Here is a 72,089-nt window from a genome sequence, read left to right as displayed (position 1 = left end):
TCAGTTATCATTTACGAGTGGTCCCAGTTGCCGGAAGAATATTATGTAATTTTTAAAGATCCTGCGACTGGGATCGCGGTCCCAGTTAATTGCGGTCCCAGTCGCCGGAAGCCTCGGGAGCGGCACGGGAGGAGTGACATTGACACATTATGACGTGACAGAGCTTATAAATGTGAAGGAGATCTGAAGGATTCCGTGGAGGGTAGTTGAACGGGAAGCATGGTCGATCTGTTTTAATGGTTTCAATTTATTATTTAATGGACTTTAGTGTACTGGTGTTATTTTGTGTTCTAAAGTGCAGTGAAGTGATAAATTATAAAAAACATTGAAATACTTCGAATTTGAGCGCGCATCGAGTGTCGAGTGGGTTGTCGTATGACCAACCCGCTTTGGACCCGGTGGCGTCTCGAAACCTGCTTACGGGCATACTTAACTCCACGGAATCCATGAAAAATCAATAGAACTGAAACACCCACGTTCTATTGATAACTTTGTCAATTATTTTTCACTCGACATTGGCAGAAATAAACCTCCCAGAGAGGTTTGGTTGCCATTAAAAAAAAAGAAAAAAAAAAGAGATTTGAAGTCTCGCTGACGTTTGACGTTACAAAAACACGCCCCTGCCGCTCTGCTGCCTGCTGAGGTAAGCCTCAAGCACTAAGTAAGAGTAGGCGCACACCGTTGATTTTTAGTTGGCCGATAGTTGTGCCCGATTTTAAATTGTATGAAGAATCGGCCAAATCGAATCGGCGTAGTGTGCGCACTCCCATACGTGTCCATACTGATCAACTGCCCGACTAAACTATCGGCCGACGAAAAATCAACGGTGTGCGCCTACTCTTAGCGCTAGACCTATACTTAAAATTGCTTGTTACCTCGCCTGAGTGAAGAATATCAACTAACAAAATACAATTTAAAACTTTATAAATCGCAAAATAATTGTTCCCAAAAATCTTACAATTACACATCAACAGAATTCTAACGCCCGTATTCACAAACGATGCTTGCACAGCTTACAATAGAGCTCTGTGATTGGTTCGTGTCACTCTGTGCGTCCACGCGCACTATGAGATCTCACAGTAATGTTTGTGAATACAGGCGTAAACACTCTACCAAAACAGACAGCGATCAAATTACACACACCAATTGTTGAAAATAACGATACCTGAAACACATCACCTTCAGAGACGATTACTGAGAACTTTTGGAGGGTAGTCGACTGCTCGTGTGTGCACTTCGAGTGAGAAGAGAAGAGCGATTCAAGCGTGCACCGGCGGAATTGAGCGCGAGCGCTGTAAGCGGAGCGAGCGAAGTTAGCTTGGACATCATTATTTCAGCCATAAGACGTCCAGCTGAACAAAGGCCTCTCTCAATGATTTCCATATTGCCCGGTTGGTAGCGGCCTACATCCAGCCTTCCTGCTACCTTTATGACCTTGGACATAGTAAAAGATAATAAGAATGTGTAGAGAAAGAGTAGAATAAGATTAAACGCAGGACGTACACCCACAAGGTAGACAGACAACTTCGTAATGGTAGCTGGAAGGGGCTGGATGCAGGCCGCTACCAGCCGGCCAATCTTGAAATCATTGGAGGAGGCTAATTTACAGCAGTGGACTTCATGTGGCTGAATTTTTTTAACAAAAAAAAAATAGGTACGTAACCTAAACGCATCAATTTAAAAAAAAAACACAAACATTTCAAAATTAGAACCTTTCTAGAAATTTCGGCGCTCTATAAAGTTAAATGAACTGTGCGACCTGTCAGAAACTTTTCATACTACCCCCAATTTTAGTGGAAAAGTTTAACATATTCCAGCAAACCGGGGCTGCATCGCATAACCTGGTAAAGCTGGAATCTCAGGTGAGCAGGGCAGGATTTAGTTATTTTACTAGTTTTTTACTACAGCATTTAGTTATTTTACTACCCTTAAGAACTCTGTGATAAAACTATTACCTTCCCCACTACTACAGAAGTTTTGTAATGAAAATAATTACTTACATAACTTATCAATGAAAATTATATACAAAAACTAGATAACTGGGTGACCATTTTGAAAAAACTCTCTTTGGAAATATGCGTTTAGGAACACAATATGATTTTAAGATATTAAACTAGTTTTTATTCATAGAATTATAATAATGTTCCGGAACTCAAAAGGAGCACGTTTCTGATTTTGATTCTAAACTGGAAATTATAAACTAAGTCTTTTAGAATAATACTTTTAAAATGTTTTTGCTGTCTTCTCTTGTAGATTAAGGTTTAGTAGCTGCCCCTTAATCCGGCTCTGGAGGCGAGCTGCATTTTTGATCTGGGATTCCTCAATTTTAAAATTTAGGAGGAAATACTTAGGTGGATTTTGCGGAGAATACCTAATAAGTGGAAGGAAGATTTTGTTTATGGTAAGATATTTTGGCATCTGTTTGTGATGTTTATGCCAGTAACATTTAAAAACAGTTATTTGTTGTTAAGACATATACAAGGCTTTTTCAATGAGTTGGGCTCATCATAAACATAGAAGTTTATTATCTAAAGGACTCTACATACTCGTACCAAAATCGCCAAGACAGCCCGGTTTCTAAAGAATCATGTCGGCGACTTGTATTATTTTAAAAGGGTGGGTTGCACCATCTTACTTTGACAGCAATTATGACGATAACCGGTGCTTTTTGTATGGAGTTTGACAGATTTTTGACGTTTGTCAAAGTAAGATGGTGCAACCAAGCCTAAGACTTTTAACAACATGTCGGCGGGTTAGAGGGTCATTATTCATTAAGCTTCATCACCATCATCATTATCACCAAGTCATTTATTTAGTCTACATTGCAGGAGGACGACCCTCTCTAATGTATTAGAGGTAAAAGGAGGAATTATCTTATGTTTACAATCTTACTTATCTTCTTCTTCTTTTCGTGTCGACAACAAACCTACACAGTGTCAGCCCATAAGTCCGCCACAAGAGTGGCGTTGTCAGTAGCACTCATCAAATCCTCCTGAGTGCAGTTGTTATCTTAAACAACTGTCATCTCCCTAGGTTGTCTGGAAGAGTCGCTTTATAGCAATAAGACCACCTAAATTCTACTCTTTTGTGTATTTTTTTATTATTTTGTGTGTGTGTGGTGTACAATAAAGTGTTTTTAATATTACCAGCACAAATAGAAGTGTGTCTCAAAATGCGTCCATTCCAGCGTTTTATTCTTCTGCTCGTCTACCTGCTGCTTGAAGACCAAGTAGCAGGCTTCCCACTCATCCGACGTGGCTTCTATGCACATGGGGAGATCGTCGTACCCTGAGAAAGAAACATTAAAACCATAACATGTAGATGCAATTTTTGATAACTTCAAAAAAAAATGCCTAAGGCGGAATCGAAACCACGCCTCTTTGCTTGCCAGACGACTGCTTTGATTTCTAAACAATGAAAGACGCCATTGTAGCTTTTTGTGTCTTTATCTTCATACGAAAGTTGTTGCATGTAATGTAACTAAGTTTTAAAAAACATTTTTATAATGATAACCTACGTGTATAAAGCCTCTGTCATACAGGGCGTGAAAGCAATATAGCAACCCATCCTTATCGCTTATAAGGCTGGGTAGCTTGAGGTCATTGGACGAAATTCTCGTGCTCGGCGACCGGACTTTACTTCTACTACAGTCAACTACTCATTCACTCTTAGGGCTGTCGTATTGTGAAGTATGGATAATAAATAAAGCCACGTTCATATTTATTACGTCACTGTCACGCCGGCAGGCTTAAAGTGTAAGATGAAAAAGGAGACTGCAATAGATGGAGAAGAAAAAGTTTAATTTAAAACCAGAGCCATGGCCTTCGTCACCGTAGGCCACGGCATATGCTGAGTGGTGTCCCGTTGCAGTGGGCATCTTCTTTTTGAATGGATGGCACTGCTCAGTTTACTCTTGTTTTTATTTTTTCTTCCATTATTATGTGCCACTGTCATGTCTATGTAATTGCCTGTATTTGTGTGATGTCCATTGTAATAAATGTATCTTTCTTTCTTTAATTTGATATCGTCATGACTATACTCGAATATTGTTACTACCGACCAGTAGACAGTGGGAAATGTATATCTGTTCGCGTACTAAACTTTTACAGCCGTTTTTTGCTTACTCACGCAATTTCATCAAAGTGACAATTTGCAAGTCAGATGCGTGAATATGTTACGACTGCGAATTTGAGAAGTCAGCCGAGAAAAACGGAATTTTGTGTCCAGTAGGCTTTTATCGCGCCACGATAAGCTTTCATCGTTTCAGCCCCATACGTTTGTCGTTGAAAATTGTCGATAAGATTTTATCACGGCGCGCATCCTAGCCCGGTAGCAGGCCTAAAATGCGCACTACGATAAATTTTTCTCGAGCCATTTTATCGATTTTGCGCGATAAGCCCATACGTTTGTCGTCCAAAATCATCGTGAAGATTTTATCACGGTGTACATCTTTGCCTGGATAGAGCTGGGGACACATCAAAGCGTTCGTTAGGTTTCTATTAGTGTTTCGTAACGGACTAAGTACTATGCCGAGGTCGCGGGTTCGATTCCCGCATGGTACAATAATATTTATGAGCATGAACTAAGTTTGTATTGGTCCAGACCAACATCCAGGTGTTTTTTTATCTGTAATACTAGCTTTTGCCCGCGGCTTCACCCGCGTTTAGTTTTTCACAGATCGTCATAAATTATAGCCAATATGATATTTTGGGTTATAAACTATAATACTGCAAAGTTTCATCAAAATCTGTTCAGTAGTTTTTGCGTGAAAGAGTAACAAACATGTTAACAACATCCAAACATCCATACAAACTTTTGAATTTATAATATTAGTAGGATAGGATATTACCATACGGAAATGGCTACTATCAGATGGGTCAGGTCATGACCTTACATCGCGAAAGTCATAAGAGTTGACTTTGACTGTTCAAAGAAAAATAAATATCCATAATAATCATGAACAAATCTTGAATAACAAGTGATAAAATAAGCGTTATAAGCCAACTACAAAGGAAGCTTCACAATAATAAAGTACAAATAGCTACTTAAAAATAACTGAGCTGTTGTTAGGGGTGTCTTCCTATACTTTTTAAGTAAAAAGCTTTACAGACGGAATGGAAATGGGCGCAAAAAGAGGTTTTAAATAGTAAAAAGTTATAAAAAAAAAATGTCTCGTCGAGGATTAAACTTTTCTGCGAAAGTGTAGGATCAAATTCCTTAAAGATTTTGTAAGTGATTTTTTTTTTATACCACCAATAGGCCTCTGCTTGAAACTTCTTTGCGGTAATTTGGTCACATTAATTATTTATACAAGTTTTGAAGTTCGATTTTTCTCATTTACTGGAGAATGTACTGCATCATGAGTAGTCTTATATTAAAAGGATGTCAAATTGCCAATGATTTAAATGTCACCCTGTATAAATAGTAGAGAATGAGCCAGCCCTAAGAAGTTTTATGGGGGAACTGCACAAGGATAGTTCACAGTTCGCGTGGCATATAGTTCATAATGAAAAATGGAAAATATTATAGAGAATGCTCTTTTGAAATTCTCCTATCTCTATAATATTCTTTGGGAAAAACGCTTACGAAGTTCGCAACGTTAATGTCCTTGGTGTACAGACGACAGCACATTTCTGCTGCAAAATATACTCTATTCCAAGGACATAAGAAGCCACAGTGAAGCTTGATGTGCTATAGTCTGTACTTGGAAACTTTCGAGGCCGGAGTTTTAATTTATTTTCAGATTAGCATGTCGATGCTTAATAGAGTTTTGGATTAAAAGCTTTTGGCGAGATCACGGAAGTTGGGAGCACGTGGCGCCATTTGTAAGTCAATTTGAGATATTTTATTCTGAAATAATTTGTAAAATAAGTACACACTATAAAAATATAAGGTCGAGCGCTGCTGCGTTCTCCCTGCTGCCGGACTTGTGGACTCCTTTCTCCTCTTGCATCTCCGTCAGCAGGGGTACGCCGTGACAACAGAGGGCCCCCGCTGAAAATCAGTTTCAAGACAAGCCCTGGCGGTCTTGATGTACGCTGAGCGGGTGCCTTTTTGTCAGAGGGGCACAAGCAGTTAATTGTCCACTTGTTTATTTCTCTCTGTTTTAATCTATGTCTTACCTGCTTGTATAACTTTCTTGCAAATAAAAAGTTTTCTATTCTATTCTATTCTATTCTAATAGACGTAGTGCCTGAGGTATGGGAGCGGCAGGGAAGGGGTGGCAATGACATAATATGACGTGAGCGAGCATACAAATCTGAGCACATAGGGTTGCCAGGTCCAAAATCACAAAAGCCGGACTTTGTGCTTCATTTGGCCGGACATTTTATCCTAAAAGCCGGACATGTGACGAGGGTGCAATTAGTGTCAGCTCATTAGTGAGTACTATCATCACCGGTTGCTATCAAACATCCTGATGCGTGCGCTTCTTCATATGATTCTGTGGCTCGACTTTCACCAGGCGCGACAACCAAATAAAAAGCCTAACAAAAGCCGGACAGGCCGGACAAGGCAATATTTGGCCGGACAAGTCCCTAAAAAGCCAAACATGTCCGGCTAAAGCCGGACGCCTGGCAACCCTAAGCACATCTGAAGTCTCTCTCCCATACCTTCGAAACCGCGTTCCTTGGATCCTGCCTGAATCGTTGGGCTATAGTCGCCTTCATTTTTAAATCTTCATCTCACTGATTCTACAGTCACACTAATTACCACTTCAATTTGAGAAACCTCGTCGCCAATTAAGCATCTTTAACCTAATTTCAACTCTATGTAATTGCAATAGAGTCTAAAATTGCTTACGCGACAGGAACCACTCGTAGTCGCAGATGTTGTCAACAACGTGTATATGCCCCTTGATGCTCTCTTCGTCAAAGAAATAGTTGAAAAGTCTTTCAATTTATACCATTTAAGATTACTAAAGTTAATCCTAAAATATCTTTATTCCACAGATTTCACAGCCACAATACTTACCACTTCAATTTGAGAAACCTCGTCGCCAATTAAGCATCTTCAACCTAATTTCAACCCTATGTAATTGTAATAGAGTCTAAAATGGCTTACGCGACAGAAACCACTCGTCGTCGCAGATGTTGTCGACAACGTGCATATGCCACTTGATGCTCTCTTCTTTAAAGAAATTGTTGAAAAGTCTTCAATTTATACCATTTTAATATTAATAAAGTTATTCCTAAAATATCTTTATCCTACAGATTTCACAGTCACAATACTTACCACTTCAATTTGAGAAACCTCGTCGCCAATTAAGCATCTTTAACCTAATTTCAACTCTATATAATTGCAATAGGGTTTAAAATGGCTTACGCGACAGAAACCACTCGTCGTCGCAGATGTTGTCGACGCCGTGCATATGCCCCTTGATGCTCTCCTCGTTGAATTCACAAAAATGGTCTTCAACTTATACCATTTAAGATTACTAAAGTTAATCCTAAAATATCTTTATCCCACGGATTTCACAGTCACAATACTTACCACTTCAATTTGAGAAACCTCGTCGCCAATTAAGCATCTTTAACCTAATTTCAACTCTATGTAATTGCAATAGGGTCTAAAATTGCTTACGCGACAGAAACCACTCGTCGTCGCAGATGTTGTCGACGCCGTGGATATGCCCCTTGATGCTCTCCTCGTTGAATTCACAAAAATGGTCTTTAACTTAAATATAGGTACCATTTAAGATTACTAAAGTTAATCCTAAAATATCTTTATCCCACAGATTTCCAGTCACAATACTTACCACTTCAATTTGAGAAACCTCGTCGCCAATTAAGCATCTTTAACCTAATTTCAACTCTAAGTAATTGCAATAGAGTCTAAAATGGCTTACGCGACAGAAACCACTCATCGTCGCAGATGTTGTCCACGACGTGCATAAGCCCCTTGATGCTCTCTTCGTTAAAGAAATAGTTGAAAAGTCTTTAATTTATACCATTTTAATATTAAAAAGTGAATCCTAAAATATCTTTATCCCACAGATTTCACAGTCGCAATACTAACCACTTTAATTTGAGAAACCTCGTCGCCAATTAGGCGTCTCCATTCTAATCTCGACTTTACTCAAACACAATGAGGTTCAAAATTGCTTACGCGACAGAAACCACTCGTCGTCACAGATGTTGTCGACGACGTGCATATGCCCCTTGATGCTCTCCTCATTGAAGTGGTTCTCGGTCACTTCGCGGCAGTCTGAGTTCCAGTCTATGGCACAGTTCGTAAGATGCCGGATTGCTCTGTGGAGGGACCATTATCAAAATCAAAATCAAAAATATTTATTCAGTTTAGACCACAAGTGGCACTTATGAACGTCAAATATAGTATTATAATAAAAAAGAAAAGGTAGCCCTTATGGGGCACTTTACATGTCACGTCTCCTTATCTTTTGGGCCCTATCAGCGCTTCGAGACAAACATATTATGGCAAGTGCTGAGAAGAAACGCCCGTATTAGTTGATGAGTAGATGATGATAAATGCTTTATTGATTGATTGATTGAGTTTACGCCCGTATTCACAGACATTAGTATGAGGTCTCACAGTGCGCGTGGACCTTGGACGCACAGGGTGACACACGAACCAATCACAGCTCTATTCAACGCTGCGCGTTTGATTTGCTGCTTTACATAAGCAAGCATCTGTTATTTACTTAAAGCAACTGTTATTGAGAAAAATCTGTTTGAAAACCTGGACTCTGTTTTCATTGGTACGAGTATATTAAATGCTTTTTTATATGCTTTGTTTGTTGTCATTTAAATTAAATACCTGGAAGTGACATCAAACATTGATATTTCCACACATTTCGTATTTTTTGAGAGCTCTGTTTAACACAAAAAACAATTTAATCCATCAATATTATTTTCCGTTCCACGTTCTGAGAATATTATTTATTTAGTAATATTTCCTTAGGGTATGAAACAAATTTGCTCTGATAGAGAAAATGGCGCAAAATGTTTGTGAATTTTTGTGGCACAGTTTATTGGAGTCAACGAACGATTCATACGGGCACACGGGCAGCATATTACAGGTCGATCACCTTGTTCCTTGATTATGAAAAAGGAACAATATACGTATTATTTAAATTTTTTAGGGTTCGGAAAGAAACAAAACAACTCTTGTACAGTAACTTCATTGTCAGTATCTCATCTTTTTTCTCTTAAACGTTAGGAAGTATCAAATTGAGATTAATAACCATTTTTTTTTAATTTGGGCATTTAATAACTATTATTATTATTAACTAGCTTTCCGCCCACGGCTTAGCCCGCGTGGAATTTTATCTGTCACAGAAAAACTTTATCGCGCGCGTCCCTGTTTCAAAAACCGGGACAAAAACTATCCTATGTTATTTCCCGGGACTCAAACTATCTCTATGCCAAATTTCATCAAAATCGGTTCAGTAATATTAGTATAGATATAGATTAATTAAATTACTAAAGTCGGCAAGGCTTGATGGTGTGAAAAACATCTAACTTTTAAGTTTACTTAATTAAAGGATAGGTACCGACGTTTATGTTGTATGTATGAGTATAAGTCAAAACATAAATTGTAGGTACTCGTTAACTTTGAAAAATCAAATTCTCATGATCACGTTTATCAAGAAATCATGAAATAACAGAAGTAGGATATCATAGCATAAATAAAAGAAAATAGCAATTTGTAACTCTACATATTTGGCCATTAACATAGAAGATAATGTTTTCTAAGCGACAAATTAGGAGATGAATGATTACGGAACCCTCTGTGGGCCAGTTTGACTATCTCTTGCTCAGTTTTTGTTACCCACACGTGGTTTTGCTACAATAAATATTTATTATTAAAGAAAGTTTTTCCATTACTCGTTTACCCCATTCCATAGATCTAAAAATGTTATTATGTACGTGTGTGAGTACCATTTGTTTCCTAGAGATTTTGTAAACAGGTTCATTCACCTTTATTTAGTTGTAAAGCGCTAAACACACAGGTGGTAAACGGTCGGGTATCAGTACGGCTGACCGAAAAACTTTCGAGTTCGAATCGTTTGCGTATTCGAATCACCATCAAAATATTTAGTACGAAAACTACAACAGCGCCCTTGTGACCATGTCGTAAAGTGAACTTAGTATGAGAAATGGTTGCACGAAACTTATTTTGAGAATCAAAATTGTCACGTTATCGTTTAATTCGAAGGTTGAGCATCGAATTTTGTCGAATACGCAAACAGGCACCGTTTCATCAACTACTAACTACATACAAAAAACGCCTGAGTACAGATAATATAAAGTACTACTAGGCTGGAGTAATGCTTTTGTTTGATTTTGTGAACGTTTGTGTACGTTTTGTAATTCGTCTAAGTATGCATGCAAGCATGAAATGCGTGTATGAAAACACTCACGTTTGTCGTCAGTTGAAGGTACCGTTTTCGAAATCAAGTAGTAGGCTGCGCTTGCTTTAAAGAAGTCACATGTATACCTCTATTTTGCAACAACATATCAATTGTAATGTGACATGAAATAAACGTCTTGAATTTGAATTAAAAAAAAATATTCTATTAAGATGTTTGTCTTACTTGCACCAATCAGCAACCTTCGCTGGCATCGGAGGCGACTTTCTACTGGAGTTGTACACTATAGCAGCTTCCACGGTACAGTTCAGGGCATATCTAACAGAAATAGAAAACTTTATTGACACAGTAATTAATAAACAACAACAATACAAGAAGAACAAAAACAATTACTGAGGCACTGCATCAATAGGCTCCTGCTCAGCCTTTATCAAGAAGTCGTAAGGGCGTGTCAAGAAGCTGGTATTCAGCAGACGCCCTTGCTTTTGGCATCGCGCATCCCTTCGAGGAGATACCGACTCTAGTTCGATATTCCTCAAAAGGGTGCGCAATGCAGGGACGTTTCGGGACTATTCTCACCTCTCGTTCCCACCACTGCAACTCCTGTGTAGCCAGGATCTACAGCTTGACCGCCACAAAAACCCAACCAATGAAGGTAAAGTTTGTTCCGGGGGAATGTTGATCCCGGCAATGCAGGGACGTTTGAATACCGTGGTACCTATCTTCGTTCGTTTCAGCCGAAATACATCCACTGCTGGACAAAGGCCTCCCCCAAGGTTTTCTACAAAGACCAGTCATTCGATGCTTACATCCAGGCACCTCCCGCGACCTGCACAAGATTGTCGGTCCACCTAGTGGGAGGCCTGCCCACACTACGTCTTCCGGTTCGTGGTCGCCCGAGAACTTTTCTGCCCCAGCGGCCATCAGCTCTACGATCTATGTGCCCCACCCGCTGCCACTTCATTTTAGCGATTCTGCGAGCTATGTCAGTCACGTTGGTCAGTTTGTCCACCTATCTTACGCTAAGCATTTTTATAAAAACCTGGAGAAGTCTTCGCAGTTGATATTCTTCATCAGTACCATCTTCTCCTTATCCTTCGTGAGGGTGGTGACAGGTTCAAACTCCATCTCTTCAGACGTGGGGAAGGTCCGGCGCGTTGACTCGTCGTCGTAAAGATCTAGGTGGTAGAGATTGTAAACTACTATAAATATAACTAGCTGTGCCCGTGACTTCGTACATGTGAAAATAGTTTGAATAATATTTTCCGTTTTTGCAACATTTTTCTTTGCTGCTCCGCCCCTAATGGCTATGCCTTCCTCAACAAACGGGCTATCCAACACAAAAATATTTTTTCAAATCGGACCAGCACTTGCTAAGATTAGCGCGTTCAAGCAAACAACATTTTCAGCTTTATAATATTAGTATAAATTTTATGTAGGTAGATAGGTTTAGATAAATAAGTCATAATAAGTGTGGGAGTTGAGATGGATGTGGGATTAAGCAACTTAGGGTGCCCGGGTGTGGTTAGAATGCGGACGGGCAAAAAGAACCCTTTGAATTACTGTCGTCCTTCTGATGGGTTGAACTACACCTTTTTATTTAAGAAATCGTGGACCCAATCAAAAAGTTTGCGTCATTAACAAGTAATTCAGAGCCAATAAGGTACGTGTCGCCACTCGAGAACTTTTCTGACCCAGCGGCCATAAGCTCTGCGAGCTATGTGCCCCGCCCACTGCCACTAGATTTAAGCAACTCTGCGAGGCTTGTCGGTCACTTTGGTTCTCCTGAGGATCTCCTCATTTTTGATTGATTTGAATCATGCTGCTTTGTGCTTTTTCTCAATAAATTAGAATGTAAAGAAGAGTCAAGCTTTTTTCAGGAAGTTTCAGGCTAGGGTTTGGGAAAAGTCTTAGCTTTTTGCAAGAGCTTTTTAGCTTCATAAAAGTGGTACTTACAGGCCGAGCTTACTATGTCACAAACCATAGTTAAAACAAGCAACCGTTTGATCATTTCGTAAGAGATTCCTTTTAAGAAGCATCGCTACAATTTATTATTTATTTTCACTGGTACTCATGTTGTCAGAATTGTCAGTTTTCTTGACGTTTTGTCGTAATTTTTTCCTCTTTTAGCGCGTCTCATTCCACGCTGTTGCTATTTGAAGGGACACCAATTTATGAAATAAGAAATTGTCTATGATATTAATACTCGATAGATCTATTTAGGGTCACCGACAAAATCAAATAATACAAACAGACTGTTCGTTTTTGTTACAACTAAATCAAATTGATTTGATAAGTTATTAAGAGTTTCAGACGAGACGCGAATATGAGTAAAAGAAAAAATCATGGGGGTAAGTTGAAATTAGACTTCGTTCGTATAATTTCTGTAACTCCTAAATTACTAGACTGATTTTGATGGTCGAACTGTTTGTTGTAGTGTGAGTGTGATTAGTAGAATAGCATAATTAATGGTTAAAACTCAAACACTGCTTTAGCACAATTAAAATTATACACCGTGCTCTAAAAATCGATCTTATTTATTTTTCTTATTTTTCCTAAGGTAGTCGTCGTATCGTTGAATTTTGGGACATTAAGCATAAAGTTCGTTTAACCTACATTCGCATACAAATCTATAACAAAATAATATTTAACCCTATAATGGGAAACCCTAATCGCGTAGAAACAAAGCCAAACCACGGTTCACTTCAGTTACAGTTACAAATAACTGAACCGTTAGATTAACGGTTCAGATAAACGTAATTGGATGTGCCCACTAGCCTTATAACTCAAAAGGGTGGAAAAACAAAGCTATTGTATTGTACTTTATAAGGTCGTAGTTTACTCGTATTTATTTATTTTTAGGCACAGTTGACTTAAGGTCCTATGTCCCCTAGATGGAGCAGGGGGCGTCCACAACAGTCTGCCATCGCGTTCGGTCTTGAGCTTCACGCTTGATCTCGCTCCAGGTCTTGCCGATTTTCTTCGCCTCATCTGCTTAGGCACAGTACATAGATTTACCAATTTACCAGACTCCGTTTTACCCCCTTAGGGGTTGAATTTTGCAAAATCCCGTCTTAGTGAGCACCTACGTTCTAAAAGGAACTCCCATGCAAAATTTGAGACTCCTAGCACTTGTAGTTACTGAGATTTCGTGATGAGTGAGTGAGTGAGTTATTTAAATAGATAATGCATGTTATTATTTCTAAAATCAAAAGTCTGTAACCCAAAAATCATTGTCATGATTCAAACCACACATGGCTTTCAAATCACCAGCTCCAAAGCGCCTTCTTTCATAGACGACCATTGAGAGGATCCCAGATCTTAAATGACCGCTCATTACCATCAGAAACCTATTAGATGTGGGGCCGCTTTCAATAAGTTGCGCTGAATGGGGGCTAGATGTAGGAGGGGCAGGGACGGAGTTAGGGCTAAGTCTAAATTTTTTTAAATTTTTTTTTATTTTTTTTTTACTTGTATGCTAAATGATCATTAAAATTTAAACTACGTAATAGATTTTTAAAGTAGGATGTTAAATTAATAGATTAGGTTGTATCATCCGCGCGAAGGCGTGGTGGGTCGCAAGTATTTACAACACAACAAAAAATGCGTAGGGAGGTTAGAAACACTACAGTTCTGACAGAAAGAAGACAACAACAGAAAGAAACATAAATACTTACAGCTTGAAGTTCAGTGTAGGTTGCTACCAGTTTCTACAGCCGTAAATGGCCGTGGTCACAATCAATTTATGCTCACTTATCACAAAATCTCAGAAACTACATGTGCTAGGAGTCTCACATTTTGCATGGGGGTTCCTTTTAGAACATAGGTGCTCACTAAGGCGGGATTTTGCATAATTCAACCCCAAAGGGGGTAAAACGGGATCCACGCGTACGAAGTCGCGGACGGCCGCTAGTATTTGGTATTATACCTAAATTCTTTAGAAATTTCCTTAAATGTAAACAAACACTTCTGCACACAATTACACCATAATCACTTACGTCTTCATAATATCATACACATTATTTCACAAGCCCATGAAACCAACTTTATTCTCACGATTATACAAGTTTGGAATCAATCTTTAAACAAATTATTTTAGCAAAATATGTGGACGATGAAAATTTGTGAGACTTGTCAAATTGACTTGAAGTTTAAAATTATGTGTTATCTCCATGTTGTCTCTGACACATCAGTGTTGTAACCTGTAAGTCATAGACAATAATCGGTAAATTTAATCGATTTTATTTCAATTATTCAATCATTTTTATTACTGATTGCATTTAAATAGGGTCTTAATCAACAATGTATTCTTTCTTCATTGAATGTACTACTAATGAGGATCAGTACTGTTGTAGAAAATTCAATAAAACTAGTATCTACGTTAATCTTTAAGACATAAGAAAGATATATCTTTTTGAATTATCCAAATCGGACCATTACTTACGAAGATATTAAGTAATAAACATAGGCCGTTTTTGCCGCTAAAGTCAACGTACGCAGGGCCGCGTGACGTCACTATATCCGAATCGAGCGCAGCCGGCGTACTATTGGGATGGAAAATATTTTTTTCCAGCTAAACTATCAGTTTTAGAAAAAAACTTTTAATAACATTTATTCATCAAAATAAAGTAACCTATCGACCAGTAATTTTTAAAAATAAAAATTGTGAAAATTAAGTATCGCTATGTCCAAAAACCACATTTTCATAGGATTCAATGCAATAAGAATAATGCAATACAATAAGAGTCGTAGAACAAAAATTTTTGGACTGTGTATTAAGGATTTCTTAGACCTGAATGTCTCCAACTTCCTCATTGGCCCTAGAGCAATTCCAAGTATACCATCAATAAAAGCCTAATTAGAGTCATCAAACCTCTCAGTCATTCAATTAGAGCCATTAGAACTTCATAACTATGAGTTGTTTTCTATGTGTAAGCTGAGGACACGTGTCTCCAGCTGACACATCTGTATCTTCGTAAATATTTATGCTACGATAATGTATTATACCTCAAAAATTACAGTCGAATCCAAATAGTAGGCTTTCCACTTTTCAAGACTTTAGCTCAAATACTGTTAAAACCACGATCAAAAAACTATGTGCGAGCTGGAGTACCGTGTCTCCAGCTTACACATCTGTATCTTCGTAAATATTTAAGCTACATCAATGTTTTATATCTCATAAATTAAAGTCGAATAAAAAAACCCGACTTCAATTCTTTCAAAGCTTTATTTCGAACCGTTTTCGAACTACGAACCGATACGTATGTGTAAGCTGGTGACACGTAACACACGGTGGATTATTAAAACCGTATAAGTTAGAGTTGCGTTTTAAAGATCAAATAATTCGTTATAATTAAAGTACACACGAGACATAATTTCAAATCTCTAGGCCTCTTAGTTTCAGAATTAAAAGCCAAAAACTATTTTCCCGCCAAATAATTCAAATAATATGGGTCCACTGCGACGTTGCCGTTCCGTGCGTCCACTAGAGCAGTCGAATTTGAACCTAAAAACTAGTACTGTTTGAATCATTTTTATTTGTAGTTTAAATAATTTAATTTCGATTATAAGAATTTTAGACTAGGAGCCGGCTGATTTCTGTATTGAGTACCTAATAACCTATAAAATATTTTGATAATAAGTTTTTATTTTGATCACAATGTTTTATTTAATCGAGGCAAAAACATTGCATCTATACTAATATTATAAATGTGAAAGTAACTTTGTCTTGCTTTCACGCCTAAACCACTGAACCGATTTTGATGAAATTTGGCATAGAGATGGTTGAGTCCCGGGAAAGGACGTAGGATAGATTTTATTCCAGTTTTTGAAATATGATAAAGATTTTCATCATTATCATATCATCTGAAAATTATAAACAACTTGAAAAAATCGAGTATTCGGGTAGCCCTAGTGATACTCTACCTCTGGGCTTCAGCTTGACAGTACTTTTTGGGAAACCTTGTACAGGTGAACAATGGTGGCGCCCCCTATCAATGTGTTTGGTGGGACAGTTCAGTTTAGTGGGTCTTTTATAGCTGAGACGGTTCATTGTTTAATACAATCAATTCTTTCCTCTCTATTATTTTAGGTGCCTTATGTACGTATAGATTACGCACATTCTTTTTATATGAACGTAAGGGTGGGATTTAGGGGGTCACAAAACCGGTTTTACCGAAACCGAAAAAAAAACTGTATTCAGACATGGCAAAACCAGGTTATTCTTGGAAATATAATAGCTAGAATGAAATACTAAAATAACAATCAAAAACGTTTTTATTCAGCTTGATTATTATCACAGATCAATTAACATTTTTAATAATTAAGGTAGATACACTTTACTAGAAATCCGATGATCTACGTTCTTGTCGGGTATCACTAATGAAATAAAATTCCTACTTCATAAAACTAATTAATCAGGTAAATTATTTATCACAGATCGATCAACTTTTAATAACCTAGGTAGGGCAAGGTAAGGGTATGATGTTGGTATACACGTTTGTCAAGCTCATAAGAGCTGCTGAACTGAGCCGCTGAACATCATACAACTAATAGAAAGGGACGGAGAAATATGCATTGTAACATTGTACCCCGTGTAACATTGTGCCCCACCTTACCCTATACTTTACTGTGTAGTAGAATACTGGTGATCCACGGTCGGGTCGGGGAGGTTTCCGGCTTTTTTTTTTTTGAAGGGACGCGTGCTGGTAGCTGGAGGAGCTTTTCCAGCTTCACCGGGCAGAGTGGCGAGTACAGAAGGTACTCTAGCCGTTTGGCGATCGTCGGTGCGCGTGCCGACGAGGCCGAGTGTGGGCTTCGCGAAGCGAAAGCGAAGACGTTCGCGATCGGGCCGTAGATTCCGGCTACTGGGACCGCAATTAACTGGGACAGTGGTCCCAGTCGCTGAATCGATAAAAATTAAATATTTTTCTTCCAGCGACTAGGTTCACTCATAGATAACTTAAAAAAAAATATTATTCAAGCCAAAATCGGTATCGTACTAAAAGGACAATGACCAAAAGTGGTCCAAATGTCCACCACTAATGAGACCTATATTGGCTTATGGTCCATTAAATAGAGATTAAGTTTCAGTATGGGACGAAAAATAAATAAACTGTCAGTAAAAAGTTATGACTGTATACTATGAGAAATTGTAGTAGTTTACGCGCTAATCTCAGGAACTACGGGTCCGATTTGAAAAATTCTTTTTGTTATGGATAGCCCATTTATCAAGGATGGTTTTAGGTTATATAACATCACCCTACAACCAATAGGGGCGGAGCAGCGACCACCCGACCATAATTCCAATATTGTTGTCTTTCTTCTGAGTTTTTTTTTTTCTTTTAGCGAGAATCTAACACGGCACACTAAGCGACATGACATAATATGCATAGATTAATCCGAAATGTGCGATGGATAGAATGATATCAAGAACATTAATTTTCAGATGAAAAGGTAAAAACATGACTTTTCATTCAGTCATAACTTTTTACTGACAGCATATTTTTGATTGCGGTTTGGTTATAATGAATCAGTATTTAGTAGACTATTTTACTACACTACATAGGTGGTGGTTGACATTTGGACCACACTCCATACATTTTTGGTCATTGTCCCTTATGGAATGGTCCCAGAAAAGTATTTAATTTTTACTGATCTGGCGATTGGGACCGCGGTCCTAGTTGATTGCGGTCCCAGTTGGCGGAAACCTCGGGTCGGGTATCACTCATCCATCAGAGATTCGTAAATCTAATTAATCTATTTAATTACCACAGATAAATCATATTTTACTAACTAAATCACCTAAAAGTAACCTTTTCATTAGTGTAACCTAAAAGTAAACCAAAGCAGTTCAAAAATCAGCTAAAAGGTTACAAAAGTAACCTTCTGGCAACACTGACTGTTTCTCATTATTGCAGTCAACTGTCATCTTTTTTTTTAATACAAGTTTTACGGCTATGGATATAGATCCTTACGGCCAATTCTGTGCAAATGCTGTGTTTCGTCTATTTTGTGATGTCTTAGTAGTGATTGTGATTTGTGATGTTAATGTTGTTAATTTTTTTTTTTTCAACAATAGAAGAAGAATTCAATGAGGGCTTTCGCGATTGGAAAATCCGCTAGATGGCAATACGTAGACGCGAGGTCCAAATGCTGCGTGATTGGTGGATTTTGACATATCTGTCAATGTCATGCAAAATCTGTTTGTAACCATAGAGCAAAATACAGGTTGGAAAATATAAGTATAAGACGATAAGTGATCTCACTCGATTATTTCTAAACTATACAAGATATCAATAAACTAGTTATTGATCCTGAAAGTGCTTCATGAGCTCTATCAAACGGTATTAATAATAGGTTACAGAATAAACTGGATCTATCCGAAACTTCAATGTTTCCAGCTTCCATACTAAATGTATGCCAGACACACAATATTAGAAGTGTAATTTTTTTAATTTAATAATAAATACTTAAAATAAACTCGTAAATTGTATTCTTATTTTAAATTATTAATAATCAACCAGTTTTTTAATATCTTGTATAGTTAAGAAATAATCGAGTGAGATCACTTAACGTTTCCACCCTGTATAGTTGTTGCCCATTTTTGCCACTTGACGTGGCAGAATCGTGGGACTTCACGGTATTTAAATAAAAATTAAAGTGGTTGCGTTTAGAAACGCCACAAATATTTAAGTCTTTGGAAACAAGTTCGTTATTATACTTGTATATTAAAATATAATTTTGTTTTACCTAGCTTTTTCTTATAAATAAAATATAGGTTATTAAGTACTCAATACAGAAATCAGCCGGCTCCTAGTCTAAAATTCTTATAATCGAAATTAAATTATTTAAACTACAAATAAAAATGATTCAAACAGTACTAGTTTTTAGGTTCAAATTCGACTGCTCTAGTGGACGCACGGAACGGCAACGTCGCAGTGGACCCATATTATTTGAATTATTTGGCGGGAAAATAGTTTTTGGCTTTTAATTCTGAAACTAAGAGGCCTAGAGATTTGAAATTATGTCTCGTGTGTACTTTAATTATAACGAATTATTTGATCTTTAAAACGCAACTCTAACTTATACGGTTTTAATAATCCACCGTGTGTTACGTGTCACCAGCTTACACATACGTATCGGTTCGTAGTTCGAAAACGGTTCGAAATAAAGCTTTGAAAGAATTGAAGTCGGGTTTTTTTATTCGACTTTAATTTATGAGATATAAAACATTGATGTAGCTTAAATATTTACGAAGATACAGATGTGTAAGCTGGAGACACGGTACTCCAGCTCGCACATAGTTTTTTGATCGTGGTTTTAACAGTATTTGAGCTAAAGTCTTGAAAAGTGGAAAGCCTACTATTTGGATTCGACTGTAATTTTTGAGGTATAATACATTATCGTAGCATAAATATTTACGAAGATACAGATGTGTCAGCTGGAGACACGTGTCCTCAGCTTACACATAGAAAACAACTCATAGTTATGAAGTTCTAATGGCTCTAATTGAATGACTGAGAGGTTTGATGACTCTAATTAGGCTTTTATTGATTGTATACTTGGAATTGCTCTAGGGCCAATGAGGAAGTTGGAGTCATGTTTTTACCTTTTCATCTGAAAATTAATGTTCTTGATATCATTCTATCCATCGCACATTTCGGATTAATCTATGCATATTATGTCATGTCGCTTAGTGTGCCGTGTTAGATTCTCGCTAAAAGAAAAAAAAACTCAGAAGAAAGACAACAATATTGGAATTATGGTCGGGTGGTCGCTGCTCCGCCCCTATTGGTTGTAGGGTGATGTTATATAACCTAAAACCATCCTTGATAAATGGGCTATCCATAACAAAAAGAATTTTTCAAATCGGACCCGTAGTTCCTGAGATTAGCGCGTAAACTACTACAATTTCTCATAGTATACAGTCATAACTTTTTACTGACAGTTTATTTATTTTTCGTCCCATACTGAAACTTAATCTCTATTTAATGGACCATAAGCCAATATAGGTCTCATTAGTGGTGGACATTTGGACCACTTTTGGTCATTGTCCTTTTAGTACGATACCGATTTTGGCTTGAATAATATATTTTTTTAAGTTATCTATGAGTGAACCTAGTCGCTGGAAGAAAAATATTTAATTTTTATCGATTCAGCGACTGGGACCACTGTCCCAGTTAATTGCGGTCCCAGTAGCCGGAATCTACGGCCCGATCGCGAACGTCTTCGCTTTTGCTTCGCGAAGCCCACACTCGGCCTCGTCGGCACGCGCACCGACGATCGCCAAACGGCTAGAGTACCTTCTGTACTCGCCACTCTGCCCGGTGAAGCTGGAAAAGCTCCTCCAGCTACCAGCGCGCGTCCCTTCAAAAAAAAAAAAAAGCCGGAAACCTCCCCGACCCGACCGTGGATCACCAGTATTCTACTACACAGTAAAGTATAGGGTAAGGTGGGGCACAATGTTACACGGGGTACAATGTTACAATGCATATTTCTCCGTCCCTTTCTATTAGTTGTATGATGTTCAGCGGCTCAGTTCAGCAGCTCTTATGAGCTTGACAAACGTGTATACCAACATCATACCCTTACCTTGCCCTACCTAGGTTATTAAAAGTTGATCGATCTGTGATAAATAATTTACCTGATTAATTAGTTTTATGAAGTAGGAATTTTATTTCATTAGTGATACCCGACAAGAACGTAGATCATCGGATTTCTAGTAAAGTGTATCTACCTTAATTATTAAAAATGTTAATTGATCTGTGATAATAATCAAGCTGAATAAAAACGTTTTTGATTGTTATTTTAGTATTTCATTCTAGCTATTATATTTCCAAGAATAACCTGGTTTTGCCATGTCTGAATACAGTTTTTTTTTTCGGTTTAAAAGATCTCAGCTATAAAAGACCCACTAAACTGAACTGTCCCACCAAACACATTGATAGGGGGCGCCACCATTGTTCACCTGTACAAGGTTTCCCAAAAAGTACTGTCAAGCCGAAGCCCAGAGGTAGAGTATCACTAGGGCTACCCGAATACTCGATTTTTTCAAGTTGTTTATAATTTTCAGATGATATGATAATGATGAAAATCTTTATCATATTTCAAAAACTGGAATAAAATCTATCCTACGTCCTTTCCCGGGACTCAACCATCTCTATGCCAAATTTCATCAAAATCGGTTCAGTGGTTTAGGCGTGAAAGCAAGACAAAGTTACTTTCACATTTATAATATTAGTATAGATGCAATGTTTTTGCCTCGATTAAATAAAACATTGTGATCAAAATAAAAACTTATTATCAAAATATTTTATAGGTTATTAGGTACTCAATACAGAAATCAGCCGGCTCCTAGTCTAAAATTCTTATAATCGAAATTAAATTATTTAAACTACAAATAAAAATGATTCAAACAGTACTAGTTTTTAGGTTCAAATTCGACTGCTCTAGTGGACGCACGGAACGGCAACGTCGCAGTGGACCCATATTATTTGAATTATTTGGCGGGAAAATAGTTTTTGGCTTTTAATTCTGAAACTAAGAGGCCTAGAGATTTGAAATTATGTCTCGTGTGTACTTTAATTATAACGAATTATTTGATCTTTAAAACGCAACTCTAACTTATACGGTTTTAATAATCCACCGTGTGTTACGTGTCACCAGCTTACACATACGTATCGGTTCGTAGTTCGAAAACGGTTCGAAATAAAGCTTTGAAAGAATTGAAGTCGGGTTTTTTTATTCGACTTTAATTTATGAGATATAAAACATTGATGTAGCTTAAATATTTACGAAGATACAGATGTGTAAGCTGGAGACACGGTACTCCAGCTCGCACATAGTTTTTTGATCGTGGTTTTAACAGTATTTGAGCTAAAGTCTTGAAAAGTGGAAAGCCTACTATTTGGATTCGACTGTAATTTTTGAGGTATAATACATTATCGTAGCATAAATATTTACGAAGATACAGATGTGTCAGCTGGAGACACGTGTCCTCAGCTTACACATAGAAAACAACTCATAGTTATGAAGTTCTAATGGCTCTAATTGAATGACTGAGAGGTTTGATGACTCTAATTAGGCTTTTATTGATGGTATACTTGGAATTGCTCTAGGGCCAATGAGGAAGTTGGAGACATTCAGGTATTTCTTAGCCCTATAAATCTGCATTCACAGCTAAAAATCGAAATGATCCTCATTGTTTAATGCATTGCTTTATAAAGCATTATACATTCTTTCTATAGGTACGTAAGTACTACAATAATTTCAATCCGCGATTAACGAGAGGTTTTGTCGCCTCACTAGGGCACAGATTAAAAATGTTTTAATGTCAGTTGGCCATATTTGTTTACATATAGGGAAAGTTCTAAAGAATCCGACTTTACATAAAATAAGTGTTGTGTTTGAGACATTTTTTATATCCTGTCCTATTTATTCTCCCCTTGAAGAGGCCCAAAAATGGAACGCGAAAGTTAAAAAATTACATAGTTTTCTTGCTTTAGCCGAAGTTCGGCCCTGCCCAGGATTTGACGGCAGCCATTGTGCGGGCTGCGTTGTTTACCCCGGTGTAATATTCGCGCTCTTTGTGCGGTGCATGCCGCCGAACTTTTGTTCGGAGGTTCGATTCCTGCCAATATCGAATAGAAGCTTTGGGAATTCAGTTTTAGGATTGCACACGATCTGTTTGTGCAGGCTCGTGTTTGTGACATAGCGCTTTATTTTTTTTTGTCGTGGAGGAAATGCTTTGCACACCGTCACCACTGCCGGGGGACAGGGTGGTGTGTGAAATTCCGGGCGCCCTGAAAAGGGCGCTGCTCCGTCCTGAAAAGGACAAGGACGGGGTATACCCACTAAAACCTCCGCGGCGTTCCGTCATCGCCCGAGTGGGGGTTTCGTGTATATCCGGCCGTAGCCTTAGACTTCCGCTACACATGTGAATAGCGCTTTTTAACTGAAGTCTGATAAAGTCTTTATTGGGTGTCAAAAAGCCAAATGAGAATGTTTTTATAATCAATTGCGCTTGTTTTAGTACCGTATCGTTTCAGCTAATCACGTCCACTGCTGGACAAAGGCTTCCCCCAAGGATTTCCATAACGACCGGTCCTGCGCTTCCTGCATCCAGGTATCTGCTTCCCGCGACCTTCAGATCGTCGTTCCATCTAGTGGCGGGCCTACCCACACTCTTTCGGCCCATGGTCGCTACTCGAGAACTTTTCTTCCCCAGAGGCGTATTAATATCGTAAATACTGTCTCGAGTGTTAGGTTAGGTAAAGTGATATATCATCTGATTCACCTGTAATCTATAATTTACATTAATGCTCAATAAATCGTTTTAATCGACGGCAATCCATGCGTGATGAATCGAGGCGATAATTGATGAATCGATATGTGATTCGATTTGTCATTAACGTCTGATCTGGCTTGATTGTGTTGGCTCCTCCCATAGGAGAGGAGATCTCGTTTTATTTCTTAACTATGTTTTAATCTTAATAAAGTAACGCATTGCAATATGACTATAGTCCGCACCAAAAGTAGTGGGCTTTTGTAACAAATCAATACGAATGACATTGATACTGAGCTGTCTATGTTTTGTAAGTTTTCCGGCTCATCATCATCATCACCAACTGCCCTTTACAGCTTTGGACTATGAACGTCCTCCACTTAGTGGAGGGTTTTGCCATAATCTCCACGCTTGGCCGACGGATTGGAGATCGCAGTTTTATCAGAGTTCGCTGCTGCCCGTTCTCTGTTTAATGTGTAGTCCCTAAGTCGCCTCTTACGACACCCGCGGGAAGAGTAGGGGTTGGTGACAATAAATGTATTCTACTCTGCCGTCACCACACGGCGTTGCAAGTTTACCGGCTGTTCTCTCAAAAAATGGCAATATCTTGTGAAGACTTAATACAAATAAAACAAAACAACAATCAGTACTAGGTAGGTATTTAGAAGTCACCATTTGAATTAGACAAGTTTCTTAATACCTGGGAATTGAGTTTTATTGATAAAGCAAATTATTTTGCTTACACGAGTCGTCTTAATTAGAGAAGACATTTACAAAGTTTTTAGACACGTGTTATGCAAGCCTTTTACAAACTAAGTTCAACGCTTTCTTAACTGAATAGGGTTCAAAATTCAAAAGCAAAGTCGAACGTGATATTACTGGAGAAACCTAATTTGTACCCTGAAAGGGGTGAAATACTATTCAGGACGAAGCCCCTTTTGAGGGAAGTTAGAAACTGAGTAAGACCGAATAAACGGGTAAAAGCTAAGTAGAGATATTGTCTTAAGGCGTAATAGACTTTTATACCTGCATTGAGCTATTATTATAAAAGTTACAAAATTACAGTTACTGCATTTTGGGACTTGAACTGGGGTACTATCGTCATCATTTCAGCCATAGGACGTCCACTGCTGAACATAGGCCTCCCCAATGACTTCCGACTAATGACCGATTGGTAGCGGCTTGCATCCAGTACCTTTATGAGGTCGTCGGTCCACCTTGTGGGTGGACATCCCACGCTGCGTTTTCCGGTACGTGGCCTCACTCCAGAACCTTGCTGCCCCATCGGCCGTCAGTTCTGCGTACTATGTGCCCTGCTCATTGCCACTTCAGCTTGCTAATCCGTCGGGCTATGTCAGCGGCTTTAGTTCGTTTACGGATCTCCTCATTTCTGATGAGATCTCGTAAAGAAACGCCGAGCATAGCCCTTTCTTTTATAGGCTGAATAAAACTAAATGTGGCAGGTTATGTAACTTCAATAGCAAAAACTTATACAAGTCGCATGCGACAGAATATGCTGGAATTACTTGAAATTAACACCAATCTGTAACCAATATTCTTGCAAATAAATGACTTTTTACTATTTCTAGCTATCAGTCCACGGCTTCGTCCCCGTGGAATTTTGTCTGTGACAGAAAAACTTAATCGCGTGCACCCCTGTTTCAAAAACCGGGAAAAAACAATCCTATGTCCTTTCCCGGGACTCAAACTATCTCTATGTCAAATTTCATCAAAATCGGTTCAGTGGTTTAGGCGTGAAAGTGACACAGACAGACAGACAGAGTTACTTTCGCATTTATTATATTACTATAGATTAGATACTGAAATGAATTCTGAACTTTCATAACCCGGAACAAACCTAACTCAAACACAAACTTCATTACAAAACTTGCAAGCGAAACCGATCCCTATCAATTAGAGCGAAAGGGCCAAAACTGTTCACGGTTAATTGGTTAAATTGATCTAACCGTGATTCTTGTCCTGGGGGATCCAATAAATTAATCCTGAAGTGAACACGAATTCATTAAATCACACACATCCATTCATTAGTGAAAAGTTTGAATTTAACTTTTGTGACAACCCCACGTAGAGGGAATATTAATAACGAACCTAAAAGTTATGATAATAAAGTTGAATATCCTTTAGTTTTTAATTTTGTGTTAGGTGGATATGAAGTTGAGGTTTTTAGATTATTTTGTCAAATTATTTTGGCTACTTTTACTGCAGTTGGTTTCACACATTTCAGGCTTGATTGACCTGATTATAATTATGATTACAAAATTAATACAGGAGGGTCTAAAATGACCCTAATGGATGCGAGATATGGATGGTAAGCTTGTGCCTTTTTGCACCATTGGTCGACATGACCCCACTTCCATGCCCCCAGAAACACACTCCAAGGAAAAGTGCACTAAAAAAAGTTTAAAAAATATATTTTCAGAGTCGGTGCCGGCAATTTTATGTTTCTTAACCTTGGCACTTGATGAACTTTTAGAGCTTGATACCAACATTAAGGCTGAGTTACACCACCTAATTTAACGATATTTAACCGGTGTTTTTTGAATGGAGTTTGACAGGATTCTGACGTTTGTTAAAGTTAAAATAAGATGGTGCACCTCAGCCTAAGCTAGATTTTACACGTCAATGCTTTCTCTTTTTTTGTAAACCAAATGATACGTTGTGATACGAAAAGATACAACAAGGCCCAACCTAATTGAGGGTAGGCAACGTAAAACAAGGGTCGCTCCCTACAGCGCCATCTGTAGACCGCTAATGAATTAACTTGGGACGCGGCGCCGACGTGTTTAAAAGTAAAACTTTTCGCTATTAAAACTTGGGTGTAAATTTTTTAACACGTTTGACGCACTTTGTTTTGGGAAAGAGGATTTACACGGTGCGATTTGCGACATGACAGAGCGAGCTAATAAGCCTATGCCTCACACAAGACCTCCCTGAGGTGCAAAAGGGCTTTTAAGTGTTGTGGATATTTATTTACTTTTTAGCAATAAAGCACAGGGGTTTTACAGACGTGCGAAAAAGTAGCAGAAAAAGGATGTGCGTTCTGCACAAATCTTTTGTAATCGAATTATAAATTAGTAGATCCACAGGAAAACCAACGTAACCGATATAAGCCGCAGAATTGGCATACTTAAGTGGCATTGAGCGGGGCACATTATAGCTTGTAATTGGGGCAGAAAACTTAGAACTTAATGGCCTTTGGGGCAGAAAAGTTCTTAGAGACTTTGTTAAACAAACACTTATTGTTTCAGTGTTAGGCAGCATAAACAATTATTTACAACGGTCTTCTTCAAACTAAAAAAATGTAAAAAAATTACATCGTGTCGTGTAAACCGCCCTTAATAATGGCAAAAAGTTAACCCGTAGTGTGACAACGAGATTTGTTTTTATTTTCCTTTAGCAAGTTGTTTAACGGCCGAATTTATTACGCTGTCCTGCGTTTGGTATAAAATTAAAGTTCTAAGTTTACATCACAGCGGGGCAGAGGTTAAGTCAGATTTTTAGTCGGTTTGGTAGAAACAACTATGTTTTAATTTTGCAGCAGATGTGTGTGTAGCTTTATAATTTATTATCTTAACACTTAGAAGACCAAAGTATCATTGACATAGCCCGACGACCTCTTAAAGGAAGTCGGGAAGGCGCTGGATGCAGGCCGCTGCCAACCGGGCGATGTGGAAATCATTGGGGGAGGCCTATGTTCAGCAGTAGACGTCCTGTGGCTGAGATGATGACGATATTTTTAAAGATTATATTATATTGCTTTTGTTTGTCTGTGGACAGTTAGGAGATTATAAAAATCGTTCATTTTGTTTAAAACGTAATTTATTATTTAATTTAAATGAAATAAGTTTTCACTTCGCTGTTTATGGTTAATAGTTGTTTAAAACAAGAAAAAGTAATTTTAAATTCGTCTCACCCAAAGTATTTACATGATCAAAAAATAACTTATAGGCTGTGATTATAAAATATAGCGTTGCAAAAAAAAACTTAAAATTTTCTGTGAAATATCATTTAACTAAAAACTTTGTAAACTACTACATAATATGTGACATTATACAAATGAATAGATAACCTAGGTAGGTTTATTGACTAGCTTTCCGCCCGTGGCGTCGCAAGCGTGGACTTTTGTGTGTCACAGAAAAACTTTATCACGCGCGTCCCTGTTTCAAAAACCGGGATAAAAACTATCCTATGTCCCTTCCCGGGACTCAAACTATCTCTATGCCAAACATCAAGATCGGTTCAGTGGTTTAGGCCTGAAAGCAAGACAGAGACAGACAGAGATACTTTCGCATTTATAATATTAGTTTGGATTTACTTACTTCATAACTTTTCTTAATGATACCAATTGGGCACATCACTAGACAATAGTAAGACAGAGGTCACAATAAATCATTAGCGAGAACTCTCAGGGGATAGACAACAGGGGGGTTACTCCGAAAAACGCTACGAAGTTTCGGATGTTGCCATCCCTCTCACACAAAGCGAGATGCTAGCATGAGCGACAGTGACAGATAGACCTGAAACTACAACGCACTGTTACAGCGTTCCAGGCTAGCCCTGCAGCGCCTGGAACCAAATTGAAGTTTTATAATTGCAACAATTTTAGGGGTAAAGTTGTACTCAAGAGGAGTTGAGAGAAAGTTGAAGTTCTTTTGAGTTAGTACAGTATATTCAAGTTTAAAACATAATTGGGAATGCAGACTGATGCGACGAATAAAATGATTTTTGACATAAAAACTGCCTCTACAAGTACTTGAACCTAGGATTGTGCTTGCCGAATGACAGCTCTAACCTTTGTTCTATACGTTTGTTCCCGTTGAGTCACATCATTTTGTGTAACACTGTTACCCATTGGTAAAAAAAATTACCGATTAGTAACACTGTTACTCAATGCCACATTTTTTTTCCCTTTGAGTGACAGTGTTTGTTTCATGAAATACCGAAGGCAAATTGGCTACTCGTTTAATTGATAAATTTAATTAAAGCTTAACCTGAACCTTTTCAGTCCAAGTTTTCTGTCTGCTAACTATAGTTATGCTTACGTCAGACTTTGGTGTACGTCATACTTTGTCGCAGTTCTCAAAACCGGTCACCATTTTTATAAAGGGTGTCAGGTTGTTTTTCAAATTCATAAGAGATTTTTAAAGTTATAAGTACACTTTTGTGTAATGTGAAATGTATGTATGTATAGTTGTTGCAATTCACGAAGGCGAGTGAGCTTTACATGTGTAGTGGCTCGCCGCTGTACGTTTTTAAAAAGTTTTGATAGACATTACACTATTGTTATTTGCATGTACACGTACACATACAAGTAAAGCTCACTCGCCTTCGTGAGTTGCAAGAACTATAATATACTGCGGAATAATTCTTGAATTAATTACAAAACTATACAAAAAAGTTTGTTAATTTACGAGTTATTACTCGTATATTAATGGCAAATTAATAACGTACATTTCCCGTAGACCATGCGACGATACTTAACAATTTTATAATTCGTTTAAAGGAATTTAGGATTTTTAAATGGTTTGAATCAAGTCTTCTCAGATGCTAGAAAAAAAAACTACAATGATTATTTTAGTAAAGAAGGAGTAAGGATTTTGTTATAATGCACACTTAATTAAACAGAATAATGACTTGCACATTTTAGGTACTAAATAAATCAAATTGCTCATAATTTATTCACCTACCAAGTATTTCCTCACACCCGGTATATATTTAAGAGGAAGAATGATTTGAATCACTGTATCTTGGTACTATTATTCTGTCGCCCGTATTCACAAACAATGCTTGCTTAAGTGAAGCAGCAAATCGAACGCACAGCATTGAATAGAGCTCTGATTGGTTCGTGTATCACCCTGTGCGTCCACGCGCACTGTGAGACCTCATAGTAATGTTTGTGAGTACGGGCATGAGTCACTGTCTAGACTGCTACGTCATAGTACCAGTTCCACTCTAATTTGATGTAAACACGACCTTGGTCTGTTATTATAGCATTCTCGAACTTTGGAATTTGGACTTTGTTCTATTAATTTGGGCCTTCTCGTCGCGTGGATATCACCTGAGTGAGGTCACTATACTCGTGTCAGACTTTTTGAGACGTAATTAAAATGTGCGACTTCTTAAGGCCCATCCTCACGGCAATCCAGCTTTGCAAAGCAAAGTAGGATCAAAACTGGACTAGGTAGGTATGTCGTCGTGTGAACACAAATGCCCTGTTAGTGCTTATTCACTCTCTTATCTTTCAGGCTAATTGCAAATAGCATAACCAAACTTCGTTAATGTTGAGCCATGTCAGACAAAAGACGTTTCTTAATGTCTGTCTTCACGCTGACAAGAATTAGGGACCTCCAAAGTGTTTTAAATCTTTTCTACAGATACACATAGTGCCTCAAATTTATCAAATTTTTTTGAAAAACTTAAAATCACGCGAGCAGAGCCAGGGAATAATGCTTGTAATACACGTGTTAAAAATATCATATATTTGTCTATTAATAATACTGGTTCCAAATTAAACTGTTCATGGTTTGATTGTACTTTGAACTTTCAAACATAAATAGGTAGAGCAGGCACGCAGCTACGTCATTTCACTTTATGATACGGTACACCTAAAGATGACGTACTTTGGTCAACTGTATACTGTACACTGGCCCATTTATTGTCCCGAAGTAGTGGTAGGGTTAATACTGGGACGTGAAAAGTGCTTTTTAAAAGCCTAAATGAGTTTTGATTGCTGAATGACAGCTCTGAGGTTTTGATCCAAGGATAGAGCTATTAAATCATGGACCTGCTGTAAGTCGCTGACTTGCATAATTATAACTTATTTCAACGTGACACCACAAAAAATTACAAGTCATCCCGTATTATTGGTCACCAATTATATTATACCTTTATAAAGGACATGAACTCAAGAAGCACTAGTATTTGTTGTGTGATTTTGAACGATGACATTCGTCACGTATTTTGTATTAGCTCTAGTATTGAGTGCCAGTGAAAATGAAGGATCTAGGATATTGGCAGTATTTCCAACTCCATCCATAAGTCACCAAGTAGTATTTAGGCCTTTAGTTCAAGAATTAGTGAAAAGGGGACATGAAGTGACAGTTGTAACTACAGACCCAGCATTTGCTAAGGGCGAAGCACCAGCCAACTTGACAGAAGTGGATGTGCATGATATGTCTTATAAACTATGGAGAGAACACTTCTTGGCGACGTCTACAGGGAATAAGAACGATTTGAGGACACAAATGAGAGTTGGTTTCGAGCTTTTCACGAAAATATTTGGATCTCAAATGGAAACTAAAGAAGTGCAAGACATTATCAAGCATGGAAAGTTTGATCTGCTAATGGTAGAGGCTTTAGTAAGACCGGCGATATCTTTGTCGCACATTTTCAAAGTCCCAGTAATTCAAGTGAGTTCTTTCGGTGCAACGTATTGGAACTGGGACGTAGTAGGAGCACCAGTCCATCCATTTCTGTATCCTTCGATGTTCCGCCAAAGAATCATGAACCTTACCATTTGGGAGAAAATGTCTGAACTGTATAACCATTATACTTTCAAGAATTTGGCTCACTCGGTTGAAGAGCGAGAGAATCAGATGATCAGAAGGATTTTTGGAGAAGATATGCCAAGTCTTACAGAGTTAAGTAATAATGTGGATATGCTGTTTGTGAATATGCATCCGATTTGGGAGGGCAATCGCCCGGTTCCTCCAAGTGTCCTTTTCATGGGAGGACTTCACCAGAAACCTGTGAAGGAACTTCCAAAGGTAATTACTGATGTATTTAGTTATCTACTTCTCTAAACGACCTCTAACCGTACTAAACCGTAATCATTAACTTTACCTTTATTATTATGAATGAGTACACATACACAAATTTGTGGGAAGCCTATAAACTAAGAGCTAGTGAACGCCAGACCTACGTCATTTTATAAAAGCTGAAAGTTTGTCAGCGTATGCTCCCAATATAGGTTAGAATGTTGGTGCATTATGACGTTTGGGTCATCGTGGCTTTGGCTACCCTCAAAAGATTGTCTGGCAAGGAGTTGAACCTGTCAAAACTGTTTGGCTGATGAGGAAACAACTTCTAACGATTGCCCAAATACTATACATAAAAATCAGCCGTATCAATCAACGTAAGCCTAACATTTACGGTGGCCTTTGCTGTATATTCATTGGACTGTAATTCTACTTCCGTTGAAATTATGATGATCAAAATACAAAAATTGCAATACCCTTACAGGTCTCTTCTTTGTGTCTAGACATATTTATTTGTAAACACCTAATTGTACAACAGGATGCAATAAATGAATATGAATATAAAAAAAACATTACATGAATTACATTGAAATAATTCTACATTACTCGTAAATACAGTTCATTACAGTAAGATATGTACCTTCCTAGACATAAACAGGAAATTACCATTGAAATTATAGTAAATTATCTTAACGTATTATGTTGCTATTATTACAGAATTGTCTTTACAACGATTTTCTGAAATGATTTGTCATGTCTTTGGAATTATAGTTCGTCATGTGTGATTAGATACTTTACAATTTTATTGTGTATCAAATATGAAACAGATTAAAGTAACAACTTTAAATTATCGAAGTAATAATATTAAGTAATTTAAACCACAGAAAGCCCCACAATGTTTTTGATTGTGACTACTAATAAAGGCGTACCTATAATAAATGATTGATACGAAGAAAATTATATTCAACTAAAACTCCTATTATAAATGAGTCTTGATCCATGATAGAAACATCGCTCTAATTGCGACCTGAATTCAAGCCTATAAATATTTATCTTAGAATTATTTCTATATTTGGGACAATCACAGGCTTCAGTCCTTTCGACCGTCCTTAATAAAAGTTTAATGATACTTTATAATATGATATTGATCGTTTAATTTTAATAATAAGTACTCTACTCTAAATCTAAGATTATTAGGTGAAAACCTTAGGCATGGACAACATGAGTTTTCCAGTGACTTGGCCCTCTTTTAGCTTGGTCCACGGGCCAAGTCACTGGATTGAATTTTTTAATTTTTCTTCCAGTAACTGAGCCCACTCTAACGCCCGTATTCACAAACGATGCTTGCTTAAGTGAAGCAGCAAATCGAACGCACAGCGTTGAATAGAGCTCTGTGATTGGTTCGTCTGTCACCATGTGCGTCCACGCGCACTGCGAGACCTCATAGTAATGTTTGTGAATACTGGCGTAAATCTAAGATTATTTGACTAAAACCTAAGGCATAGACAACGTCACATCAAGCTAACTAAACACTAGTGTCTATCTACTTGTAATAGGTCATATCTATAAATTATAAAACGCAAAGGTGACTGACTGACTGACTGACATAGTGATCTATCAACGCACAGCCCAAACCACTGGACGGATCGGGCTGAAATTTGGCATGCAGGTAGATGTTATGACGTAGGCATCCGCTAAGAAAGGATTTTACGAAACTCCACCCCTAAGGGGGTAAAACGCGTACGAAGTCGCGGGCGGCCGCTAGTTTTGCAATAAAATCTGATAGTCCCATGTGCCGTCCTTAACAAAGTGAACCCATAACATTACATTGTCTGAACCATTCGAAACCATTTCAGGAACTCAAATCGTATCTAGATGCTTCAAGTAAAGGCGTAATTTACATTAGTTTTGGAACTAACGTAAACCCGTCCCAGCTACCCCCGGAGAAGATCCAGATCTTGGCTAAAGTGTTTTCCGAACTTCCATACAATATACTGTGGAAGTGGGACAAAGATGTGTTGCCGGGACAGAGCGGGAACATAAGGATATCTAAGTGGCTGCCGCAGTCGGATCTTTTGCGTAAGTTTATTAATTTATAAGAGATCTCAATTATTCAATTAGGGCTAACGTATAATAATATGCGGTCACCAGTTACCGCCACTGTGTAGAGTAAGGTCTTGTCATTAATCGCCATAATAGTAGCTTAGACAGTAGTACAATGATAGTAGTATAATAATATTTTGACGTTCATAAGTGCCACTTGTGGTCTAAACTGAATAAATACTTTTGATTTTGGTGTCAATTGGTGAGTGCTGAAGCAGTAGTAGAACTGTAGCATTTGCAGCCACTGTCCTTCCTAAAGGTAGCGGTTCGCATCGCGACAGAGACAGGAGACCGAGACGCGAGACCGAGACGGGAGACCGAGAATGTTACTTGACTTTAGACAATGTATAAGCGACAGTTCGCAAGCGAGATAGAGACTGGCAGGTCTCTGCCTTAATCAAGTAACGGTCGCGGTCTCGCGTCTCGGTCTCCTGTCTCTGTCGCGATGCGAACCGCCACCTTAAGATTGCGCCAATTTCTGTCACTATATTATTTACTTGTAGTAGTAATAGTAAACCTTACAGAAAAGATAGTGCTTAATTCATGAGTAAGGCAGAAAAGGACCAGTCTTTGTGGATATTCTTGGGGAAACCATTTCCCAGAGGACGTTGTTTGGGTGAAATGAACTTCAAAATATGAATGTCATATTTCCAGGCCATCCAAACATAAAGCTGTTCATCACGCAAGGAGGTCTGCAGTCCACTGATGAGGCCATCACTGCTGGTGTGCCTCTCATTGGTATGCCAATGTTAGGTGACCAGTGGTTTAACGTGGAGAAGTACGTCTACCACAAGATCGGCTTGAGGGTAGACATGGAAACGTTGACAGAAGAACGGTTTAAGGAAGCAGTGGAGAAGATCATCGGGGATGAAAGGTTAGTGATACTATTTATGTTATTATTATTTTTTGAATGTACTAAGAGCTTTGACCTCAGTTACATTTGATGCTGAGTGCAACTCCTGGATCAGTGGGTATGCACTTTCATGGAGCTACTCACCCCTCATCAGATTATTTAGTCTCTACTGTAGAATCTCTCTTACTACCCAAATTAAAATGAAGGATTCGACTTACACTCCTACGCACAGTACGCAGGCATATATGTTTTAGGCACACTGCCTACGGTCAGTCATTTTGGCGAATGCATGCTGCAACCTACAGATGACGATAGACGTATTTTGCATTTGTTATGTCCAGGCTATCTTCATGCAATCGTCAATTGACTATAGCGTGTGTATGTGGACAGTAGGCCCAAGTTACCTGTTACAATATTCATGGAAAAGACTAGAAGTGATCCAGCTATTGCAGAACACCACACAGAACCATGTCTAACGATTCATATTTTTCATAGATAAGGTAACTAATCGTTATCTTCTTTCCTCAGCTACCGTCAAAATATCAAACGTCTCGGTGTCCTTATGAGAGACCAGCCTCAACCACCGCTACAACGAGCAGTGTGGTGGACAGAGCACGTGATCCGCCACTCAGGCGCACGTCACCTCCGCGCACCTTCAGCTAACATGTCCTGGTACGAGTACTTGGAAATGGACGTTGTACTTACTTTAGTAACCATTCTTGTTGCTGGTATTAGTTTGATTGTAGTGATATTGAAGTTTGTGGCGAAGAACTTTATGGTCGATGTGAAAGTGAAATCTAGTTAATTATTTATTTGTGTGTGGTGTGTTGTGTTTTAATTTATTTTTGTGTGTTAAATAAAATGTTTCAACAAAGTCTATAGAGTTTTTCATTTCTTAGGATAGCTACAGTGAAGCTTGATGGCATAAAATGGTATATTTTGCTGAAGATCCAGTTCGTAAAGAACTAACCTAATGTCGGGCTGATCTACTTGTAATCCCTATAATAATAGTCTCAATGCCGTAGGTCCTATCTAATAAGCTAATGGTCTGCTTAATTTTATTTTATTTTAAATACAACTTAATGAATAAAGACCTTAGGGGAGGCCTCTGTCCAGTGGACATATTTTGGCTGAAACGATAACGAAAAAAGGAAACAAAGCAACAAGTGCTTTGACCAGATTTCAAGAGAAACATTTAATAATAATTTCTACTTGGGAGTATTTCCTGAAGTGAAACAAATAAAATTATTTTGAGACCAACATAAAATAATATTCACAACCGTCCAAAAACATTATAGTTGTTCAATAAAGCATCGAAAATCATCTAAACTGAAATTCCATCAAGCATTTCAACGTAAATACTCATCGGTCACAAGAATTTTCATATTAAAGACCAAAATAACTCTCGTGAAATACTATCGCAGTTAAACTCGACCCTCTACTGACCCCTAAAGCTCAGTTAAGGATTTGCCACACTGGATTCATTCTGCGGTCTGCGGTCAGGTCAAAGTGACCGGCTGCTGTCTTTCCCGAAGGCTATAATCCGGGCCTTTCTAAGGCGAGAGTGAATAGGCACTTACAGGGCAGATATGTACCATCTTAGACTGCATCCCACTTAACACCAGGTGCGATTGTGGTCAAATACCTGCCTTGTTATGCATAAAAAAAAGTGAACGCAGCCCACTTCATGTATGAACAACATTGTAGGCCAGGGCAACGTGACAAGGCAATCTGTTAGCAGTGCGGTTTTTTTGCTCAATACAGATATTTGACCGCAATCGCACCTGGTGTTAAGTGAGATGCAGTCTAGGATGGTTTGCGTTCTTTCTCGTGCCCGTAGATACGGATGCTCGCATCAATCAGTACAAAAAGGGTAGAGACTGAAAAAGTTGTTCATAGCTCGCAGAGCTGATGGCCGCTGGAGAGAAAAGTTCTCAAGTGGCAGGCCTCCTACTAAGTGGACCAACGATCTGGTGAAGGCCGCGGGAGGTGCCTGGATGCGGGCGGCACAGGACCGGTCTTTGTGGAAATCCATGGGGGCCTTTGTTCAGCAGTGGACGTCATTCGGCTGAAACGAACATGGCTGCGTTCACTTTGACGTGACCGCAGACCGCAGAAAGAATCCAGTATGGCAAATCCTTTCTACTGACCCCTATAGCTTCAGTTAAGCATATTAGCAATATTAAATATCGAAATTCGTACCACACAATACCTTCCAAGGGTCCGCGATATGAATATCGCAAAGGTCGCTGTGATAGTATCAAATTGTTGTTGGTTCGGACTTCGGAAGTATTTTGATAGTACTGATAGTACGGAGAACTATTCCGAAGCGCGTGTAATCAGATTGGGAGTTCTATGGCATTACTGGTTAGTTCCTGGGTTTAATGACGTCATGTATAGTTAGTAGAAGTGTATATCGCCAGTATTCACAAACGATGCTTGTTTAAGTGAAGCAACAAATCGAACGCACAGCGTTGAAAAGAGCTCTGTGATCGGTTCGTGTGTGACCCTGTGCGTCCACACGCACTGTGAGACCTTATAGTAATGTTTGTGAATACGGGCGTTAAGTTTGTTACTGCTTCACGTAAAACAATACTGGGTAGTTATTTAATTTTTAGCGTTAAGAGTCGCATCTCAAACTAATTTGAAAATTATAAATAACTAACTTGAAAAAATCGAACTGCCTAAGGCGGGAATTGAACCCAGTTGAGAGCAGTCGCCCGGCAAGCGGAAGGTCGTGGGTTCAATTCCCGCCTTAGGCAGTTCGATTTATTCAAGTTATTTATAATTTTCAAAATACTGGGTAGGTTTTGAAGATGGGAAAGTCCCTAAAGGGTGTAAGGTACTGTTGTAAAATAAAAATAAAATGCTGTAATGAACTTTCAGTTTAAATTGGGTTTTTTTTCATAAACAGTTTTTAGAGTTATCTTAAAACTTTCATTTTGGGTCAAACCCTTGTGGGTCTTCTATTAGTTTTGGAGCTTATAGATGAATATTAGATACTTACTTATTGACGATAAGGCTGCATTTCCATCAGAGATGTGCGAGGATGCGTAGCGAGGGATATATTTGTAAAGAACCAATAGAATCGCTTCATTTACCTCGCTTCGGTTCACATCTCTGGTGGAAACGCAGCCTACTGTTATTTTATTATTTTGCAGCCATAATTGTGACGTGGATGTACTACCCTCACGTATTAGTATTTGTCAAAATAAGAAAAAATGTCTGAGTACATGACAAATAAATAGCGAATGAATTTCCAAAACAAAGGCATTTTTCAGAAATTCTCTTCCGAATAGAATGTCCCGTTCCATGCTCTTTGTCTCTATATTTTCAGGACAACGGACTTTTGCTTCCAAAAAGACAACGGGTTTGCTATTTCCACAGAAAAAGGAAGAGAAATAGCTCATTAAACTGAATTTTTACTTGGAAAAGTGCTTTGAAAATAGGCAATTACTCACGATAAATTTTCGGTGCATTCCCATCTTCCCCCAACTGGCTTACCTCGAAAGTGGGAAAATGGGAATTTACATGTCAAGATGAAAATAAAACACAAATGATCTGTGAATAAAAATACTTAATCTTTATTTTTAAATTCCGGTCGAGGCAAGGAATGCCCAAAATTCTAGTTCTGTGATGGCCGTAATATTTTGGCTACATCGACATTCTAACTGACCGGCATAAGGCACAGGATTCAACTGGACATTCTGAACCCCTTTTCCAATTTGATTTTACTTCCCTTTGATTTGAGGTTGGATTTTTAGTGCTCCTGCACACGATGCCGCTACCGCGCCGCCGCCGCGCCGTCGCCGCGCCCCTACACTGTTCATACGCACCGAGTAAAGCCCGCCGCGCGCCGCCACCGCGCCATCAAAGCATAATTTCGCCAGCGGCGCGGCAACGGGCTTCACGCGGCGCGTATTAACAGTGCAAAGGCGCGGGGGCGGTGCGGCGGCGGCGTCGTGTGCAGGAGCGCTAACTGTTCTGTGAATTGCCTTGATAGCTAACGCCCGTATTCACAAACATTACTATGGTCTCATAGTGCGCGTGGACGAACCAATCACAAAGCTCTATTCAACGCTGTGCGTTCCATTTGCTACTTCACTTAATCAAGCATCGTTTGTGAATAGGGCGTAAGGGTCTTGGATTCGATTCTCGATAGGAATATAGAAAATATCTTTTTCAAATTGGTTCACGAAATATTTCTGGAACATCAGTTTTGGTAAGTTTATAATCTTTTTCAATTCCACCGATATTATTGTGACTACCGAACTGATGCTGTTTACTTAGGACCCTACCCGTCGCGTTTACTATTCTTATATTTTTCTCACTAAATTGTTAAAGCAAAGTAAAAGGTGTTTCACCTTTATATTCACTCAAACAAGCTGAATTCAGAGAATCTTCAATATCTCTAAGAGCCATAGCATACGATGCATTGCGGCAGAGGTGCGACGTCGGAGCGGTGTCGCTGCGTCGACTTAAGCAGGGTACTCATCTAGCCGTGTAGCATGTAATGTATCAGATACTGTATCAAGTAGGTACATAGGCACGAGCTGTGCTCGCGCGTGGCTCGCAGGGAGATCGCAGCGACCCGCCAAGTGGCGGTATCACTGCGAGCACAAAGGCGGCTCGCAGTAGGATCCAGAAGCTCGCAGCCAGCTACGCGACGACCGTGGACGAGCCGTACTCACTTGAAGGTTGGACACGTCACATGCTACGTTACGTGCTACATGGCAGGTGAGTACCTTGCCTTAGAGAGCTCACAGACTAGCGACATTATGGCGGCGACTGCTTGCGATAGTGATAGGCGACGGTTCGCGACTAGGCGAATTTGAATTTGTCGTCGGCGATTATCAGCTCAGACTTAAGTCGCAAGCAGACGCCGTTCGTTATACTTTCGATCGTCTGTGAGCTCTCCATAGAAATATCTGTGGCGGGCACACGAGCGGTGCGTAGCGTCGCGCGATACTGCGAATTATTTGCGGCGCCGCGCCGCAAGGCACCGTGTGCTTTGGCTTTAAATAAACTCTATTTAACTATATCTTGTTATAACCTAACCTATAAGCCTAGAAGGGCTGAATCATTTTTCACGGATGATTGAGCTAGTCTGGGATATTTTGATTGCCAGTTACCGAACTTGTAAACCTGACAAATGGACCTGGGTAATCGACAGACCCGTCCATGTAATATTTAGTTATCGTATTAACAACAACAAATAACATTAATATCATCTGACGGAGATTGATGTAGGTAAACTTGGTAAGGGGGGCTATACACGCGTAGACTAGTGGGAGTTTATTATTATAGATATAAATCACCACTGCGAGATCGCAGTGGTGATTTCCCGATGGGGTTTTGAGATGTTTTTTTTAATGTCATTATTATTTCAGCTATAGAACGTCCACTGCTGAACTTAGGCTTCCCCTAATGATTTCCAGATTACCTAGTTAGTTGGTAGCGATTTGCATTTTTGAATGTACTTGGACCTAAACACTCATTGTGTTAGATTTTTAGTTGGCCGATAGTTGGGCCCGATTTTAATTTGTATGAAGAATCGGCCAAATCGAATCGGCGTAATGTGCGCACTTCCATAATAAAATATGCTCATACTGATCAACTGCCCCACTAAACTATAGGCCGACCAAAAATCGATGGTCTGCCCCTAGGCTAAGTCGTACCCCGAATCTGCTCCTTTAGCGATCAAGATTAACACATCGCATTACATGTAACATTACAGGCAAGTGCTTGATGAATCTTTAATTCGTTTAAGAGGATCCCAGTTCGCAGATCTCAGATAATGGACGGAGAGGGATTAAGGACCAGCCTACAGAGGTATTACGCCATCTTGGAAAGGTCAGGTTATTGTGGACAAGCTGGTTGGTACCATAATATTGCTGTATGAGTAAAGGAATATTGCGATCTGTGAGGTCTACCTAGGTAGGAGGACAGGTGGATATACTTAATGGGCCACCCCAAAAAAATTTTAACAAGTTTAAAAAATTCGACTCAAAAAGATTATTTGTACAGATACATCATTTTTTGTTGCACACCACATAAAACTGTCAAAAGATTTGAGATTTAGGTGCTACTAAGACTGATGCCCGTTTTCATCATCAATCCCTAATATTTAAGTGACCCCTTTGAAAACAAAATTCCTGTTATGTGTTACCATAAGGGTCACTTATAAATTAGGGATTGATGGTGAAAACAGGCATGAGCCTACTTTCAGTCTAAGTGGACTCTATGTACTAATACAAACACATTGTACATTTTGTGCACTATATTTGCAAAAACTGTACTAAAATAATTTCAAAACACGTATGGGATGGAAAGTAATTGCCTAAATATTTCCAAAATATTTAGACATCCTAACAAACATGAACACATGTCTGAGAGCGGCAAAAAAGTGCCTAAAAAAACAGACATAAAACGTATTGGATGTATTTACCGAATATAATAAATTATTTAGACCATTGCTTGTTTATTTGTGACTTCGTGCATATTAATTGCTTTTCAACGAGCTTTTCATTGGTGAAATCTCGTAAAAATATCTTCCAGTTTCTAAGTATTGCTTTGAACAAATTTACTGTCATCACCCACCTTCGAGAATTACTACAAAGGAAGCTTCTGAGAATTGAACGTTATGAAAAGGTGTTTGCAATAACATGTTCATTATGAAGACATGTTCCCTTATGAAAGGTTAAAGTTATAATAAAGGTAATATGAATATATGAAACGATGAGGTATATTACCTCTTAACTGGTATCAAGTTAACATAGGAGTTTGGGTTTTGTTCGTTTGTTATACCTTTGATATTAGGTCATATTCTGAAAGGCTTTATCTTGGAAACTATGATAATATTAGTTTCATTTAGCCTAAAATAGAAAGACACGGGTTTTAACGCGACATTTATGACTGAGTTATACTATGTAGTCACGGTTTCACGTTTCGGCTGCTAAGCTGCAGTCGACTGCTTGTGATCAAGGTTGCAGCATAGCAGTGACGCGAAAGTCGTGAACGCGAAAGTTTAACAGTTTCATATTTTAGTCTACTTTTAAATCGCCCAAAGTTCAGGAATTTTGTTCTAGAATTAATTGCTGAAGTGGTAGTATTGTTTCCTTTCTTACAAAAGATAATGTTATTTCATATTTCTCAGGTAGCAACTACAGCAAAGGCCATTACGGATCCATATCGTACCGAAGTAAACAAATCTTATAAAAAGCTTATCGATCCTCATAACCGGCTTGAACATTACTCTTCGTCAATGCCGTCGTAAACAACGCGAGAACCAACAAATTCTCGTGTACTGCACATCACACAATCATCAACATAAAAGTGAATATCTCAATAAATTTGAATACACCAGTCGTATATTTCACTTAGCCCCAGATTCGGGGCTTTGCAAATCCCATAATAAAATGGGAACAATATATTTTTATCACTAAAACGCGTGCAGTAAATATAATTTTGCTTTAGATGGGTAAACAGGATCTGTTAGTAACCCGTGAGTAGATCTATAAATTGGGTATATGAGGACATTAACGTTTATGACTATGCTCTCAAGTTCCGAAAATTAAATAAGTTTGGAATAACATCTTCATGCTCTGAAAGGACCAAGTCTTAATGTTTAGTACTGCTTTGGGATTATTAGCACTTCGTTATGGGATTAAGTATAATTTTAAGGGTAATTTAGTGAATACATAGCGTACTACATGCGTAGAAGTCATAATTTAACTAATGCTTTTGACACATAAATACATGCTTATAAAAATATCTATGAACCCCGAGTTAATTTTGTTTTTATTTTTATTAAAATTTAATGGAAAATAAAGATTGTGTCTACTTTAATATAAAGATTTTTTTTTTTTTTTTTTTTTTTTTATCCACAACGAGGAAGCTCTTGGCCTGTATCTCACCTGATGGTAAGTGACGATCAGGCCGAAGGTGGAAGCGAGCTTCACCCGGAATCCTCAACCACGGAGGAACTGGCTATCTTACCTCTAACTGCCGGAACACAACAATGCTGTTAACATTGTTGTTATGGCGACAGACTTAGGTAAGATGGTGGTAGCTAGCCAGGCGGACTTAGAACAAGCCCTACCACCAACCAAACCGAACAGAAAAATCTGCCCCCACTGGGAATCGAACCCGGGACCTCTGCGTCTGAAGCAGGTGGTCTAACCACTAGACCACAGAGGCGGTTTTCTTTATTGTTATGCACCGAAACTACAACACCGATTTGAAATTGTTTTTCAGCAGTAGAATTGGGATTAGGGTTAATGGGGGCATTATCCTTGATGATTTTCAAAAATTTTCAAAAAAAAAATTGGCGGCACAAAGTTCGCCAGTTCAACTAGTAACACATAAAAAAACGTGGGCAATAATGCAGAAAATTATAATAAATTAATAATGTTTACTTATGGTGTGCAATAAAGTGTATTTATTATTATTATTATTAATGTCTGGTTAAGTGCAGTGTATAAGCAATAATTATGTAACTTACCACCCTGTGTACTCACATCGCGGTGTAAATAATTGATGAACTGCCATGATACAAGTCAATCTTGTTATTCATACAAAGGCTTCCTTCAGTAACAAGCACTTGTGCTATACAAATAGCTTCACTACTATTGTGCCTTCAATATTGTCGGCAAAGCGAAATAAAATTGAAAACTCCCGCATCTGAAATCAATAGTAAACATTTGATTTAACATGGCAGCGATTCCCGCAAGTTTCCACATCTTACATCTTTATAGAAATGGAATAAAATAGAATAGAGAGATCCTTGGTTAGATACTATAAAATATTCTAAATTTTGTTGTTACGACGGAACATGATACTTAATGGTAGGTATTTTGTATAACTTTATTTTCTCCGGTATCAGCACCGAATAATATCATAAGTGCCAAATATTAGTCTTTTATAAAAGATTTTACATTATTCATTTTATTTTTCAGTGTAGGTAATAATGACGAGTAAGCACTTATCAAGATGGGTCATACCCAGCGGTGCCAAATATTGGTCTAAAATGAATAAAAATTTTATATTTCATTTTAATTTTCAGTATAATGACGATGATAGAATGATGTACTATTTTGGATATTTTGTATTTTACGAATGTGCAAATAAGTAAAATTTTGAGATTTGATTATGATTATTTAGCATCAAAAAAGATTTCTCAAGAATGCATCAGTTCTGTTAAAACATAACATTGCCTTTTTTACAAAGCCGTAGAATCTAATTGAATGTCTAGACTGTACGATAGACGTAAATAAAAACTGCACACGAGAAGAATTTTAATTTAACCAACATAAAAAAACTCCCAAAAGAGCGATTCCACCGAATAACGTTATACCTACAAAGAAAATGATATGAAAATATACGACGATACAGAATCCATTACATGTTAATATTAAAAGCCCTATAAAAGACAATTCAATGTACTCGTAATACCGTTACTAGGCTGCTATGCGAACAACAACCCAAAATTAAATAGAAGCTTTCAAACGAGTCTTCACATAATTTACTTACACGTAACTGTGGTTTAATAATGCCTTATGTAGGTACCTACGACAGACTTTTTTTCCCATACATATCAGAGTCCGACGCCCTCATAAAGCAGGAAGGCGCTGGACGCAGGCCGCTACCAATCGATCAACATGGAAGTCTTTGGGAGAGGCCTATGTTCAGCAGTGGACGTCCTATGGCTGAAATGATGATGATGATGATCAGAGCTCTGTTATAAACTAGCCTTTATAAACGATCAAACCTTTGCAAATTTTTTATATTTTTCTTTTTCATTGTAAAAGTGACTACGAAAAGTGACTAATTCTTAAAATACACAGTTTTCCAGGAAAAAGGTGAGCTTTTTGTAAAAACGTTTGACAAATCTTTTAGTTCGTTTTGAAAAATGTTATAGAAAATGGATACTGAAGGAATTTGGTTTCTTCGGAATGTATTGTATAATTTAAGTTTTTGGAAAGAAGCCAATTTGTGAATGCAATTTCTTAGTTGGTTTACTTTGTATTTGTTTTTCATACTTTGGAAACAGTTGAAAATCCAATCCGTGTATAAATCGTACAAAAACCTAACTAACTACATATGTATAAACTGGAGCCAAATTATTATTACGGGACGCTAATTTTAAGCCCTATTTCTTTCACAAAGTCACTATTATTATTTATATCACGTTACAACAATGTGTTATAATTTCCAACCCCCAACACTTTCATCATGTATTCTCCATATTTTGGCACCAAATAAAGAACAGCTATGCAGGAACTTTTTATGGACCATTCCACGAAGTTTGTAACTCGCAGACATTATGTATTGTACCATATGGGAGGTAAATGAGCAACTTTGGTGTACCAAGACAGGGTCTGAGGGAATTTGACCACTATAACTTGATCTCTGTCGTCACAAAGTTTCAGTAATGCCTGTTCGGGAATTTGATTAGTGGAAGACCCAAGTCCGGTGGTTGTGTACACGTTATACTAAGTTGGATATGGATATTGCTGTCATAGTTGGTCAACTAGGAAGCGATGCTAAACGGGAGATTTGGGTAAGTAATTTGTGCTAATAATAATATGTAGAAGGTCAAGTGTTTTGTAGCTTACAATATGGGTTTGCCACGATAGTGAACAAACAAGTACGAGAATTTTAATTGTTATTTAAAGAGCTGATTCGACAATAAAACCTCATATTCGTTACATAATTGCTCTAGCTAGTATTTTAGGATAGCCCTAGTGATACTTCACCTCTAGGCTTCAGCTCGAAACTACTTTTTGGGACACCCTATACGTGGTGGAATTTTGTAATTCCACCTAGGCACCTGGAGGGAAAGTACTCTTATTATTGTAGATTTTTTTTTTCTTCAGGAAAATATTACTTTTTTTTTAAAGAAATAGAACTGCATTTAAAGATTTCCAAAAATTTGCTTGCCACACCCGGGATTCGAACTAACTAAGATCTATTAAAAATTACACCCTGTATTTTTATTGCATCGATGTATAAGGATGAAATCTCTCTAACAAACTTGATAAATCAAATGAAAAGAAAACCATGAAATCTTAAATTAGTACAGGAAATTGTATGGTATCATAGAGAATATTCGAAAAATTTTTGAAAAACTTTGAATGCAGTTCTCTTTCTTTTCAAAAATAAAGGAATGTTTTCATTCCGTAAAATTTTCTATCTACAGTATCAAGATTATTTGTAATTTAACACATAATCAAAATCAAATTATCCCTAAGAAGCTGGCTTTGATATCGAAACAAAAGAACCCACGGTTAGGTATCCTATTGAGGGCCAGACCACCAATTCCAAAGGTCTATCCCAAACATGTACCTACCCTTCGATCACAGATAGCTCACCTACCCGCGAGTTAGTGCAAACGTGGAGGTAATTACGTACAGCCACAACAGCCCAGATGCCGAAGCTCTGACCATGCCCGCCCAAAGTCGGCGCTTTGTCATTTGAGCCCGACATTATGTGGGCGGCTATTTTCTGGGCAATGCTTTCAGCGGATATGGGATAGGGCGGCGCACAATTCATAGGCGGGCGGAATTCTACGTTGATATCTGTCGGTGAATATTTTAAATGACTAAATTACTGCTTAAAAAGGTTTTATTATTTTATAAAACTTTCGAATGGATATTAAAATTAAAATATAGCTTTTTGCTGCTGTCCTTTTCAACATACTCTTAATTCTACCACCGATAAGAAAAGAAAAGTTTTATTTCGTGACATTAAAACAATAACATTAGCAAAACCAATAATTTCACTAAGAAAAATGACAAGACAGTGTGTCACAGAAAGGGCATCCACTTTGCATCGTGCTGAGGTGTCGCAAAGGACAATACGACGTTGGTCTTTGTTCGTTGACGTCCACTGTTGAACAAAGGCCTCCATCCCAAGGATTTCCAAGCGGTCCGGCATTGCCTGCATCTAGGTACATACTTCCCGCGACCTTCACCAGATCGTCGGTGCATCTAGTGGGAGGCCTCTACACTGCACTGGTCTTATCACAACGTAATTTCTATTCTTCTACTGTAAATAGTAGTCCTTTTTGCACTGGAAGGAAGTCAAACCCTAACTTCGAACTCCTATGTTCTTCTGATTAATTTCGTTGCAGGTCCAATGATAGTTTAACTTTCACCCGGGACGAACTTGACCTTCACTGGTTGGGTTTTTATTGGCGGTCAAGCTGTACATCCTGGCTACACAGGAGTTGCAGCGGTGGGAACGATAGGTGGAAATATTCCCGTGCTGTAAATAGTGTTCTAATACATATCCACCGCTCTCTCTCATCGCTTGAACCCACCTTAGAGACCCAACGTGATGACAGCTGATGAGGTGTAGGCAGACCGAAACACATTCGCCTGTGATGGCATCAATTTATTTACATGCTGGCTAACCGGCTTATGACACTGGACTGCCATATCGAGTTAAAAATCGATTCGATCGTAACAAGATGACCTGGACCCTGGACCTTTTAAGGCATGAGTGAGAGGGTATTGTGTACCTTAAGGTCGCTACTTATAATCTATATCTATCGAAAGGTCAGTGACTGCTTGCTGACTGACTTACTCATCACGAAATCTTAGAAACTACAAGTGATAGGAGTCTCAAATTTTGCATGGGGGTTCCTTTTAGAACGTAGATGCACACTAAGACGTGATTTTGCAAAATTCAATCCTTAAGCGGGTAAAACGGGATCCTCGCGTACGAAGTCGCGGGCGGCCGCTAATCTTATATGTATAGGTATTACCCGACTGCACCAGAAGGAGGGTTATGTTTTTAATATTTGGCAACAAAAATGTATAGTATGATGTGGTGTCTGTTCACTGTCAGATAAGGTAGTGGCCAAATATAACCTTTTGTCGATATTTTCATTCCAAATCTAAGTCGCAAACATTTTATATGACAAACAAAAAATAGCGTTAAGATTTAAATCAAAGACCAACGATTGTTGAGATATTGGACATTTGGACAATCTTTCCATCTGCATCGGTGAGATGGCACAACGAGGCAACCAATGCTGGCAAATTAGAAAGGAGACTGAAGGAACTATAGTAGGTAGCTTACGGGACAATTCCCACCTCTCGTTCCCACCGCTGCAACTCCTGTTACAGCTTGACCGCCAATAAAAACCCAACCAGTGAAGGTCAAGATAAAAGTTCAACGACAGTGGTTTCTAAACAAAGATGAAACATAAGAGATAAAATATAGTTTCGCCGTTTTCAATTAAAAATAAGGCGTACAAAACTACTGTGTAAAAGAAACTCTTTCTTAACCAAGCCTTCGTCATTCTACCAAACTTACACAAGTTACGCGCTGCCAAGTCCTTATTTCTGAATCGCGATGCATCGAAAACCGCTCACAACACAACAGCTGTGTCTGTGCTGGTAGTGTTGTAAAATATCGATATATTTGTTACTGTAAAAGCTCGAATTGCAGTAAATCCTAAGATATTCCAGTAAAACCTAAGATCTACCAATTCCTAGTGGTAAATGTCCCAAAAGGTTTGCGATTCGAACTCTTACCACCATTTCGTTGGTAAATCTTAGGATTTACATTAATGGCAGGGTAAATGTTGAAAAACAAAACAAGCATTTTTGACAGGTAACAATCGGTGTTATCTACGCATTACACGAACGCAGCCTTTTTGTATTGTTTAAATGTACGAACAATTTAAGAACTAAAAAGAAAGACCACGCCACGGCATCACTTTTCATTTTAATACAATAGTCCAGTCAATAAAGCATTATAGATGGAAAACTGTAGAACACAATTTCTGACTTCAGGACTTTATTTAGACTAGTTAGGAGGTGAACATAGCAAAAGTCCCCGCCCTTAGCCCTTGAGCCGGCGGGGAGAGGGGGGTTTAAAGGTGCCACTTTTCGGTTTTTCGCTTAATCCTCGGAAACTATGCGTCCTAGTGACATGACTACTTTGAACCAAAAAAAGCATATTCAATTTGCTACAGGTGAGATAGACAAGTTTTTCTATAAATTGTATAGTTTTCACGGTATCTGCTCTAGAAGGTCTGTAATATTGGAAATTTTATTTTTGTCTTACATGTTCCCATCAGGAGAAAATCGACTAAATCAACATTGAGCAATCATCCTAGACATGCGGAAGCATGTTAAGCCTAGTTCCAGGGAGGGGACTGCACCGTGCGTATATTTAGACGAACTACTTTGAGCCACTTTTGACTCCTCATCACTCAAAAACTACTGTGCATTAACACTTCAAATTTGGCTCATGTGTTGAGACTTGCAAGATATACATCAGTTTCAAATTTCATAAATATGCCTCAAACGGTTCTTTAGATATTGACGTCCAAAAATCTACATGTCTGATCTATAGACCAAATTCTAACCACTTCCAGATGACCTCGAAGGTTCAAATTTGGCATCCAGAAAGGTAGTTATGTAAATACAAAGGAACAAATAAAAAACCAGTAAATTTTAACATTTCACATGTGATAGATAGATTTTAGTGCTCTAAATATCGATTTTTGAACGTCAATACCTAAATAACCGTTTGAGGTATATTTATGAAATTTGAAGCTGATGTATATCTTGCAAGTCTCAATACATGAGCCAAATTTGAAGTGTTAATGCACAGTAGTTTTTGAATGATGAGGAGTCAAAAGTGGCTCTAATTAGTTCGTCTAAATATACGCACGGTGCAGTCCCCTCCCTGGAACTAGGCTTTACATGCTCCCGCATGTCTATAGTGTTTGCTCAATGTTGATTTAGTCGATTTTCTCCTGAAAGGAACATGTAAGACAACAATAAAATTTCCAATTTTACAGACCTTCTAGAGCAGATACCGCAAAAACTATACAAGATATAGAAAAACTTGACGGTCTCACCTGTAGCAAATTGAATAAGCTTTTTTTGGTCCATAGTAGTCATGTCACTAGGATGCATAGTTTCCGAGGATTAAGCGAAAAACCGAAAAGTGGTACCTTTAAACCCCCCTCTCCCCGCCGGCTCAAGGGCTAAGGGCGGGGACTTTTGCTATGTTTACCACCTAACTAGGCTAAATAAAGTCCCGAGGTCAGAAATTGTGTTCCACGGATTTCTCTCTACACCGTCGTTAAGGCATTCATTGACTGGACTACAATTACACAAACCATGATGTCACAGCCTTGTTTTTTCTTTAGCAACGTAAGATCATGTCTTATAAAATACTAGCTTTTGCCCGCGGCTTCACCCGCGTGAAATTTAATTTGTCACAGATCACCATAAATTATAGCCTATACTTAATTATGTTATTCTGGGTTATAAACAATAATACTGTAAAGTTTCATCAAAATCAGTTCACTCAAACTTTCGCGTTTATAATATTAGTAGGATGCATGCAGTACAAAATTTCAGTGTCCTAGATAGGCTAGATATGATATTTACAGGTATGCGCTACTATCAATGCTGGGTTATTATAATTCCGATTTTTTCCACTTCACATTTCGTCCATGCCATGGACGAAATAACTTATTATAATTTTACTAATTAAAAGTTCTGTAAACTTTTACGAAAACAACATCGTTGGTAATGAGTCAGAAGGAATAAAAAAAGGAAACAGTAAAAATGTGAACACCAAAACACAAGAAAAAGGGATGATTGCAAATAATTTAAATAAGTTAATACCAACTTATTACTATCATATTATGATACCTTTATAATAATACCTGTTTTGTCTAATAGTTTATGACAGTAAGTAATTAAGAATTACTCATTGTTTTATTCCTTAAACCAACATCTACCAGCTGACAGAGGTAAAACCTAGCATATACTGAATTCGAATGGTAAAAGCTCGAAAAAGTCAATGTATTTTCAGAAATACTTACATTTACCAACTCATGTCGGTAAATCCTAAGACTTACACTTGAATCTTAAGATTAACCGTAGTTCGAGCTTTTACAGTAACATATTCATGCATTTTAGGTAGTGCTAAGTATTAAAAACTACTACATTTTCAGTGTACCTAACCAGAACGAAAGCCTTTAAATCCTTGAAAAAATGACGTCTACTGCTGGACAAAGGCCTCCCCTTTGTCCAGCAGTAGACGTCATTTGGCTAAAACAAACGAACGAACGAAAAACTAAATCTCAACCATGTAACTAGGATGAAAGCTCAACAAGCCTCAACCATTAGTTAAACTGTCATTGTTCAGAAAAGTCCATAGTCAAGTTCGAATTCTTTTCAGTATTTCTTTTTTTTATGCAGAACAAGACATGTAAGTACATAATACAATGATCGCAATCACACCTGATGTTACGTAATATGCAGTCTGCTTGTCACTAGTCACAGATGTTACAGAAGTCAACTAGGGTATAAATAAATCTTTATGAAATAAAACATGCAAGTATTCTTCCATGCTAGCGGAAAAACGACTTACGATAGTCTATTTGGAAATATAATATCGGCATTTGAATATGTATCGATACTTTCCCCTCCCAGTATCGATAGACATCAGATAGCACTAGCTGTATCCGACCGCACTACCTCAACCCTCCTATATTCACACGTATCTTGGAACCCTTCCAAGAAGACATAAAAACTTATTGTTCCCAGTGCCCGTGGTCGATTTCATTCACTTCAAAATATGGCTGAGCTTCGGGCTCAGGGGGTATTTGTAATGTGAGAGTAGAGCGATCTAAATTGATTTTACCTTTAGCGGACCAAAAATGTTTAGGGACATCCTAACATAAATAAATACTTTCATAATAACGAGCGTGCTGTTTACAGTGATTGTTTAAACGAAGACTTTAGATACATAGTTTATTAAACATTGTAAAACCCTGGTTTTCCTAAATAAATAAATAGACAGAACCCACTCTATTAATTACTACACAAGACAAAAAAAAAGGAAATACACAATTGAGGCGGTCTTATCGCTACAATTTTGGCGGTTTTGTCGCTGCACTGTAACCTGATATCTGTTCCAGACAACCTAGAGGACAGTCTTAAGAATATATAAAAAGGGAAGGCAGTGAATTTAGGCTTGGAATTCCAAGATTTGTATTCTTTAATGTGCAAGAAAAACTTCTCGATTAATGTATAACTCAAAACAAAAAGTCCTTATGCCTGATAAAGTCTTTAGGAGCTCATTGCAAATATAGGGTTAAACTAGTTTTATTTTTTCAGACCTACCTCAATCCCCAGTGCCATCTTGAACTTGTCCCAATCGCCTCGAGACTTCTCAGCAAAATATTTATCCCACCCTTTCATCCCTTTTCCACATCCCAGGATCCTTCCTTGTGTGACAGAGACGGCTTCAGTTATCATTTCGCTGAGTATGCGCCCGGTTATTTAAGCAGCTGGAATTTTAAACATTCGGCACGTACCGTTTTTATGACCGGGTGACAGGTGGCGCGACCCTTCGAAAAATGCCGAACTTGAATACGATCTTCATACATTGTCACGCGTTTCGTGATGCAACCAATCTTTTTCGATGGAAAATTTTGACCTAGTTAGATTCGTAAGTTGAGTCATTGATCCATTTATTTTAACTAATAAAACAAATTTAAGACCTATGAAAGTGGATTTGATGACTATTTGAATATTGAATCGATGACACCTAGACAAAGGGTAGCACAACTTAAAAATCTAAAATCGAGTTATCGTGAACTGAATTAGCATTTTCTTGCTGTTCCTGTAATAAGAAGACTCTTTATTTAGGTGTGCGGTTTTTTGTAAAGAATACAAATCTAACTTAATCGTATCTTTAATGTACCTAGACTCCACCCGAGTAAGCCTTACACAATAAAATATCGGTCTAGTCCTACCTAGCTAAATACTAAGTGTAATTGGAAATCAGGTAGGCGGGGTTAGAGTGGCTCATCTCAATCTCAATCTTCCCTGTCAATTTGTCAAATTACCAATCTAGCTTTCGCGGTATGTCCTAGCTCCTTTTGATGTTTTATTCAAAGCCTTCCATTCATCCCTTATAATTGTACCCTCAAATAACTCGGAGGAATCAGCGAAATCGTAAACAGTCTCCGGGGGTCCAATAACTCAGATATAGGGATAAAGCCGCAATCATCGTAAAGACCTTTCATTACGGAACCCTGTTATGGTCGTAGGAGATAAACGCACTTATGTCTGCACTGGCTTTGGCACACGGCTTCGCTCGCGTAAATTAGAATAGAATAGAATAGAAAAGGTTTATTGACACATTAAAAAAAGACACAATACAAAAAAAAAAAAACAACAAAAACACATAATTTGTAGGCTATTAAAACAAGTGGTGAGAAAAAACTGTGCCAATAGGCACCCGCTCAGCATTTATCGTGACATGCTCAAAAGGGCAAGTCACGAAGCTGGTCTTCCGCGGTCTTACGCGGAATTAAGGTCTGTTGCAGTGGAAATTCTCTGGAATTTTAAATTTCCTCCCGGGACAAACTTGTCCTTCATTGGTTCGGTTTTTATGGGCGGTCAAGCTGTAGATCCTGGCTACACAGGAGTTGCAGCGGTGGGAACGAGAGGTGGGAAGAGTCCCGTTACAGTAGAAATTCCTTAACGCGCGCGCAACGCCCCCCTTTTAAAAATCTGGTTCCTTTGCGTTCACCTCTCTCTTTTTTCTCTCTATACCTTTTTTAAATAGATGTACGAGGTTTTATGAGTAAAGTTCCTAAACTTGATAATAGATGGCGCTGTGCGGAGCTAGCTCGCGCAAGTGAAATTCACAGTGCCTCTCATAAAGGTAAATTATGTCAAATTGGCTTTTATTTAAAAGCAAAGTAACCTAGGTTTCTCTTGGTTTAGAGGTTTAAGCGTGAAAGAGTAACAAACATCAATCCATACTCACAAACATTCACATAATATTAGTAGGATTCTGCTTAATAAAGCCCTCGAATTAGTTCTGGAATTGTGAAACCTAGAATTTGTAGGTTTCATTGCGACAGTTAAAATGGCTAGCAGTTAGGATGAAATTGTTGTAGAATTAATGTGTTTTGAATTTGCCTTTTATTGGTAAGTAGATCAAACGAAGTAAAGCCGCTTGCACGTCTATCCTCAATTTACTTTAAACCTTATGTTTGGGACTTTAAAATTCAAAATCAATTTGGATAACTAACATATTGTGGTAGAACGTCTGTGCTGTACGTTCAGTTTAAACGATCTTCAACTTAAATAATTATGTATTAAATAAATTGAAACTATAAATGCTTTTAGCCGGTTTAGATTTTTATAATAGCAATTTAGCTTAAGGGATAAATCCCTTCGGACACAATAGAATCCATTGTTACCACGGTCTCATGAGACCGCGACCACTTAGGGTTCCACAAGCTAGCTTGATCGCTAGAGATAGATAACTGGAAAATAGAAGATTACTTAGTGGGAAAATATATCATTTTTCCGGAAGAAACTTCCATCAATATCCAACAAACAAGCACGATCTGACACGCAATAAAAATTCCAACACCCTGTATAACAATAAAGTATCAAAATCGTAAGAGGCCTCTCGTCTCCAGAATCAATTTGCCGAAGTCCTGCGGGAGAGGCGGGTAATAATAAAAAATAATAAAACCAATAGGTACCGAGATAAAAGGTTTAATCTCCTGTGAGGGATTTACAATGGCGTGGCGAGTTTTTGGGGACTTTTTCCATGTTTTTAGAGGGTTCTAATTTTATTAATAAAAGCAGCATGTGACTTTGTTTCTATCTATTAACCAATACTTTCAAAATCATTTCAGCAGGCAATAATAAGACAGGTCCCTTTACTGTCTTTCTATTGGTTCCGTCTTAATTAGGAAATGCCCTGAACCGATTTTGGTATTGCCTGGCTGATTCTGCAGCCAGAAAAATGTTTCAGTGTTCATTGTGGATAATTTCCGTGACCACCGAAATTCATGTCGGCAAAGTCGCATGTGAAAACCTGTATACATTTTTAATAAATTGCGATTTGTAACAAAATGGGTATTATGTTCGACTGTACAAATGACAAAAATGTGGAAAAATATTTCGCACCTACACCAATCCTCTCACTTTCCAATTAAAGCACAACTAAGCACAGCTCTTCGCGATCGAGGTCGCCGGATCCGGAGCAGCTCGATTGTCCGCGCCTGAGCTGGCTCGCATTGTTTTTCCTTCCATTTCACGGATGGCGGTATGCGAGAGGGACGAAAAATTTTATTTGAAGCAAAAAAGAACCCATGGAATTTTGTATGTACAGAATCCGAGACAAACCAAAATCCACGCTAGCAAAGCCATACTATACTTTTTTTATATCAATTCGTGCCATAGAAATCCTGTTATAGTCCCGTTAAGCCCTCGTACTAAGCTAAATAAGTCGGGTGGTGTGGCGGCGGGGTTCGAACCAGCGTTCCTGTTGTCGTTTTTAAATAACTAACAGGTACCTAGCGATTTTTACTTAACTTAAATCTTTTTGAACTGTATCGTCTGACCTATTATGTACTTTTAAATTTTAGTTTTTCAGGATTAGTCAAAGTCAAAGTCAAAATTTCTTTATTTGTTTAGACTAATAAATAGTTCTTACAAATCGTCATTTTGCTCTTAAGGAGCCTCTACATGTCTCATAATCTTTTTACCCTACCAGCGCTTCGAGACCATCATTTGGCAAGTGCTGAGAAGAAGCGCCGCAACAAACTCAGTCACCACTGTCTGCCGGTTAATATAAATAAATATAAATAGTAGTAGTAGGTACATTCGATTCAGGAGCAGTTCACTGAATTTACCATGCATTCTTGTATGGTGTATCTTATAAGAATGGATTCAAAATAATCTGAGACAAGTAAAAATCTACCTATCCCGTATTAAAACATTGTTTAATGTTTTAACACACCTCGCTACAACCAAACGAAACCAGGTTAACCGCATTTAACATCACATTTTACCAACTATTATGTATTGTGCAATCACGCAACGCATTGCTTGATTAATATTCTCCACTGGTTTTTGTTGAATTGTTTGCAAATTGTATCGTTCAAACCAGAGGTGTGCCAGGGTGTCTGGAAACGTAAATTACATTCAAAGGGCAACTGCGAGCAATCATCAGGGGTAATTGCTGTATTGTTGTCTCCCAGCAATTTCGTCTGTCGGTGCATGCTCTCAACTGGTACAGAATTACAAGTTGTAGTGATTTACAACAAGGATTTTATGAAGAAACTACTTTTGTGGAAATATGTTATGATGATGATACAAAATCAGATTGAAAACTTTGAATTGCGATCAATAAACACATGGTATAGTCTGAAAAATAAAAGTTTCTGGCTGGCAATCAAATTATATATTTTAGGTAAGTTCTCGTCTATTTATTTTTCTATGTAATCCTAATCAAAACCAGTTTGGTGTGTAGGTAATTAAATTTTTGATTTAATTCCATTAAAGAAAAAGAAAATCGTAGTTAATAAAGGTTCGTTAATCTAAAAGAAAAATAATTGAGAGGGTGGGAGTGAATCGCTAGTTCGATTGAGACACTCAGCGCAGTTGTTAAACCCATATGATTACATGAAATTTATTTTTACAACTAGCTGACCGTACTGCCTATGTTCATCAGAAATAATACAGGATTCTGATGGTGAAAGAATTTTCCAACTAGCTCCAGTAGTTTTGGAGCCTATTTAATACAAACAAACAATAAAATCTTTCGTTTTTATAATATTAGTGTAGATTACCTACAGGGTAAAAATAGTCTAACGCCCGTATTCACAAACGATGCTTGCTTAAGTGAAGCAGCAAATCGAACGCACAGCGTTGAATAGAGCTTTGTCATTGGTTCGTGTGTCACCCTTACATCCACGCGCACTGTGAGACCTCATAGTAATGTTTGTGAATACGGGCGAAAATCATGCGGATTCTTATTTAATCCGGCACCAAATACGAGTAATTACTTCCCGCCGCCACAGGACTTGAAGTGTTCATTACCGTGTTTAAAAGTCATTCACGTGAACTATCGACGGAAATGACACTTGTCTGGAGTTGAGGACGTCTCGGAGACTGATGGAGGTCTTAATTAGGACTCCTCAACGATCAAAGCCCCTTTGATAAAACATTTGCAAGTTTTTTCGCTTCTTAAAGATAATGAGCCGGCCATTCAGTCTCTCCCGCATTTGTGACGGTAATGAAGTTAGTGGATTTTTGTTGGCTCTAAGCACGTTGCTTAATTTCAATGGCGTTGTAATGTTTGTTTCTTTCATTCGTTTTGATCTTGATATCTTCCATGCTTTAACATTGATTATGCTTTTGATTCCGACTTAATAATACAACCTACTTTTCTATAAGACTTTTAAAATACAAATAAGTAGCAAAGTTAGCTTTAAACTCTCGCGAAAAAATCTGTATTTTTAGTTAGGGCCTTGAAAATATAAAACTTTAAGCGTAACTATTTATCTATTAGCGTATGTATCTTTTAATTGGGCACTTTTGATTGATGCTTCTACGATACGATCATTGAGCTAAGTTGTAATATTATTTGAAATTTTCATAGTTACATAAATTGTATGTAACTTATTTTTACGATTGTCCGTCCGGACTCCAAATTGCCCGCATCTAGGTGCTTCCCTCGAACTTCATCAAATTTCGGTGGGAGGTCTGCCTAAACTGCATTTTCCAGTCCACGTCACGAGAATTTTTCTCTCTACAATAATTCACCAACGTTAGGAGTGATCTTAACACAAGAGTAATGGAGGGGTCAACGGGAATATTAGTACTTCTTCTTCTTCTTTTATTGATGGCGATATTAGTAATTTGTGCACTACAAAAAAAAAAACAGAAATTGCACTATTTTTAATTATTTTAAACTTCTTGGTCCCCTCTCGCACACGTCGCAATAAGCTCGAATGAACAAGATGGCGGTGCGTTGTCGCGAGATGTCGCTGGCGGCGCGCCAACTCGCCGCACCTGCGGCATACTCTTGCACTTTTCAAATTGATACGCGTCAACGCCTTTCTGTTTGAATACTTAGCGATGCACAATAAATTGAACAAAATAAGCTGAAAAAATGCATTATTATTTAATTCGATAGTTTCAGAATTCAAACCAATAAAAAAATTGCAACTAAATAGAGAATTTCCCGCTTTTTATTTTGTTTTGCAAGTGATTTTCTTTTTCCGGTGAAAGAGGTGCATAAATTAATTGATGTTTTGACAAACACGAAAAACACTACTTCTTCACTGTTGATAAATAGAGTACAAAGTTAAGAAATATTGCTTTAATTAGGATGTTTGCATTGCAAGAATTTTGATTTTCCGAAATGAAATATTTTTTTCTCGTATGTAAGCCGATTGAGTAATTTCGGACGATTATAACAGCTCATTAGCATTATCTTGATACAGGGTGACAAGAATATTCGATCTATTCCTTGAAAGGGAACTACTAGAGATTATTAGCAACAAATTATATCTAGTGAATTTTTAATTAAAAAAAAACTTACAAAGATTAAAAAATATTATTATTTATGCTCTTTTATATTTGAAATTATGTAAGTTTTGGCCAAGCGCTTTCTTTAAAAATGATCACAATTTTTTAGCTTTCAGAAAAGTAAGTATCAATTCAATGCTAAGGGTGGAGTAGTTTATTCACAATCAAAATTTTCTAAAAAATCTAAAAACCGCCACAGCTCTATACTATAACTATCCAGTTTCGACCCCTAGTTCACTGGACTTAATTTGATACTAATGACCTCTAGTATAACTCCATTCAAGGAATTGGTCGAGTATCCCAATCACTCTGTATATCAGCCCTCTAGAATATAACTAAGTACCTATCTACCTACATAATGACAAATTATTTCGCAGACACTAAATCTCCGGGCTTAATAAGTAGTTATCAGGGATATAATATACTATGATCAATCAACCTTTTCGAAAAGGTTGAAACAGTATTAAATATCCAATTAAGAGCTGTTTGGGTTAGGATTTTGAGGATGAACTACACATAAGTCTATCTGGATAAAGGCTTTGAGATCGCTAAACATTAATTACTAAAATATTGAGTTGTGTATCAATTTGTAGAATATCCCAACTAATATTATAAATGCGAAAGTAACTCTGTCTGTCTGTCTGTCTGTCTGTCTGTTAAGCTTTCCCGCTTAAACCTCGCAACCGATTTTGATGAAATTTGGCATAGAGATAGTTTGAGTCCCGGGAAAGAACATAGGATAGTTTTTATCCCGGTTTTTGAAACAGGGACGCGCGCGATAAAGTTTTTCTGTGACAGACAAAATTCCACGCGGGCGAAGCCGCGGGCGGAAAGCTAGTCTAAAAAATAAAGGTTATAAATTACTAGCTTTCCGCGGCTTCGCCCACGTTTGTCTTTCACAGAAAAAGTTCCTGTTTCAAAAACCGGGATAAAAACTATCCTATGTCCTTTCCCGGGACTCAAACTATCTCTATGCCAAACTTCATCAAAATCGGTTCAGTGGCTTTGGCGTGAAAAAGAGACAGACAGACAGAGTTACATTCGCATTTATAATATTAGTATTGATATAGATTTACGTTCTGAACCTGATGGTTTGTTATAAATTTTCTGAGAATTATACATTTTCATAACAAAAATATACTTACTTAGGCTACAGAAGGTAGAAAATATGTAGATGATAACCAGATGCGACCGTGTTTATAATAATAGACGGCGAGTAATTAGGTACTTACTTTAACATTTTCAATAACAAGTCCTGAAACATAGATTTTAGAAACTTGTAAGCAAAGATAACGTTAAGCCCGTGCAAAGATCAGTGAGATGAGTGTGAGTTTACAAAAAAATGTATGAAAATTTTAGTTTTTGAACGTTAATCCCGCTAGGGGCGCTGTACAATCCGTCATACATTTAATGTCATTTTTTGACGCGCTCACTAGTGAGTGCGTTTGTTGTAAACTCACACTAGGCCCTCTGTTGATCACCGTGTACCTACTAGTAAATCAAAGAAGTAATACGACGTCATTTTATGATTTACGTCAAAAATTAAACAGTAACCAATATCGCCGACCTATTACCAAACTCATCGATCTCAGTTCGTCTACATTGAAAGTAGAGACAGTAGGCTTAATAGCTGTTCTTTAAAATGAAGCAGAAAGGGTAGGTATTTTTGCATGTTTGGGGTTTTGAAGTTTATAAAATGAAAGAAACCAGGCGAAAGACTGACTAGGGCCCTTGCCGTATAAAGCCTTTACACATAATAGTTCTTCGCAGTTGTTTTAAAAAAAGTGTGTGCTCGTTAGAATTACAAGTAAAACACATTTTCTTTGATAATTTATTAAATTAAATCCAAGACAATAATTTGATTATTAGTCCATCATTTTACAGGCATAAAAATATATGCAAAGTCGCGAGAAGATCTACACTCGCGAGCAAAAATATGGAATCACCCTATTTGTTTCGAGCGATCACAAAAACTAAATGAGAAATAAAAGACAAATAAAAATGGCACCATTTTAAAGGCAATATTATAAACTTTAAATTGATACCACAGATACATACATAATCATTAGGTTCTTTAGATCGCTCGGTACAAAACATATGGGGTTGATTCCATACTTTTGCTCGTAAGTATAGTAGCATTATGAAACTTATAAAGCAAAAAAGTAAACCTACTTTACCTTCGTATATTATGGACTGATATAGGAAGAGGAAGTACAATAACCTAATATTGGTAACTGGATAATCCTTCGTGAAAATTGACGGAATTACGGATAATGGTTGTTGGTCCGTCGGAGTCGTTATCAAGTTAATTTTTTGATCTCCGATGATTTTACCTGGTAAACATATTTTTGAACAGATCACAGAATTAGACTGCAGATTTTTGTTGCATAACAGCAGAGTAAATACAAATGAGTAGGTCATCTTTATAGAAACGCACCGAGCGCGGTTTGTATGTGAGCGCGCGCCAATACGTACCTATGCGGCGCGCACGCACACACTGACAAAATTCGGGGCAACTCACCGCTAATCCACGCTAAATTTTGTCAGTGTGTGCGTGCGCGCCGCATACGTATTGGTGCGCTCACATACAAACCACGCTCGGGCGTTTCTATGAAGATGACCTACTCATTTGTATTTACTCTGATAACAGCCTCTATTAGCCTAGGCGCAGAACATCGACTTTTAGTTGGCTGATAAAGCCTGGTCCGTGAGCACGTAGAATCCCGTCCAATGACCCCAAGCTACCCATCCTTATCGCTCGCGCGTAATTATATTGCTGTCGCGCTCGCACACTCACTGCGGGCGCGCGTCGCACAGTCGCGACAGCAATATAATTATGCGCGAGCGATAAGGATGGGTTGCTTGGGGTCATTGGACGGGATTCTACGTGCTCACGGACCAGGCTTTAGTTGAATCGAGCTGTTGATCAGTATGGAGATGTATGGATGTGCGCACATTACAACGATTTGGTATCGATTCTTCATACAAAATAATTAGAATTGAGGCCAACTGTCGGCCAACTAAATGTCGGTGGTCTGTGCCTAGGTCTACAACTAAATAAGAGCTGTTACAGCTTGCTGTGACGTTGTTACCTTGATGAACCAGAATTTCGTGAACAAGGACATACCATTTTCGAGAAATTTGGGACGTGTATTAGCGCCCTGAAAAGGGCCTTTGTACTAAATAAACTATTTGATTTAAAAATGTATTTTAGTGTAATTTGATGTTTTGTGTAATTCTCTATCCATAGCAGTTAAGTTATCTACCTATGTCCCATACTACAGAATGAACGAACAATACCAGCAGTGTCGTATTTTTGTTCGGCCCAAATTGGGAACTAATTGTATTGCGGGCATTTCGGCCAACCTTCGGCCATTGTGCCGTAATCGGCCGGAACCGAGGATAGTGCCACAACTGCCACCGCTTTGGGCAATTCCGTTAACATTTAGACCTTTTAGTGGAATTGGTATGCGAAGGGTTAACAGATAGACTCGGGCTTTGAATTTGCTTTGGGAAAAGGCTTAAACGCTTATTATCAAAACGATAGAGAAGAAAAAGACGACACTATTCGGTGGACTGAAAAAAGGGACAAAATAATCGTAGTGGTAATAAAAAGGTTTTCCTTAAAAGTTTTTTTCGGCTGTTAGGATGTGTGATTGTTGTGGTCACACACAGTCGTTTTCGACGTGTAGGTAATTCGTTAATTATAATTTTTGAGAGAATGGTTTTCTAGATAGCAGGGCCCCGATTGCGGTAAAAATTTTCAGTTGCAACGTTCTGACAGCTAGTTCAAACAAAGCATGTGACGTAAACGCTGACAGAAAGCCACTTTATCTCAAACGCTTCACGAACATTTGCTGTGTTTTATTTGAAATCAACACCTTATGTTCGGACTTTAAATGGAAAGTGCATAAATTTTGATAAAAAATATTATTTGCCATAGCAAGTCTTATATCTAATATCCAATTTTCTATTCACCTGGTTAAACCGAATGCGTATTCAAAAGAGATCCATATAAAGTGCATTGGAAACCTTTTAGCTATCAATCTAAGAGGGGAAATTCCGGGCCATTAGAGCGACTTTTCTTTAAAGCCAACTTTATAAAATCCTAGTCCTCTGAAGGTGTGTTTAGACTGCTCGTTTAAGGCAAATTGAGCTCTATTAAAGCAAATTGAAAGCAACGAATTGCCCTCTGGGGTTGAGTTCCTTTAAGCTAGATTTATCGGATTCTCCAAAGCGACTTGTGCTACTTTTTTATTTACCAGTTAGAAGTTAGATTACTATAGTTTTGGTTCAAAATGACGTCATAATTTAAGGGCAGGTACTGCAGGTACTAGATACACTGACGATGTGGTGAAGCTCGTGGGATGCATCTGAATACGGACCTTTATCCAGCAGTTTTTACAACCTACACAATAATTATCATTATTTCAGCCACAGGACGTCCACTGCTGATCATAGTAGGATTCCCTCAATGTTTTCCAGATTGGCCGGTTGGTAACGGCCTACATCCAGCACTTTCATAGCGCTGTCGTGGTCTTCAAAGGTTAATGATTTTCTTTCGCTGCTTCTTCTCGGCACTGGCCCATTTATGTGTATTACTGGTACGTGTAAACGCATATTTGCAGAAAATAAGTGACTTTTATGAGGTCTGTACCTACACCGTGTGGGTGGACGTCTCACGCTGCGTTTTCCGGTACTTGGCCCTACATCTTCGAACCTACACGATAGAAATAAGTGTTTATACCTACTTGTATGTTACTATTCCATTGTACTCTCTCAGAAAATCAATTCGAACGCACCACCCTATCTCTTGTCGCTTGAGTATGATCGATCGCGAGTATTATGTTTAGAATCGATTGCCTCTTTGTTCAGCCTTGTAGTATAAACGGTTTGATTAATGTCCCAGGGTGAGGGGGCTGCATTTGCTGAGAATGTGACCGTAATAGATTTAAGACTAAGTTCTGTAACCCTGTATAGTTTTGAAAAGTTGAGCCTTGTGCCAAGACTTGCATTGTTGTAAGTTAAGTCATGACTCTCTACCTATATTAAAACTTCTTTGTAAGTCTTTTGAAAAATGGGGCATTATTGTCACCGAAGGTATATTGCCCGCCATTGCAGCTAGTGTTTGTCTATTCACCAATTTGGTGTTTTGTATTGGAGTAAGATACCAAAACATATCGCGTCAATACACCTTTATTTACGTTAATTACTCAACAAAATTCAAGCAAGGTTCTGGAATGGACGCCGCGTACCGGAAAACGCAGCGTGCGACGTCCACCCACAAGGTGGACCGACGACATCATAAAGGTAGCAGGGAAGCGCTAGACGCAGGCCGCTACCAATTGTTCAACATGGGAAGCATTGGGGGAGGCCCATGTTCAGCAGTGGATTATGATGATGATGACTCCACAAAATAATATGAACCACCCAGACAGCACATTAAAAGAGTGTACCCCAGTGTAAAGCTTGATTGAAACCGTTTGTATGGCTTTGTATACGTAAAAAGTACGCAGGCTATACATCCGAGCCGCTAACGACCTAACTTCACATCATCACGCTTGTCAATACAGCAATTGTGCTGATAATAACACCAACAGTCTAATAACTGTTCCCCGGAAGCCGTAGTGCAGCAATTAGGGATGTTATGGATATGTAGTTTCGGTTATGGATACGGTTACGGATATTGGAATAATATTATACCGGTTTCGGTTTCGGTTATGGATATTTTTTTATTTCGGATATCCGAAAGTTTCGGTTACGTTTACGGATATCTGAGCTAAGTATAGAATGCAATGGTGTAGATTCCAATAGTTGTCCAACCAGTTCATGCCTTACGAACAGAATGGGTACAGTCACAGAAGTGATTTCTTTGGCAGCTGTCACCTTTTGGTCACACAAAAAAACTTTTATCTCATGGGAAAAAACTCATGAACTTCAAAATGCAATCACTAAATCAGCGTAGGGACTTGCTTGACTCTGCCTACATCCGAAACTATCCGAAACCTTTGAATCGGTTATGGCTACGGATATTTTTTTATTTCGGATATCCGAAAGTCTCGGTTACGGTTACAGATATCCATAACATCCCCGCAGCAATTATGTAATGCTAACCTATTATTATGACCACGCTGTTTGTATCGATGTTTGACAAGCAGCCGTGTTATTTCGTGTTTAGGTGACTCGGTTATTCTGTTTGTTTATACCTACGTCATTGTTGAACCAATTGTGGCTTGATTGTTATTGTTAGCTGTATTGTGGCATTATAATAACGCTTACAGCTGTGTATTAGTACTAGCAATAGCGTTAAACTAATATTATTATGGTAGGGGATAAGACTATGATGTTTTATAAAAATAATTTAAAGGAATTTGTTTCCCAGTTGACGAATCACATAATATCGTGCCCTGCGTGCCCAAACAACTGCACGCAAGGAAGATTAAAATTTAACTAATGCTACTGACAACGCCACTCTTATAGCAGAGTTTTGGGCTGACACTAGGTTTGTCGTCGAGAAGAAGATTTAAAGGAACCGCAGACCAGCAGATCCGTGGTCCGTGATGCTTTTAAAAAAGACTTGTGTTGAATGGTAAACTTTTAAAAGAAACTTCGTAACTGAATGTCTTAATTGCCTCTTCTTAGGATTGGTCAGCTTGTCTCGAAGCCTTGTAAGGTTGATCATATTGGGATATAAAAATTACATTTCTTCATCATCATTATCATCATCATCATCTCAGTCATAGGACGTCCACTGCTGAACATAGGCTTCCCCCAATGCTTTCCATGTTGCCCGGTTAGTAGCGGTCTGCGTTCAGCGCCTTCCTGCTTGCTGCTGCTACCTATATGATGTTGTCGGTCCTCCTTGTAGGTGGACGTCCCACGCTGCGTTTACCGGTACGCGGCCTCCACTCCAGAATCTCTAAAATCTTCTTACGCAAATTCAATAATTATTAAAATTATTCTTATTAGGTTACTTACAATCATAGCTGGGCACCATTAATCAAATATTTAACTTCGTTAATGGTTAAACCGTTACTAAACAAATTAACTTCGTTAAACGTTAAAACGTTACATTTCGGATGATTTAACGCAAGTTAACGTTAATCGTTAATCCGTTAACACGTGATAATAAACCGAAAAAAAATAATTGTATGCAAGGTTCAAATAATTTCGAAAGTTGGTATCGCGCATGGAATTTATTCCTCTTTTATGTTTGCGCTACAAGCTTTCGAAATTATTTGAACCTTGCATAAGTACAATTATTATTATTTTCTTCGTTTTAATACAACTGCATTTCAGAATAAAAGCTTTTATTATAATTTTATTAGGTATATACACTTTAGTTGTATCTCAATCTCAGAGCCTTGGTACAATTACAATACAATTTAGCACCAAAGTGCTCGAAAAGACAAATCCAACAAACCCAAACTCGATAAGTTTCCACCGTTTCGTTTAGGAAATCCTATGGCCACCTCTTGATTCCATCATCAGGACCCTGGACATCATCTAGTACTAAAGTGCTCAAAATGACAAATCCAACGAACCCAAATTGGATGCGATTCCGCCGTTTCATTTAGGAGTTTCTATGGCCACCTCTTGACTCCATCATCAGAACCAGCTCAATGGTACTACTAACATTGCATTGTCATCGTACTTACATAAGTATACCAAATTTCAGCTCAATCGGTTGAGGAAAACTGGTCTTAAATTCAGTTGACTTTTTTGTATCGTTGCGTTGGTGATCAGGTTACAAAAACTGTTGTTTTGGGTTCTGGAAGTTCTAGAAGCTCGAATGTACTTGTCAGAACGCGTTTTTCAGCGTGTTTGCTGTATCTTTTTGGTAAACAGTAGATACTGGATTAACGATTAACGGACTTAGGATAATTTAACGGAAGTTAACGAGTCCGTTAACATTTTTTAAAGTTAACTTAAAAGTTAATCCGTTAATAGAAATGTTAACTTCGTTAATTAACGATTAACGGATTAACGAGTTAATGCCCAGCTATGCTTACAATACCGTGGCCTATAAATAACTCGAATGAAAGGTATTGCATTTTAAATGAGTTTGTAAATAAACACAGGATTCTTTTGTAAATCTCTGACGAATGTTCCAGAAGACTTAAAAACTTCATATCGCATGCCGAAAACACACCATACAAATCTTTTCCAATCCTCTGCACAATATAAACATAATGCAGTAGTTTTTTGGTTATTTCGGTTATTTAATTACTACTCTTCTTCTACCACTTAGGTTTTTACCACTGAGATCAACCTGATGTCAGACATAATAAGCGTTTGACATGTCCCGATCAGAACGACCTAAGATAAATTCAGGTGCCTGTGATTTCCTAACCAAACTCTTAATAATAATATAATCGGTCTTCTTCAGTTTACTACTGTATAAAGGCCTCTCAACACTGTAACTTCTGATAGGTTTAGCTAGGATTTCTTCGACGCCTGAAGGTCGAGTAGTCCTATAGATAAATATTTTTTATGCATAACAAGGCAGGTATTGGTGTTAAGTGAGATGCAGTCTAGGATGGTGCATCTATGATGCCTATTCACTCTCGCCTTAAAAAGGCCCGGATTATAGTCTTCGGGAAAGACAGCAGCAGGCAGCGAATTCCAGTCCCTAGCTGTACGCATTATAAAAGAGCTATCGAATAGTGCGAGCTGGTGGAATGTCGACAATATAGGGATGGTACGCTAACCTGCGTCTGGTTCCCCGGTGATGGAAGGGGACTGGTGGAATTAGTTCGTGTAATTCCTTCGCATATTCTCCGAAGAGCCGCCGAAGGCCGCTACCAATCGATCAACATGGAAAGCATTGGGGGAGGCCTATGTTCAGCAGTGGACGTCCTATGGCTGAAATGATGATGATGATGATGATGATTCTCCGAAGTGTATCTTGGGATATACAACGATTTTAACAGAAGCTTAAAGGATATCTTTAAAGTGGATTTATTGTACGAACCAAACTTACTGATTATCCTTCCATTTTGCCCTCCATAACTTTTGCGGGGAAAAAAGATTTGCGACGAGAACTTTGCTAAGTAACATAAAATCCTTATGCCAGCTCCATAAAAAGGATGAAGATAAAAATGAAATATTAAAATGATATTCCGGATAGGATTGTGCATACATTTACTTTTCCAGAGTCATGGTTTCATATATGGGAAGTTGGAATGGAAACAATACAGGTGATGATACCCCATGTAATTTAAATAGGCTGGCTGGCTTCTAGATATCTAGAACAGTGGTTCCCAAAGTTGTCTGGGCTAAGACTCATCTAATACAATTTCCCAAACTCGGAACCCACCTATAGGAATTTCGCCCGCTGCCCAGCGGTTGGATGGGTAGGGTGGTGTAACGTGTCCTTCTACAGGCAGGGCCCACTCAATGTTCGCTCGAGACCCACCACTGGGTCGCGACCCATAGTTTGGGAAACCCTGATCTAGAATCAGATCTAAATAAAATTACAGTTTTTTTTCGCGGGAAGAGCATGGATGCGGGCAACGCAGGACCGGTCGTTATGGAAATCATTGGGGGAGGCCTGGAGAGGCCTTTGTCCAGCAGTGGACGTCATTTGGCTGAAACAAATGAACGAACGATTATAGTTTTTTTTATTCACAACGAGGAAGCATGTCACCTAATGGAAAGTGATGATCAGGCTGAAGGTCAAAAGTTTGCAAGAATAGATGGATTCTTGTCATAACAAATTACGTAAAAACTGCTGGATGAATTAAATTAAACTTTCCATTAACTAATTCCCGCCTGAAATTTTAAAAGTTATAGTAACTAATTACTTTTAGTCTTAATTTCTGCATCAAAATTGTTTAAGAATAAAAATTTTAATAATTTTTAAATTTTTTATCCAACTGAATAAAAAAAATTCAAAAATGTTTTTAGAGTTATTTTGCAGGGTTATTTTCTTCAATAGTTTGGTTAGCCATTTTAAACTCAAATACCTTAGCCACGTGAGTGTTGTTCTAAAACCTTGACTTCTACTAACTCTACCGATTCTGACACTGTAGGACCTCTAGCACGAAAAACTTTCTTTTTCAAATCGTTTGCATATTCGAAAAAAATCGATGCCCAGCCTTCGAATTCAACGATAACGTCGTGACGATCTCGATTGTTAAAATTAGTTTTGTGCTACCATTTTTCTCATATACCTTAAGTTTACTTTAAGTCACGTTGACAGGGGGGCGCTGTTAAAGTTTCAATCTTTCGGTGGCGATTCGAATACGCAAACGATTCGAAGTCGAAAGTTTTTTATGCTAGAGGTACTGAACTAGCTGGTCCATTGTTTGCAAGTCAGAAGCCATCCGTCTAGTGCCACACAATAGGTTATCGGGCAGACTCGCGGGATTTAAGCTGTATGCACTACAGTCGTAAAGCGCCTTGAGATATTGAGCCTTCGTGCAGCCACTTCTAAACACGTCGGCTTTAACCGTAACTATAACTTTAACCGGTGTTTTTGATAGACTTTTGACGTTTGTTATAATTAAATTAAGATGATGCAACCCATGGTAAGAGATACAGCGTTGATATCATCGGATATCACCACTACTACAATAAACTATGTATTTTATTACCATCGGATATAAAATAGTAAAATAAACGATATGACGTTTTCTAATAAGGTGGTTGACACCATCACATACTTTCTGTGAACTGTCAAAAGATGTTTCTCTTTGTATAATATGACGAAATTTCCAAGTCTTTAAGGCACAGAGACTTTCTATAAGGATTTCTTCTAGAACAGTCCTGCGCTGTCCGTATACAAGCACTTCCCTCAGTGTTGCCAGAAGGTTACTTTTGCAACCTTTTAGGTGATTTTTGAACTGCATTGGTTACTTTTAGGTGATTTTTCGGAAATCGTAGAATTAGGTAACTTTTTTTTACAGGTTATTAAGTAAAAAACATTAATAGTGTCAATTTACAAATTATTTAAATTGAACAAATCAATCAAACGTGACACTTCATTCAACTTTATGATATCAATCGCGGCACGTCAAGCTTTACACTGTAGCTTCTTGTTCAGTTGTAATAGAGTTGAATTTGAAACAAAAATGTATAGGATGTGCTGTCGTTAGTACCAGTACTTTTGCCTTTTATTTTAGTTGCGTCCACTTTTCAATTGGTCTAGATAACAGGGCGGATGTTTTCAACAAACGTTGTTTCTGTTTCTCTTATGATAATTAGGAATTTAATTAACAACATAATTTTTATTTGGCATTGTGCCATACAGTGTGATGTGTATGGGAGAGTTGTATTTAAGGTAATTGTTAAGAAAAGAATGGCTTTTCGCTTACCGACTGAAACATACGAATATTTTTGGATTAATCCGCTGAAATTTTTAAATGTATTACAGCCAGTGTTTTTTCATCAATGCTGGGTATTTTATACCAGGCGAAAGGTCATGAATTCAATTCTCACCTGAGGCTATTAGATCAAAGTAAATAAAAGTCTGACAGCTAATTTCGCTTTAAGATTTAAGATGAGTTTAAGACTGTATATCTCCTTGCGAATAAACATTTTATCTACCTAACCTTGATATATTTATTGATAGTGGTGTCGTCTATCCAAATTGATAGCTTTAGTTAATTAATAGATGTTTTCTAGTTCTAAAGCCTAGAACAAAAGGTGTCCCAATGACAAAATAAAGAACAATTTTAGTTGTTCCTCATAATTTATGCATTCTCATTTCTCTCGCAGTTAGTCACTGTCGGTTTGTTAGTTTTATTTTATAGTCTTTTAATGAATATTCACAGACTGTTGTCGTTTATTTACTTGAGAGAAAATTGATGTCAAAGTGAACCTTTTTGAAGAGAAGACAATTAAGTATTTTTTAATGAATTCTAGTAAAAGTAACTATTCTTAGTTCCCGTTCCCACCGCTGCAACTCCTGTGTAGCCAGGATCTAAAGCCTGACCGCCAAATTAACCGATTAAGTTGAAATTTTGCAGACACATTTGTGATACGGATGACAATACAATATCATGGAGCTGGTCTGATGATGGAGCCGAAAGGTAGCTACACTCTGTGACGAGGTCTTGGATAATATCCAGGATCTGATCTAATGATGAAGCCGTAATCTGATGAGGTAGCCATAATAATGTAGTGCCCTTTGACACATTGATAGACAGTAAAGTCCACGGGCGTTCAGGTAGTAAAGAATGATAAAATATGATAGAACGCCTAATGGACGTCATAGCTTTTACTCGTTTTACATTGACATTACTCCCATAGGCAATGTATGTGAATAAGTAGTGTCATTTGAGAAGTAATTCTTAACTAATACTGTCCACCAAAGTGTTAAGGGCTACCCATTTTTAAGTTTATAAGTGCCAAAATACTGGTCGAAATTGAATTAGTATTTTTGATCTGATTTGATTTGAAAAGCTTGGTTTTTACAAAGGTTTTTAGAAGAGCTTCTACTGTCCATAAGTGTGCTGTGTCAATATTGTCACTTCATTAATTTTAATGGTTATTCCTAGTGATTTTATGACCTCTTAGCGCTAAGTGGTTAATGTACTGATTTAGCCGAAATGTTTCCTCAATGAGTAGGTAGTAGGAAAATCTATTTGTGGGGCTTCGTAGGAAAGTCAAGCGTCATGTTTGGCAGTTTTGTTTTGTAAAATCTGTACTATGTTTAGCCGAATTTGATAATTTATTCTATTCCTCATTATCATCATCATTTCAGCCACAGGACGTCCACTGCTGAACAAAGGCCTCCCCCAATGATTTCCAAATCGCCCGGTTGAGCGCCCTTCATGAGGTCGTCGGTAAAGCTGAAGAGTTTGTTTTTGGTTGATCGCAATAATCTCAGGATTCCTGCTACTAACTACTACCTATCTAATATCTAACTACTGGTTCGATTCGAAATATTTGTGTGTTGGATAGCCCGTTTATCGAGAAAGCTTATAAACTATCATCCTACTACCAATAGGAGCAGAGCGTCAATGAAAAATTTAACGATAACGGTAAAAATTATTTAAAAGATTTTAACGCGTAGGTATGTACGAAGTAGCTAATAGATAGTAGTAGGAATAACTCCATGTATGTTTAAAGTTGTAATATGTTTCAAATATAATATTCGTCATAATATTCGTCTTTTTTCAGTATTTTTCGCCATTTTGGTTGAAAAATTCAACAATTTCATTCTGCTGTGATGGATATGCACAAAATATCAGCGTTGCAATATGATTTTAACAAAATAGAGCAATCTGTTTGTTCGTCGTATACATTCTTGTAATGTTGATCCTTATCTGCTTGTATCAAAGTTCATTTTTCGATAAAATCGCATCCAATCCAATCTAGATTTTATGAAATAAAAATGGTGGATTTTTAACACTCATCAAACAAGGTTCTTTGTATTTCCAGTAAACGCTGCATTGCTTAAACAAACATAAAATGCTGTGCTTTTTACAGTCTTAATAAAATGTTTTGTTCAATCATGGTTGTAAGTTTTATCACAGAATAATAATAAGTACTACGTACAGAAGTTTTACTTCGCGAAGGTATTTAAAAAAATGTATGCTCAATGTCATTAACAATATGGTGTAATTTAGCTTGTCTCAAGAGTCAAGCAAGTTTGTCAGAAGTTTTGTTGACAAACGTCAGTGATCGGTACTGCGCCGAAGCTATAGGGCTGACTTCGGTAAAATGATGTGACGTGAGGTGCCAATCTGCAGAAAATGGCGGAGGAAATACATGATTTAGCATGAATTATCATGAATAATATTAACTACTTATTTACCTCTCAGTGTCTTCAGGCAACTTAAAAAAGTACATTCTGTGTTTTTATTATTATTTAGGCAGTTAAATACTGCACAGTATTTAGTACACCATTTTCTTTATTTTTTTCCATCATACACAAGAATACGCGTGCGTGAGTCAATGTTCGCTCGTATGTGAGGCCTTGTCGAATAGTACTCTTGTAGGGGGCAATCGTGCGTGTTTTGTTTTCGATGTAAACTCGCGGAGATGAACAGGCCTGGTTTTATTAATTTCATCAAATTGGACAATTTTCATGAAAATGTTTTCTCTCGCGTCGCCTGATAAAAACACTTTATTTAAATATCGAAATCAGCGAAAAGTTTTCATAATAACTTACCATGAGCATTATTGATTCATCACCACGATTTTTCATCTCCTACTTCACTCCTATAGAGTTTTACTCCTATGTTCTTCTTCAAATCCTAAGAAATATCTAACACTATTTTTATAGCCTATCTATGTATGTTACATAGTTTTATGTTTGGTTCTGTGTTAGATGTGCAAAGGTAACACTGACAGATAAGATTTAATTTCGCATGTATTTAGTTAGTAACTAAGAGCC

The 72,089-nt window shown here is 38.0% G+C and overlaps 2 protein-coding genes across 2 annotated transcripts in view; one reads left to right on the top strand and one right to left on the bottom strand.

Moving 5' to 3' along the window:
* Window positions 1–12,460, bottom strand: part of LOC135083164 (uncharacterized) — a 15,781-nt gene extending 3,321 nt beyond the window's left edge. The window contains exons 1-6 of the mRNA XM_063977899.1: window positions 12,287–12,460; window positions 11,373–11,508; window positions 10,556–10,648; window positions 8,107–8,249; window positions 3,147–3,288; window positions 1,166–1,292 (exon numbers count right to left, since the gene is read on the bottom strand). Of these exons, the coding sequence (XP_063833969.1) occupies window positions 1,166–1,292; window positions 3,147–3,288; window positions 8,107–8,249; window positions 10,556–10,648; window positions 11,373–11,508; window positions 12,287–12,341 (696 nt within the window). The 5' untranslated portion in view covers window positions 12,342–12,460. The remainder of the gene's footprint in view (window positions 1–1,165; window positions 1,293–3,146; window positions 3,289–8,106; window positions 8,250–10,555; window positions 10,649–11,372; window positions 11,509–12,286) is intronic.
* Window positions 12,461–30,574: 18,114 nt separating this feature from the next.
* Window positions 30,575–35,228, top strand: LOC135083463 (UDP-glucosyltransferase 2-like). The gene is made up of 4 exons (XM_063978203.1): window positions 30,575–31,402; window positions 33,250–33,472; window positions 34,151–34,370; window positions 34,878–35,228. Exons 1-4 carry the CDS (start codon window positions 30,578–30,580, stop codon window positions 35,152–35,154), a joined length of 1,545 nt encoding a protein of 514 aa, XP_063834273.1. The 5' UTR covers window positions 30,575–30,577; the 3' UTR covers window positions 35,155–35,228.
* The last annotated feature ends 36,861 nt before the right edge of the window (window positions 35,229–72,089 follow it).

This window comes from Ostrinia nubilalis, chromosome 23 (assembly GCF_963855985.1).
Source record: "Ostrinia nubilalis chromosome 23, ilOstNubi1.1, whole genome shotgun sequence".
NCBI classification, from domain to species: Eukaryota; Metazoa; Arthropoda; class Insecta; order Lepidoptera; family Crambidae; genus Ostrinia; species Ostrinia nubilalis.
Note: the sequence above shows the minus strand (reverse complement) of the source record. Positions and strands in the feature narration are given on the sequence as shown.

Excerpts from the sequence above, each read along its gene's own strand:
- LOC135083463 (XM_063978203.1), top strand. The coding sequence starts at position 30,578 with ATGACATTCGTCACGTATTTTGTATTAGCTCTAGTATTGAGTGCCAGT. Across the intron at positions 31,403-33,249 it reads CTGTGAAGGAACTTCCAAAG|GAACTCAAATCGTATCTAGA; the intron begins GTAATTACTGAT and ends AAACCATTTCAG. Across the intron at positions 33,473-34,150 it reads GCCGCAGTCGGATCTTTTGC|GCCATCCAAACATAAAGCTG; the intron begins GTAAGTTTATTA and ends TCATATTTCCAG.